General features: G+C 44.6%; 1 protein-coding gene across 1 annotated transcript; it reads left to right on the top strand.

Annotated features, from left to right (window-relative positions):
* Positions 1–28,826: 28,826 nt before the first annotated feature.
* ILDR1 (immunoglobulin like domain containing receptor 1) lies at positions 28,827–48,953 on the top strand. The gene is made up of 8 exons (XM_041002562.1): positions 28,827–28,839; positions 29,954–30,124; positions 31,262–31,411; positions 35,037–35,156; positions 35,417–35,563; positions 43,150–43,281; positions 43,497–44,371; positions 48,912–48,953. Exons 1-8 carry the CDS (start codon positions 28,827–28,829, stop codon positions 48,951–48,953), a joined length of 1,650 nt encoding a protein of 549 aa, XP_040858496.1.
* The last annotated feature ends 13,377 nt before the right edge of the window (positions 48,954–62,330 follow it).

Raw genomic sequence — 62,330 nt, 5'->3', positions numbered from 1 at the left:
GGGTATGGAATTACTGCCTAAAGACATTCATGAATAAGACCACTGTACATGTAGGTGATGAATGAATCTTGAGGGACACCCAACGACAGGACTTCTGTACTTTCAGATAAGTGAGGGGACTGAAACCTGGTGGTTTGGAGAGGGGAGACCTGAAGATCTTTATTGATGAGACTAATGCACCAGCCCACATGGCAGTCCTGGGCTTGGCTTATTAGCATGGCACACAGCTGACTACCACATGGCACACAGCTGACTACCACATGCAAGGGCACATGCAAATTATGGCTGGGGCCTGTCTGGTAGAGCCTGGTACCCAGTACCTAAGAGTGAGTGTCAGATCAGGGGATAAGTCACATTACATTGGGCCATGACACCAACTAGCACACAAGAGAACCAGGTCTGGGGTTGGATTCTGTGGTGATATGTGCCCCACCCTTTGGAATTACAATTCCTACTGGTTAGCTTGAGAATTGGGATGGTGATGGGCTGAGCTAGGCGTGACCAAGGAACTCAACGATACCCACCAGTACTGGGGCTGGGAACAAATGGGCATGTCCAGGCTGCAGCACCCCCATGAGCACCCTAAAACAGTGTGTGGGGCAGGACAGGCTGCAGCATCTGAAGGCAAAGACCAAGACAGGTAAGGGCTATGCCAAGCTAGGCCAGAGCAACCACTAACACGTGTGAGATCTGTGGCTGGGATCAGGTCTGGTTGGGGAGCTAAGGGGAAGCCCTGGGTGGGCTCTGGGTCCCACTGGTGAGTGCGGGGGCCAGAGTGGGGATTGCAATCTGGTCTGGACATGGATACAGTCTCCCTTGGCATGGGTGTAGACTGGTTTTGGGGGCATGCAAGACTGGGTGAGACTCCAGCACCCCTTGGAGCTCGTGAGAACCAGAGTGGGTGTAGTATGGGTTCGGATAGGTCTCTGCCCCTGATAAGCCATGTGTGAGCTGTGTCTGGGTATGGATCAGGCTTGGTTGATCAGTAACACTCAACAGTAAGAAATGGAATGGGTGAGGGCCAGTCAGGAAAGGGCACTGTTCCTGCTAGGACAGGAGGTAGACTAAGTAGGGCTGGCCCTTGTTCCCACCAGTGAGCACGAGATCTGGCATTGGGAGAAGTTTTGATGGAGGAGCTTGGGAAACTCCTCTACTGGGACACAGTCTCTGCAAGTGAGTACAAGAATCAAGAAAGGGAGCAGCTCAGAACAGGCTAGGTTACAGTATCCATGGGCTTACTTTTGGCTCAGGTCTGGGGCAAACCAGGCTGGGCCAGTTCACATCACCTGCTAGCAAATCTGAGAGCCAGAATGGGGTGTGGGTCACACCAGGTCAGGCTGCAATACCAGCCAGTCCACACTCTGGCCAGGACTGGGGGCTGGCTGGACTGGATAGGCTGTAGACCCCATCAGTGTGAGCTGGAACAGGGGGCAGGCTGGGCCAGGCCAGGCTATAGTACCCACTGGCAAATATCGTGGTGAGGCAGCCATAACAGACTGGGCTGCAGCACCCAACCAGCACACATGAGACCCAGGGCAAAGGAACAAGCTCAGTAGAGGGGCTGCAGGAAGCTCCCTTATTGGGCTACTATTCCCCCTGGAGAGCATGAGAGCTGGGATTGGGGACAGACCAGGCCAGACAAGGCTATAATACCTGTTGGCCTGCATGTAAGCTGGATCATGGAAAAGCCAGGCTGGGTGGACTGTACCTACTGCTACATGCATAAGCCAGAGGGCGTGAGGGTTGTAGGCTTTGCCACACCATCAGCTGACAAATGCTGGCATAGGGGAAAACTCTGTTGAGCCAAACTCCAATACCACTTGGAAAGTGCAAGATCTGGGAGTGGGCCCAGTAGGGAAACAGTGGGCACCTTCCTCTTGGGTTGCCACTCTCAAATGGTGAGTTTTAGAACCAGGACTGGGACAGGCATGGCTAGATAAAGAGTCGCTCCTGCCAGCACTTGTGTGGGCTGGATAGTGGGGCTGGTTGGGTTGAATTAGGCTTCAGTGCCCGTTGAAAAGTAGGAGAGCTGAATGGGATGTGGGATAGACAGAACCAATCTGCTGTACATACTGGCAAGCATGGGAACCAGAGTAGGGGGCAGGCCTGGTAAGGATTATTGTGGGTCACTTTGACTAAGCTGCAGCTCCCATTGGTTTGCTTGTGGGCAGAGTGTGTGGTGGGCAGGATTGGGCTGGACTGCAACACCCATTAGTTTGTGTAGAAGATAGGGCTGGAGACAACTGACTCAACAATTGCAACTATGTGCATGTCTATTGCCTAGGCTGAACCCTGTAATGACATGCACACAGAAAAATCAGGTCTGGGATCACCTCGGATGACGTTTCTTTGGCAATCTCCCCAAATGAACCACTGGAGTCAGAACTCCAACCATGGCGGAAATTGCAGTTTCCATGGTCTGACCATGGAATGCAAGTGTCAGAGCTGGACCTCCTCAGTGGCTCAGACAGAACAGTGGACAGCATATCCAGATGCAAATGGAGGATATTGCAGTACACTGGAATCTGCAGAGGATACTTGGTACCATAACAGAGGACAGAACAAATTGATCAACTACCCCAGCTAAGAGTTGACAGTGAATACCTGGGCAAATGGAGACTCTAAGGTGGACTATGTCAGCCAGTGGATTCTAGAGAAATTTCATTGTGATTGGAGTGGCAAGATCAGCAGCAATACAGAACTATTGAACTATTAAAACCACTCAGGGCCTAGCGCGGTGGCGCAAGTGGTTAAGGTCCTCACCTTGCAAGCCCAGGATCCCATATGGGCGCCGGTTCTATCCCGGCAGCCCCACTTCCCTTCCAGCTCCTTGTCTGTGGCCCGGGAAAGCAGTCGAGGACAGCCCAAAGCTTTGGGACCCTGCACTTGGGTGGGAGACCCAGAAGAGGCTCCTGGCTTCGGATCGGCATAGCATTGGCCGTTGCGCTCACTTGGGGAGTGAATCATCGGACAAAAGATCTTCCTCTCTGTCTCTCCTCTCTGTATATCCGCCTTTCCAATAAAAAATAATAATAAAAATAAATCTTAAAAAAAAAACACTCAGAGCATGCCCCATGTTGGAGACCCTGGGATGGTGGGGAGGGTGGGTATGGCTTCTTCCCTTATCTCTCTCCTCCCCTCAGATTCAAGAAGGAAAAAGAGAGTGTCAAAACAATGGTCTTTCCCCTAGTCCACTTTCCCCTAACCCTTGACCCTTCGCACCCAATCAAATATGTAGAATTTATTAAAAATAAGCTTTATATAGATTGACTTATCAATTAAAAAGTATATCATGACATTATAGGTATAGGCAATGGTTGAAAGTCCAGCACCCTATTGTGAAGATACATTTAACAGTTTTATTGGGAGTTTATTTTTTATTTGGAAGTAAAGATATATACTGCAATGTATTTTCACTACATTGTATGATATTCTCCATTATATAAGTATTCCAGATGAATATATGTACATACATGTTCATATATATATATACATATATTTTTTTGCATGAAGGTTGCCTTATATTAGAGAGAATATGTATTTGTACTTTTGGGATTGGCTTATTTCACTGAGCATAGTTGGGACCATTTTGATGCAAATGGTAGAATTTCATTCTTTTTAATGGCCAAGTAGTATTTCATAGAGTAAATTTACCAGTTTCTGGGCGAAGGAAAATGAACATTTTTCAACAGAACAAATTCAAATGGCTAATAGATACATAAAAAAAATACTCAGACTCCCTAGCAATGAGGGAAATACAAATAAAAGACAGACTGAGTTTCCACCTAATTCCAGTATATTGGTCTACATTCAGAACTTGACTAAAACATCTGCTGGCATGGGTGTGGGGAGAAAGATACCTTGCTTTACTGTCAGTGGAAGTGTAGGCTAGTAAATCACTATTGAAGTCAGTACGGTGGCTGCCAAAACAACTAAAAACTGACCTACCTTATGGCCCAGCTTTCCCCCTTCTGGGATTATAGCCAAAGGAAATAAAATCTGTATATGATAAAGTGACCTGTAATCCTACATTTATAGCAGCACAATCTACAACAATGAAGAAATGAAAACAATCAAAATGTCCCTTGAAAAAGGAATGGATAAAGAAATTATGGTATATTTTCCATAAACTTGTTTTTTAAAAAGATTTTATTTATTTTTATTCGGAAGACAAATATAAAGAGAGAAGGAAATACAGAGAGAAAGATCTTCTATTCTCTGGTTCACTTCCCAAGTGGCTGTATTGGCCAAAACTGAGCCAATCTGAAGCTTCTTCCTGGTCTCCCACATAGGTAGAGTCCCAGGGCTTTGGGCCATCCTCAATTACTCTCCCAGGTCACAAGTAGGGAGCTGGATGAGATGTGGAGAAGCCAGGACATAACTGGTGCCCATATGGGATCCTGGCGTGTGAAAAGTGAGGATGTAACCACTAGGTTATCACTCCGGGCCCTTCCATGAAGTTTTAAAAGCATTGTATCACACTAACATTAAAAATTTGAAAAGGAAGTAAGAAAAATATTTAGTGTACAGTAACATCAGAAGGATAATATACTTAGAAGCAAGCTTAAGTAATGAAATTTAACATTTTCTATTGAAAATTGCAAAACAGTGATTTAAGAAATTAAAGAAGATAAATAAATATGAAGACATTATGTACTCATAGGTTTAAAAACTCAGAATTGTTTAAATATCCACACTGTGATACAAATATTCAATGCAATTCCTACTAAAATTGCATGTTAGAGAGACATGAAAAAAGAATTTTTAATTCCATATGGTACCACGAAGAATCCCAAATACTCAAAACAATATTAAGAAATAACAAAACTGAGGGTTTCAAACTTCCCGATTTCAAAATGTGTCATGAAATGACAACACTAAAAACAGTAAATATAGGTATGAAATTAGACATATAGACCAATGGAATGGAATGGAACAGACCAGAAACAAATGTGATCAAATGAGCTTTGGTAATGATGAAAAGAATATTCAAAAGATGTGTAATATTCTATTGCATTTATACAAACAGCCGTCAAAAGTTTTGGGGAAATGTGCATTATGTAGACTTCAAAGATTTTTCACCGAAATAATCATATCTTTTAATAAAGCTTATATTCAGCAAAAGCATAACAGACACAAAGTATTTCTGGATACAAGGTCGACATGCAAAATCATCTGTGTGCCTATGTACCAGTAATAAACAATACAAAGTAAAATTTAAGGGGCTTGGGTGGAGACATATCAGGCTAATCCCCCGCCTGCAACACTAGCATCCCATATGGCTGCAAGTTTGTGTCCCGGCTGCTTCACTTTCAATCCTGTTTATGGTCTGGGACAGCAGTGGAGGATGGGCACCTGCACCCACATGGGAAACCCAAAAGAAATTCCTGGCTTCTGGCTTCAGATAGACTCAGCTCCAGTCATTGTGGCCATTTGGAGAGTGAACAAGTGGATCGTAGATTTTTCTGTCTGTCTCTCTTTCTGTCTGTAACTCTTTCAAATAAACATAAAGTAAATCATAAGAAGAAGCCATTCAATTTCACTTGTCATGAGGGTGATGCAAATCAAGCCATATTGCTATACTATTCCATGCCTGCCAGCATACCTGTAACTGAAAAGGCTGTTGGTTTGAATAGTACCCATTATGTGAAACAACTGAAAATCTCAAACACAAGTAGAGTGCATATAAATTTGGAAAACTCTGAAGCATTTCCACTCACATTGAATATATGCATCCTATATTGGTTATGTGATATCATACAAATTACATGAGACCTAGTGATTTCCAACAGTAAGCATTTATTTGCTCTATTTCTGTGTACTGGGAAGCCGACAGCAGCTTTGCTGTGTGCTTTTGTCCTAGAGTCTCTCAGGAGCTTACAGTCCAGCTAGTAACATATCTGAAAACTGCAGCAGAAACAATGTGCTCGCCCAAGGATCCATTCCCATGATGTTTGGCAGATGCTCTCGTTTCTTACAGTGTGGACCTGTCCTGAGGATAGCTTCCATGCGTTCAGGACAAAACAACCAACTTCCCCCAAAGTGTGCAAGGAAGAGGCCATAATGTTCCAGATGGCCTAGTCTAGGAGGTAGTACATTGTCACTTCTGCTATTCTATTCATTAGAAATGAGTCACTAAGTCCAGCCCACACTTCAGAGTCATGAATTTAGTCTTGCTTATATAAGAAGGATGGAGGTGGTCACTGTGGCACAGTGGTTGAGACCCTGCTTGGGAAGCTTGGATTCCACCTTACAGTGCTTGTTGTGGGTCTCTGCTTTGCTTTCCCTCCAGCTTCCTGCTAATGGACACCTTGTGAGGACGAGACAGCAGATGATGGCTCAAATAGTTGAGTCCCTGCCAACCATGTGTGAGACTCGGATTGAATTCCAGGCTCCTGACTTTGACCTGGCCCGGCCCTGACTGTTGCAGGTATTTTGGGAGGGAACCAGTGAATGGAAGATTTATCTTTGCCTCTTTGTCTCTTTGCCTTTCAAATAAAATAAACATAACTTTACAAATTTTAAAGTAAATAAAGGAAAGTGGTTGAAGAATGCATGGTCACATGTTAACATCACCACACATACTCTGTGACCAAAAAAATTTTACCCTGAGTGACAGAAGCAAAAGTGGCTGGGGTACAACTCCCAACACATGTACAAAAATGTTAATGGCTTTTTTTTCTATAACCAAATAATAGAAGCAAATCATATGTCTATATACAACAATGCAGATAAACTGTGTCATGAGCTAATAAATTGAAATACTTACCAGAAATGAAAACAAAGTATGGATACTTCCAAAGACATAGATGGAGCTCACATATTATTGAGCAAAGGGACAAAGATACATACGCTAAGTTTTATTTTATATAAGATAATAGAACTCTAATCGATACTGTTAGAAGTCAAGTTGGTGCTTACTTTTGGGAAAGAAAAGACAATGATTAAGAGGGGCTTTCAGGGAGAGTTTTTTGAAATATTTTATATCTTACTCAGAGATGGGCTTATAAAGCTATGTTTCCTTCAGTACAGTTATTTGAGCCACAAATCTCTGATTTGTTCACTTTTCAGAATTGTCTTACCCAGGACTTTCATTTTTTTTTAAATTTTAAAAAGATACCAAGGCAAAAAAAGAAGGCACTCTCTGGGCAAACCCAAAGCAGTCTGCATGCTGGATTTGATTTCCAAGTCTCAGTGCATCACACCTGGTTAGACTAAGCTTGTCATTTGAGTCTGTTCTGGCTGCTGTAACAGCCCTCTATAAACACTGTGGCTTATAAATGACATTTTTTTTTTTCTTTTTCACAATTCAGAAGCCTGGGAAGTCCAAAGGCAAGGTGGGGGCAGTTTCACTGTCTGGGGAAGGCTTGCTTCCTGGTACACAAATGGCCATTTTGGGGCTGAGTTTTCGGTGGTAGAAAGGGCAGGGCTCTCTGGGGGAGGGGGACAGGAATTCATTCATGAGGGTTGCAGCCTCAGAACTTCAACACCTTACAAAAACCCCCATCTCTAAATAAAACCCCACTGGGGATTGGTTTCAACATATGAGTTTTTTGGGGAAAACATATACATATTCAATCTACAGCAGCTGGCAGATGCAGTGTTCAGCAGGCTATGGTAGACTTCTGGTGACAACCCTCATCTACTTTTTTAGAATTCATAAGTGTAGAAGTTGGTTCTGGAAAAGACCTTAGGTGTTATTTGGTCAATCTCCCCCAGTACTACTAAGCTTTAGGGTAATCCAGAGAATGTCAGAATTTCTCAGAACACAGTATGAAAATCACAGATCAGTTGATTCCCTGGTGCTGTAATGAGGGAATCATGTTCAGAGAGACTGTGTTACTTATTGACGATTGTAAAACTGCTTGTTGGCGATTTCCTAAGATTCTCTCCCATCCAAACACTCCAGGAGCATGTTAATATGTTCTGATGGAAAAGCAAGGAAGAGGAAAAGTTTTTGTTTTGAGTGGAAACTCTCCCAGTCTGTCGTGACAGGTGATGGTAGAGTGAAGATACCAGGGAGAAGCTGAGATAGGAAATATGCTGGAAAGTGGTTTATTTAGGGACTGTCCTGGGAAATACCCTATTTAGTCACAGAGTTGGACCATCCTCATCATTCAGCTCGCTCTGTTAACAAGTTTCTCAACTCTGGTTGCACACTAAGAATCACCTGGGAACTTTTAAAAAAATACTGTTTCCTGGGCCTCCCCCAACATGTTCACTGAATCAGAATCTCTGGAGCAGGCTGGAAAGAACAGGATATTCTGCCCCTGCTGAACTTCCCAGGGAAGTATAAAGTCTGAGCTCATCATCTTAGAGGAGCTCTGCACCGGACAGCAAGCTGGGCCTTGCCAGAAGATTAACACTGGAGGAGAATGAAGAAAATCCCCCTCACCTTCTGAGTCTGGAGCTGAGCTCACACAGGTGGTGGGAGGGGAATTACGGAGGCCTAGCCATCCACGATTGGTTGCAGAGAACAAAGGCAATGATGATTCCACAGGAAGAATTCAGACCCATCAACCTCTTCAATTTTTGGTCACAAAGAGGATGCAAAGAGATGGGGTGGGAGGGATCATAGGCAGTGACAGGAAAAGGAAGAAGTGCCTGGCTGATCCCGGTGTTTCTGTTGTTATTATCTCCAGCCCCTCCTTTCACAAGGTCAAAGCGTTGGTGTCAAACTTCAGGTTCTCTTTTTTGCTAGAATGACTTGGGCCTCTTCTCAATGGCTCTTGTTTTAGGAATGCAGCTCCGATGCATCCTGGTTTCCCAACTTATAAGAAAATGCCCAGAGAAGCAGATTCTTAAGCCTTGCACAATGAGGGCAAATAAAGTCCCTTGGTTTCATGAGTAGCCTATCGGAGTCCACATTGTGGCTGGACATGGGTTAATCCCAGCCAGTAGGAGCTTCTCTAAGGAGAGCACCTTTAGATATACTTTAGCTCTGCACCACTTTGCTCAGCTCTGGCAGTTGGACACCTTCTTAGCCAGAGTCCTTCTCCGAATGGTAGGATGCCAGAAAAGAAAGACCACAGAGCTTATCTCACCCAGGTCTTTATTTTCTAGATGAAGTGACTGCTGTCATCCAGCATTTCAGTGGAAAGCTCATGACACAAATATACTTGTTTGGATTCTATGCTTTTTTTCTCCCTTTTTTGCTCTTAAAAGTACCATCATGTTTTACTGACTGCCAGAACACACTGTAATAAACACATCACTAGGTGATTTCACCCATACACACATGATAGAGTATATTTACACAAGCATAGTACGGATTGTTATACATCCAGGCTATATGATGTGTGTGTGTGTGTGTGTTCTATTGCTGCTATGCCCATGCTGGGCAGATCAACATGAAGTTAATTCAAGTGGAAGAACTGATGAGATCAAAAGATGTAGACTATGAGACTGAGGCAAGCTTAAATTATATGTTGTTTTCTGGTAAACTTAAAAAAAATAATAAGTAGAAGTGTATTCTGCACCAGTAACTAAAGGTATAGTAAATAACAAGACAATGACATCGTCTTCAATTACCAAATTTATTGTGTAGGGAAAATAACTAACATACTCTCCTTTTTCTGTGGAGGCTCAACTTTTACATGAATGGCAATGCGGGTTGGTTTGCACCAACCTCACCATAAACACGTGACGCGTACATTGTGCTATGACTTCACAATGGCTGAACATCATTAACTGGTAGAACATTTTCAGCTCCATTATAATCTAATGGAACCATGGTCATCAAGGGAGTCCCAAAGTCATTACGTGATTCATAACGATTTTTTAGACTCCCCAGTGCTTATAAAACTGTATCACATAATACAATGTTAATAAAAAAATATGCCCCAAAATACATAAAATTATCAAAATACTGCAACAGCCAAATTTATATTAGGTCACCCAAATTGGACTAATTTTACAGATTTGTAAATTAATTTGCGTTGGTTATTATTGAGATTAAAATAAAATGTCAAAGATCAGGTTAAGTCCCTTCAGATCCATTTCTCTACTCCCACCAACAGTAGCAACACTGCAAAATCAGTGAATTTCATTTCCCTGAATGTTTTTCTTTTTTTTTTTTTTTTGTCCTCTACATTTGAAGGGACTTCAAAAAGCCTGTGACAAATTGAAGCAATTATATGTGATTTAATTTGGTCTAAAAATATTAATTCTTCCACAAAACTATTATGGGATCCTGCGTGATAGCCTAGTGGTTAATGTCCTTGCTTTGATGCACCAGGATCCCATTTTGGCACTGGTTAGTACCCCAGCTGCTCCACTTCCCTTTCAGCTCCCTGCTTATGGCCTGGGAAAGTAGTGAAGGACAGCCCAAGCCTTAGGAACCTGCACCTGCATGGGAGACCCAGATGAAGCTCCTGGCTCCTAGCTTTGGACTGACTCGGCTCTGGGCCATTGTGGCTACTTAGGTGGTGAACCAGCAGATGGAAGATCTTTCTGTCTCTCCTCTCTATAAAACTGACTTTCCAATAAAAAATAAGCAAATCTTTCTTAAAAATATGAAATTGTTTTATGTCATAATAAACTTATGTGTCAGCTTTCTTCAGTGAATTACTGCTATTTCTATTCAAAATTCTATTCTTTTCTTCAAGGCTCTATGGATATTATACCAAATTTTTTTTTGAAAAACCTTGAAAATTTTGTTCTTAACATTTGGATTTTAAGCAATTTATTTTGTATATGGTATGAGAAAGAATTTATCTTTTAACATAAGAAGAGCTAACTGTTCCACATCACTTATTGAATAGTTTATGGTGGTCTTGCGAGTCTATATCAAGTCCCCATCAATATGAATGACTACTCTTGGACTTCATTTCAGATTCCCCTTGTCTAATGATCTAATGTCTCAATGCCACACTCCTGATTGATTTAACTTTCTAAGTATTTTATTTATTTGGTAGGCAGAGTTCTATGTATGATATTCTGTGTAGATTATAAGAATACTCTGTGTAGATAACAATCTCTTTATTCTTCTTTTTCATCTGTTTTGCCACTGTTACTCTCTGCAGTTAGAAAGTTAGAATAACATTGAGTGGAAGTGTTGTGTTTTTTAAAACTATTTTATTTTGTTTTATGCTATAGTTCCATAGGTTCTGGGGTTGCCTGTGCCCTTCCCCAAGGCCCCTCCCCTGCCACAATGATTTCCCCTCAAGTCTTACAATGGATATCCTTCATGAACAGTCACAAGTGAGTGGGAGTGTTGTTAATGAACATAGTTTTTCAAAACTCCTTTTACTAGACTCTATCTACTTCCTCCTGCTCTTTCGTTTTCATAATTATGAACCATTTTATTATATTAACCAAGAAATCAGTCCTCTGTCCCCCGCGGACCTAAACCATGCTGTATGGGTCTGCAGTGGCTGCTGGCTTCATTCAGTCACGTGTGCTCAATAAATGTGTCCAGTAATCCTTGGCCACCTCTTTTGGAGAGTGCATTTTCTCTTGTGATTCAAACCCTGTTATTCTTTCTGCATATTTATGTTCTTAAAAGCATCACTATCTATCTGGGGTCCAAATCAGAATCCTGTGTTCTTGTGTCGATGCCACACTAACTGATCATCCATCTTTCAAATCTACATTGTCACTATCTGCTGATGTTCAGCCTATTGGTTATCAGGCTAGCTGAAATGTGTATATCCCACACTGGGGAAACTGGGCTCAGTACCCATCTCCTGATTCCAAGTTCCTACTAATGTGGAAGGAGGAAGCAGTGACTACTTACGTCATCTGGTTCCTGTTACTCATATGGAAGGCCTGAAGTGGATTCCTGGCTGCTGGCTTTAGCTTGGCCTAGCCAACAGTCTCAGCTGTTGCAAGCATTTGGTGAGTGATCCAATGGATGGCAGCTCCCTCTCTGTCTCTGCGCTTCTAAAATAAATATATCAAAATTAAAAATATTAAATACCTGCCAAAGTATCTCTCCTCCCCATTTCCAACAGTGATCCAGTCAGGCCCTCAGTGTGTCTTCCACCTTCATTAGCATAGTAGTAGTTTCCTAACTGGTCTTCCTGCCTTTGTTTTCTATTCCAGCATATTCTCCTTCCTGCTACCAACTGCACCTTTCTAAAATGCAACTCTGTTTATGCCTCACCCAACCTGAAATGCCTCTTTGGCTCCAAATCGTCTGCTGTATGAAGTCTCAGTCCTCCAGCTAGTCAAACAAGCCCAGTATTTTCCTTGGCCAGTGCTCTTACAGGCTAGTCTAGCAAAATCAATGAGCATGTATTTCAGCTGTACTGTTCCCCAGTGCTACAGGTTTAACTTGCTGACCTCTTTGCTTGAATCATTCCTATAAAATCTTATTCATATTCAGACCCATATCATATAGCACTTCCTCTAGGGGTTATTGATATACAGCCAAAAAGCAATTGCTGAATACTGTCTGTTTACCAAGTACTATGCTAGATGCTGGGCACACAAAAATGCATAAGATATAGTACAAACCTCAGAACATCAAACATCTACTTTCATGTTCTTCCTCCTTTTAGCACTAGGTGCTTGTTTCATGATTTTTATTTATATGTTTCTTCATTTACTTTCCTATAAGTCTAAAAAGTTTTCCTTCTGGAAAAATATGCATACAGATACCTATGCATCATATCATTCTCAAATACACATGAATATGCACAGTATTCAGAAATACACAGGAACATAATTTTACAAATGAGAGCTTAACTTAATACTGTGTGACCAGAATCTGGATTAGGCAACGCACAGAAGCACACAGCTTGAGTAGGAATAGGGCGGTGATCAACAGTGCTGCAGAGAGTGTGCCTCAGTATTACCACTTACAAGCTGCATGGTCTTCAGATTGTTACTGAAACTTGCGATTGAATTCCTCAGAGTATTGTGAGAAAATTCCCAAGTTCAATACAAAAAGCACATAGAACAGGGTTTAGCACTGTGTAGGTATTTAACACGCCATGGCGATTGTCCTTGCTGTGTATGCAAGCACAGTTGTGATGGTCACTGCAAGCAGATCAAGTGATTTTTATTTCTCTATCTAGGATTGGAAGAACCATTAGTTGTTCTGAACCCAACAGACACTTTTATGTAATCTTTACTGAACCAATGGTATATTTTGGAAGAATTACTAGCCCAGGAGAGTCTTGGAGTGGGGAATTGAACTTTCCTTTATGTAGGGCCAAATCAAATATGTAAAAATACATTGAATTAACACATGCTGATAGAGTTAGCTAACTCCACGCGTGGATTTGTACACTGCTAGAAGAGGGTTTGTGGAGTAATAGCTGGGAGCACAAGCTATGGTAGCAGGTGGACTCATGGTTCTACCACCTCCCAGCTTTGTGACCTTGGACAAGTTATCTCTGGACCCCATTTTCAGCATTTATAAAATGGGATTGGTAATAACAGCTTCTGTGACATACAGTTACTGTGATAAGTGAATCACTGAGCACATTGGTGCATAGTAATAGGGGAGAAAAGAGATGCAAATAGTAAACAGAGAAACAAAAATAAAAAGTGCTTGTTGCCATAAAAGTGATGGAAGTATTCAACCAAATGCAAGATTTTAAGGAAAAACAATAATGAAATTCTAGTTCTACTACTTTTTGGATAATATTTAGTAAAGTCATTTTTTTGTGTTTGTTTTCTGTAGAAGTCTCTGATTTATCTACCAATTATTTCCTAAAATGTGCTCCATGGAACATACCTTAAGATGTATTTGAGAAAAAATAAAAAAGGATTTTGTGGTTGATTAACTTTGGGTAATGTTTCATGCAAAGTTCTTATTTTGTGGTTGATTCACTTTGGGTAATGTTTCATGCAAAGTTCTTATGAGAGCCAAAAGCAGACTTACAAAGGGTTTAATAAGTTCTGAAAGATGTTTGATTTAACTCAACCCAGCATTTATCAAATTAATTTGATCTTAGCGCACTTTTCAAACTTTCTTTATGGAAATACCACAAAACCACAGCTCTCATTAACACAGAGAAACGCTTGCTTAGGCCAAAGTGAGGACTGCAGCTATGATATAGAAATGGGAGAAGGAAAGGCCTCATGTCATTTTAGACGAGGATTGGAAAGCTGCTGAGAACAACTCACAAAGCCAGAAGCCATCTCACGTCTCAGCATCCCAAGTCCCAGACCAGTACTATAGCCCTGGAAGCAGGTGCAGGGCCCAGGGGGGCCAGGAGAGCTCTCCTCACGCGGGCTGTGACCTCCTGCTGCCATGTGCTGGAAACCTACTGTAGGCAATCTAAAAGCTCCTCCATGTAGGAGGGAGCTCCAAGGAGGGCACAGAAAGTGCATATCAGCTTCGAACTTCTTATTTCTGTGAGTTGAGAGAGAGAGAGACGTAGGTACTTGAAAGGTGGAGAAACTGAGTGAAAGAGAGCTCCCATCTGCTGGGTCATTCCCAAATGGCCACAACTGCTAGGTCTGAATCAGGCTGAAGCCAGGAGCCACAAGCCCTGTCCTTGTTTCCTGTATATGTAACAGGGACACAAGTTACTTATCTGCTGCTTTCCCAGATACAGCAAACTAAACCGGAAAGACGGTGGAATTTCCAGGGCTGAAGCTGGCACTCCGATATGGGATGCCCGTTAATTTTTTGTAATATGCATTTTCCATGCCCATGTTGAAATTCCCTTATTTCCCAATGTTAATTGTTCCTACCTGTGAATGGAGAGTTTTTTTAAATTCTTAGTAATTAATATTTTAATTTTTCTATAGTAAGCATGTTGTTTATATAATGGTGGAAAATCGAGTCAGCCCTTTCTAGTTCATACTCTAATTTCTAGAAGTTAACCTCTAATTTCTAGAAAACCTGAGCAGACATTGAGTTTGACCCTTGCCAGTGTTTTTAGTGAGGAAAAATGTTTTCTGAGCACTCCTAATAAAGTTTATAACCACAGCAATCCCAGAAAGAGGGAGAAATTGGCAGTGCGGTGAGATTTCCCAAGAACTTCTACAACAAAATAGCCAGTCTCCGTCCCGAGAACACCAGTGGAACGGAGGAGAATCACCTGGCAGCGGGCAAAGGCAGGTGCAGAAGCGCCGGGCCTCCAGGGAGCCGGGGGCGGAGCAGGAAACCCTGCCTGTGCGGGGCGGGAGGCGGAGCCGCCGGGAGCGCAGCAGGTGCGGCTGAGCGGGCGTCACCTGCCCGGGGACCGCAGCGCACCCACCCACCGCGGGACGCGGAGCCGGGGCTTCTCCGGAGCAGCGGGGCGACCGGGGGCGGCAACTGGTGAAGGCAGCTATGGTGCCCGGAAGGTCCTGAGCTGAAGGCTCCAAGGGGGGCCGAGATGGGCCCTGAACTGCCGGCACCTTGGCTGCTGCTCTTCACCTGGCTCCCAGCAGGTGAGCCGTGAACAAATGGGATCCACCCTGGGCCTAAGGAGACAGGCAGCCATAGTGGCCTGGACTTGCCCAGCCGGCCAGGGGCTGGATAGCGGAGGAGGCGTGGGTCGAGTTCTGGTGCGTTTGGCTGGGGTGCCAGGTGGTGTGGGGACTGGATCGGGTTTCTGGTCGTAGGAACCTGTTGTTTTCCTGTTTGATTAGCCAGGCAACTTCTGAAACAGGAGCAAGTAAGAGAATAACCTGGAGCCTTTGGGCTTCCCCTTCACAACCGCCAAACATTGGTTGAACCCTAAAGATGATTTAGTGAAGGTGAAAACACTGTCCTTAAATCTTCCTAAGTCGTTTTTCCCTTCATTTGATACTCTGCCTTTAGATCTCAGATAGCATGATAACCATGCTGGCCCAGGATTGCGTTTGTGTCATTCCTGGGGCATTATCATGTATCCTTGGCAGGTGAAATGTTCCTTGTAATTCAGACTCTGCAGGTCCACACACATATGCCCCTTGGCTACCCGAGTTTAGGATCACTTTCCCACTTTGAATCCAGAGGAGCTTCCCTCCACTTTGCTCCCCGCTCTCAGTCTCTCCTAGCAGGTGCCCAAACACTTGCCATTTCAGCTTCTTCCTCCTACCTTCCACGTGAAGTTCCCTCTCTGCTTTGTAAAGTTTGGCTCTATGTGTTTGGGTGACATGCTTGGAGACAGACAGAGGTGTGTGTCTGATGGAGTGAGCCCAGGTATGAAGTGGTAATGCTGATTTTGCAGGCCCCACAAGCCTGCTTTCAAAATAGGCGGCAGGTGTGACTTTGCAAATAAGAATGTGTAAGTTCCCTTGGAAGTTCCACTCTGTTTCATTTTCCCTGTCTTCCTCCTGGCTTTTAGGAATAGCAGCCCTCTTACCTCTAAGTTGTCAGTGGACCAGTTGCTCATGGGCCAGTTTCGATCTTTTTTTATTATTTTTTTTTTCTTCTTCTTCAAGGAAACAATTTTAATGTGAAGGGAAGGGCAGAACTTCTGTTTTATAAGCTCAAGCTTACAAGCTTTGTAAGCTGCTCAAGTGTAACCCGATGTGATCCAGTCTGGAGTCTAATAACTTCAACTGAATGCTCAGAGTAAAAAGAAAAGGAGAATGGCAAAATGAGGAAAACGCCATGCGCACAGCCCTGAGTTCCAGGATCTACGTGTTATCTGAACCTGACAAACTCAGTAGTTGAACACCAGTGTTGCCCGAGGAAGGGGACTAAACCTCACCCAAATGTAAGGGCTCCAAACTCTCCACTGGAGTGGCTGGTAGCTTAGATGGTGAATGCAAATTCATAAAAATGCCAGTACTTCGTGCCATCTCTGCTCTTGTTCCCAAGTGTTTCCTTCCAGCTCCTAGGCAGCTGCACATTTCAGGCTTGGGGGGGGGTTCTGCTCGCAGCCATCAGCTTGCTCTCCCCATGGTTAGGACTTCATAAACAGCGGTCATCTGGGACAAGGTGTAAGGAACAGAAGGACAAAGTCTGCAGACAGAATCCCCGTCACGGTATAAAACCCAGTTCTTAAAAGTCACTCCTTTTGGGGGGGGGGGCGGGGAAGTTTCTCTTTTAGACTTACTGATTTTATTGGAAAGGCAGGAAGGGAGAGCTGTCTTCCATCTGCTCTTTCACTCCTCCAGTGGCCACAGCATCCATGGCTTAGCCAGGTCCACTCTGGGAGCTTCAATCAAGTTTCCCACGTGGGAGGCAGGAGTCCAAGTATTTGGGCCACCTTCAGCTGCTCTCTCAGGCACACTAGCAAGGAGCTGGCTTACAAGTAGAGCACCTGGGGAATTGCAATACACACAGCCCTGACACTAAGTATAATTTTTAAAGGTTCATTTATTTTTATTGGAAAGGCACATCTACAGAGAGAAGGAGAGACAGAGAGAAAGGTCTTCCACTCACTGGTTCATTCCTCAAATGGCTAGAACAGCTGGAGCTGAGTGGATCCAAAGTCAGTAGCCTGGAGCTTCTTCTGGGTCTCCCACATTGATGGGTACAGGGTCCCAAGGCTTTGGACCACTTCCCACTGCTTTTCCAGGTCACAAGCAGAAAGCTGGATGGGAAATGGAACAGCCAGGACATGAACCAGCACACATACAGGATGCTGGCACTTGGAGTTAGAGGATTAGCAAGATGAGCCACCACACAGCCCTCTAGTGTAATATTGTTAAAAAAAAAAACCTGACTTTTATTAATAACATTGAACAACAGAAACTTTTCAAATTATAACTTCAAGGAGTACATTCTTCTTTTAAGCATAGGATAGTGACTTGAGAAAACAGCCCTGAGCTTCTCTGAGCCAGTCACCCAGTGTGAGCAGCTGCGATGTTGCAGTGGGATAGTCACGCAGACCATAGAACCTGCCTGGTGTTCTCTGAAGAAAGCCTACCAGCACACCACATTGTAGAAGCAGGGTGCTGAAAGTGAAACCGTCATGGTGTGCATTAGGCTCACTTTCATTTCATACATGAGAAATTGAAACTTCAGCTGTTGATGCCAACGCTTTAACGGGGAATTGTTATTTTAGTAGACAATTTTTTGCTAAATATCTGTAGGGCTGCAAATAAATTCACGTTGTGGTATCTCATGGGGATTTGCATCCAGGATGTTTCTATAACTCTGGGCAAGTTACTGTGTTGTTGAAGCCTCCAGGAGACAGAGATGATGTGTTAGTTTTCGAGAAGATGCAGAGAAGGTGTTAGGACACCTAACACGGAGGCTGAACAGGGAGGCCTAGTGTGCATTAGCCCTGGTAATTAAGGAGGCAGGTTTTAGACCCCAGTAGGATGGTTTACAGCTAACTGTTAAGAAATAAGCTGTACTTCCCTCCCCTATGACTAAGGAACTAAATAGTCATCCAGATATCAAATTGAAATCTAGAATCTGCCTCTTATTAACTGTGACTTTGAATGAATGACTTAAACCCCCTTTATCTAGAAAAACAAGCGAAATTCCCATCACTATCTCAGTCCCCTTTCCCCATGCCAATACCCAGCAGGACCAGCCCTTGCTGGGTCGAGCACAAGCAGTGCCAATGGTGTGGTCGTCACTCTGGAAGACCTGGGGATGTGGCCTTCCTCATCACCCTCACCATTTTTCTTTTATTTGAAACAAAGCTTTTCAAAACATCTCTTGGGATTAAATTGAAGATCATACTTCCTTTCTCTCTTTTAAAAAAATGTTTATTTATTTGAAAAATAAAAGTGTATGTGTATGATTGAAAGACAAAAATAGATACCTTGAATTTGCTCTTTTACTCCCCAAATAATGACCTGGGCTGGGCTGGGCCAAGCCAAAGTCAGGAGCCAGGACTCCCAGCTGGGGCTCCCATGTGGGTAGCAGGGATCCAGATACTTGGGCCATCATCTGCTGCTTTCCCAAGGACTTTTATCAGGGAGCTGGATCAGAAGCAGAGCAATTAGGACTCAAACCAGCACTCTGCTATGGGCTGGGGCATCACAATTAGTGGTTTAACCCACTGCACCACAAAACCGGGCTCACGTTTCCTTTCTTGATCCAAGTATCTACCAAAGCAGAGCTTTAAAAAAAATTTTTTTTTCACAGCCCTTGGTAAGCAGTACAGTTTAAATTGTGACATAAACATATACCGTGGTTCATGAAAGGAACAAAAGATTTAAGAAACAAATCTCATGATTATGTCAAATAAAACAATAATGTCACTAAATATTACCTGATAGTTAAATTCAGAGAAAATTATGCCCACATTAGCAAAATTAAGTAGCACAATCCATTAAATTGATTTTCTCAAAACCCACTGTGAAGTGTGATGGACTTTGGAAAACCCTAAGCCAGCGTGCTTTCATTTTGGTCCAACACCTTGTTCTCTTCTATTTTTAAAGAAGAGTCTACCCAGTTCTTGAATTAGCATCCAAGTTCCCACAATTGCATAGTGTCAGCAAGTAGTGAAATCGTACCAGATTTAGGTCCTCATTGGTCAATGTGGCTTGGGGCCCTTGACAGATTTTCAGAGTTAGGGGAGTCTTGTGAAGTTACCACAGTGTCTACGTTCTGAATTATGCAGATATCCCTCAGCGGCAGCGGGCTCGTGCTGCTTTGTTTTGTCTTTTTGGTATATCTGAGGCTGTGTCTTTAGGTTAGATACATGTTTGTTACATGAATTACATCAGCATTCGCTCCTGGGAGCAGAACGTTAAGATACAGCTATGTGAAGCACCCACAGTGTGTGTATTATTGACAAACAGCTCTGATTGCTTCCATCTGACCTCACCGTTCGCTTTTGGAATGAAGGTTTAGTGCTCCCCGCCCCCCCCCCCCCCACATACACACACACAATCTTGAAGAGTATGTGTCATTTGTGTTTTTGTGAAATTTTTCTAAATTCTGGAGGGATGTTACCTTCAGAAGCACACAGCGATCTACTTGCAGTGTCATAACTTTGGAAAGTTAGGTGTTGAACCCTAATGGACATGAACCCTGGATCCCAACAATTTCCCCGATATGGAGGTAGGGGTGCTACAGGTGTGAATCCTTGTGTAGACAGAATGAAGTCTTGTGAAAATTCCCTATGTATTTGGGAGTAAAATGGAGCTTCTCAGGCTGTGGTGACCATGGTAGGGGGTGGGAGACTGCCCATTCACTTTGTCCCTGGATCCCAGTGCACTGTTAAATACAATTGGAAATCATTCCACCCCTGTCTGCCCTTGGCCAGTTCTGCAGATAGAAAAATCTGGGTCCAAGGAGATCCTATGTCTCAATTTTACACTATGATATTAATTTGAGAGCTGAGACCAGAACTCCAGAGTCCTCACTTTTGCTCATTGACACTTTCCTATATTTCATAGTCTGGGGGCAGGTTTGCTTTGTTTAGTTGAATCCTGATACACAACACTAGAAATAGATGGGTGCATGGATGAAAGATCTTCCTTTCTCTCTCTCCTACTTTCTGTATATCTGACTTTCCAATAAAAATAAGATAAATCTTCAGAAAGAAAGAAAAGAAAGGAAAAGAAAAGAAAAGAAAAGAAGAGAAAAGAAAAGAAAAGAAAAGAAAAGAAAAGAAAAGAAAAGAAAAGAAAAGAAAAGAAAAGAAAAAAGAGGGCCTGACACAGTAGCCTTGTGGCTAAAGTCCTTGCCTTGCATGCACTGGATCCCCTATGGGTGCCAGCTCTAATTCCGGAGGCTCCACTTGCCATACAGCTCCCTGCTTGAGGTCTAGGAAAGCAATCAGGATGGCTAATGCCTTGGGACACTGCACCCACTTGGGAGACGCAGAGTAAGTTCCTGGCTTTGGATCAGCTCAGCTCTGGGCTTTGTAGCTACTTGGGGAGTAAATCAATGAATGGAAGATCTTCCTCTCTGTCTCTCCTTCTCTCTGTGTATCTGACTTTCCAGGAAAAAAAAAAAATAGATGGGTGCCTCCTGGTTGGCTAACCAAATGCTAATTATTTAACATCTTGCCACAAGGGCAATATGGTAGAATGAGATATGGACTCAATAATGTCTCGTATACTTTGATTTGTTTCAGCTTAATCATTTGTTTCAGCTTTCAAAATCCTTGGGGTGGAGGAAATTAAATTATTATGCTAAGGGTTATGAAGATTCTGGTAATGTCTATTCTTTCTCCACTTATTATTTCTAGTCTTCCCATTTTACAAATCTTGGACTAAGATTGCATCAAAGGATTGCAATTTTGATACTTTCTCCATTTCCCATAACCGGTTCATCACAGAAATCTCTACTGGGGCCCACAATCTGCCCCTTTTCTCTTCTAGGTGATAGTGTTTGAACTAGCCTACCTTAACACCCTTAACCATTTCCTTGCCCCTGGGTCTACTTAATACCTATCTGTCTACTTTCAATCACTCTCTCCCCAAATGATATTAACTTGCTGTGGTTAATCTTTCCCATAGCACTTTTTCTATTTAGGAACCTCCCGTACGCCCCATAGCCTGTAAGAGTTGGTTGTAGCTCTTTGTTTGACATTCAAGCCTCACTGATTTCTGGACTCATTAATCTAGGTAGCCTTGCATCCACTAATCAGGGCATGTTTTTATTGTGCCCTTTCTTTTCTAAATGTAAATCTTTCTTCCTTGTGTTTTGTCTAAGCATACTACAAATGATTTAATTTAACCAGTTACTTATTGAAGGGTTAGACTGTTTAAAATGGAGCCATGTAGAAGGGGACGAGAGGGTGTGTATGTGCATGTCCTGGTTAGGCTGCTGCCGTGTGGCTGGGATGAAAATGAAGATGTAAAGAGATTATAGAAATCCTTAGGAGATAAATAAACCCAATGTGATGAGGGGTTACATATGGGAAGTGATAAATAGATAATCAAGGCCCATTACAAGATTTTCACTTTGCATATTCACTGAGATGGTAAGCAGGGGAGAGAGGACCAGCTTTGAGTGGAAGGGTGATAATTTCAAATGTAGGGTGAGATTTAAGATTTGAAACAATCAAGAGGAGCCATCAGAAGCATTTGGATTCTTATATCTGTCTAGTCCCTTTTTGTACAGTAGAAGGTTTTCATGCTCAAAGTCCTAGCATTTTTGAGCCACTTTAGGGAGTACTTTATCTGTATTTATTTGTTGATTATTGACTCTCTCATTCCAAGCATTATGGGACCTTGTGTTCTTTGCAGCTGTACACTATCCTTTGGGATAGTGTCTGGTTCAAAGCAGGTTCTCAATAATTGAATGACTATGTGCATTTTGGTGAGCCCAGATTTGCATGTGCTCTGAGATTAGTAGTGGAGACATGAGTCACTAACCTGGGTGAGTGACTTTGGGAAACCCCAACCATCTGCCCTGCAGCTAGGTCTTACCCTCTGCCACTAGCAACCCAAGAAATGTCAAGTTTAAACCACCTGAGTGGCTCTTTTTTTTGCCTCACACTTTACAAAAAAAAAAAATTAAGGGTGTTTTCCCCTTTTGGAAGGGTTGTGGTGAAGCATGGGACTGTCATTTGCTGTAGATGGAAATACAAATTTCTTTCCTAATTTATCTATTGAAATATTAAAGGCTTATTCCCTTTGACCCAGTAAACCCACTTTGAGAAATATATGTAACTGGGACAGGAGTATGTCTGAAGAGAAATGTATACTAAGATGTCCATTTAAGCAATCTATGCCACTTTTTTTTCTTTTTTGTAATAGTGAAAAATTAGAAGCGAACTTCCCATTCATTATGAAGATGCGTGTATAAGCTGTGGTTCATCCATGAAATGAATTTTCATGCAGCCACTGAAAAAATAAAGTCAGTATACACTGACAAAGTATAATGATATTTGATTTGAAGAAAAAACAAAGATGCAAGTTAATATGCATGATATGATTTTTAAAAGAACAGCATAGGGAATGTTGTGAAGTTCTCAATAGTGGTACCACTGAAGAGTGGAATTCATAATGAGCAAGAATAAAGTTTTACTTTATTGCTTAAAGCACAGTATCTATTACTTATTTTTACACTAGCAATCAAAAATGGAGAAAGAAAAAATTTCTACACAAAATTTTTTTTTAATTGTGAATGTCTCTTCAACTTGTGAATATTCCTCCAAGGGTTAATTCTCAACTATTTGGCAAACTTATTCTCTCCCCCCAAAATGGGATCAGATAATGGAAACCAGAGGAGGCTTTGGAATGGTTGAGTTCTAATTTAATCCTACTAATTTACTGGGCTTAACCCAGGCACCTAATCTGTAAGGATTATCCTCATGGATGGAAAGGAAATAAGTTTATCTCCTATGGTATTTTTTGCAACATTTAAATGTGATAACAGACAATAATATGTGCAATGCTGTATCTTACAACATAGCAAGTGCTCAGTAAGTAAGAGCTGCTCCTTGGACAAGGCATATGCTCAGGATCATTCAGTATTTAGGGCAGTATCTGAACTTGACTCCCAACCCATGCTTCCCAGCCTGTTTGCTCCCAACTCTATATCCGTTACCTCTCGTCCATGACTTGCTTCTAATCCCCAACTCACTCCTTTCATATTTGCACTGTTATCTCAGAAATGTTAACAAGCACTGATGGCAAACATACAGAGAGATAGCTTGCTTAGGACATAGACTCTGATATGATTGAATTGTGCGCTTTTTGCTAACCTGTCAAATGGAAGTGTGGAGGGTATGTATATGAAAAATACTCAGGAATGGAAGACAGCATCAACTCCACACAACTCCACATCAAGCCCTTCAACAGCCAAGACCATACTCTACCTTCCTGTCTACTACCTGCTTCTGAGCATGGCCTTTTTGTGGAAAGGAAAGGAAAACCCATATAAATACAATTCTTAATTTTCTTTTTAAATATACAAAGAAGACATACTGAATAAAAGGATATACCAGTATGGTCATGAATTTAGAATGGATGGCTTTGGTTATCAGAACATTCTACTTTCCCCCTCGTGTGTCCCTTCTAACTCTAGCTAGGACGGCAGTCCCCATTGGCACAGCACTGCTGCCTTGGAAAGTACCTCACGGCGGGAAACAGAGAGTCCCCTTTCCTGTCCCTCCTTCCCATGAGTTCTAAAAACTCATCCAAAGTTTTGCTTCTACCCTTAGGGGACAGATCTCCCCTGCCTTCCTCTTTCGTAGAGAAGACAAACTGGGAGTGGGTTTGCCAGGATACAAAACTGCAAAGCTTTCAACCCACTACCTCATTTTGGAAAGAGAAAATGAGATTATTGCGTTTGTTTTATTTGCGAATGTTTTGTTTAAGCCCTGGTCTCAGTTGATCTCAAGCCTTCCCTAGGCAGGATAAATAGGAATGATTGCAATGACAGCTAATGTCTCCCATGTGTGAGGCTGTTCACTAAGTGGGGAACATTTATTATCCTCACTGCTAACTAAAGAGGCAAGTTTTGTCATCGTGCCAATTTTGTATGGAAAGAAAAACTATAGTTTGGAAATAACTCCTAGGTCTTGGGCTGGTGTCTGAACTTAGGAGGTTGGACTACACTTTTCAAGAGAAAATGGCAAAGACAACAGGTGCCAATGAATTAGGGAGAAGGAAATTTAAAAATTACACCTGCCTAGTGCTGTGTGTGCTCACAGCACTTAGTACTACAGAGGGAAGGAAGGCTCAATAAAAGGAAGATGGGAGAACGTCGCCTTTGAGCTGGGGTATCTTGCTGTTTCCTTTCCCTCCCAATATGGAAAAAATCCTGCTTTGTGAGAATCTAGTGCCTGACTTCTTCTTGGGAAGATCAAGCTCGCCTGAAATTGTTTTTTTGGTATCAACAAAACTTCAGTCCTAAATCCCGACTAATACTTAGTATGTATGGTGATGCTGGGTGCCTGGGGCTGGATTTACCTTCTCAGAACTTTCTTTTTTTCTTTTCTTTCTTTTTTTAATTGGAATGTCAGATATACAGAGAGGAGGAGAAACAGAGAGGAAGATCTTCATCTGATGAGTTACTTCCCAAGTGGCTACAATGGCCAGAGCTGAACCAATCTGAAGCCAGGAGCCAGGAACCTCTTCTGGGTGTACCATACAAGTGCAGGGTCCCAAGGTTTTGAGTCATCCTTGACTGCTTTCCCAGGCCACAAGCAGGGAGCTGGATGGGAAGCAATGCCTCTGGGATTAGAACCAGCACCCATATGGCACAGGCAAGGCGAGGACTTTAGTTGCTAGGTGACCACACCGGGCACTATCTTCTCAGAACTTGTCCACATTGTTGAGAGGCCTGATATGCACTCTAGGGAATTTATGGGAACTAGAGACAAAGAATGCCTATCACGTATTGCACCATAGATGCTGGCAACAACTGAGATGGTCTCCCCCATCAGTGGGTACCTCTCATCCTGAGACTTCCCCACTCTCCCTGGATGGGCGTGACAGGGGCAGGTGGCGGTGAAGCTGAAGGTATAAGATATGTCATCAGAGCTCTGTAGAATGCTGTTTGCTTGGCAGACTCCTGGAGGGGACTGAGCTCTGCAGGCAGAATGTGGGAACCCAGTATATCTTAATCTGTGAAATTCATGTAACGGGTGAAATAGAAGACAGGATAAAAGAGGGCCCAGGGAAAAAAGCCTGTGCTGACGTTGGTAAGGGTGAGTCTTATCACCCCTTTGTGGTAGGTTCATAATAAGGACATTCAGCTAAGAGAAGCTAGGTGAACTTGACCATGGAGATAATCACTTATCTTCATTCCCCTCCTTAAGGGTGTCATATTCAGCAATCTTCAAAGCTACCCCAGAGCACCTGGCTCTGGCCAGATTCTCTTCCCTTCCTCTCTCAACCAAACCCAATGCTCCGTCTCTATACAAGTAATGTTGAGTCTTTGAATAGACTGCTATTTATGTCAAATTACCATTAACTAAAGACCACGGAGGTTCCTAGTCATGAGTCAGAATAGACTGCTGCCCAGATTTTTAAATTTATTTTATTTTTTATTGGAAAGTCAGATATACAGAGAGGAGGAGAGACAGAGAGGAAGATCTTCCATCCAATAATTCACTCCTTAAGTTGCTGCGATGGTCGGAGCTGAGCCAATCCAAAGCCAGGAGCCTCTTCTGGATCTCCCATGTGAATGCAGGGTCCTAGGCTTTGGGCCATTCTTGACTGCTTTCCTAGGCCACAGGCAGGGAGCTGGATGGGAAGCGGGGCCACCTGGACATGAACTAGTGCCCATATGGGATCCCAGCGCATGCAAGGCAAGGACTTTAGCTGCTAGGCTACTGTGCGAGGCTCACTACCCAGGTTTGAACTCTGGCTCACATATCATGCCCCTAAGAACAATCAATTGCAAGCTCTCATTAAGAACAACTAGACAGACTGACAAGAACACTGCTCATTGACAGACTCTTAGCTCTGAGCCTCTTAGAACATGAATGACCACATACACATTCCTTGCATTTTCCAAGCTTCACATTTTGGTTTGTTGTACCTGAAGCAGACCTAACTTGTCTCCTGTCTAGGTCACTTTTGGTGGTTAAAGGAAGATAGCTGCAAAGTGTTATATGAGCCTAAGATTCTGTGAAGGTCACCACCAATCAGTGTTTCCTCTCTATTCCAAATGGTAAGATTAGTTAGCAAAATAAGTCAGTGTGTGCAATGATATTCCATTCGTTGTCCAAAAAAAAAAAAAAAATTCCTCAGCTGTAGCTGCTTCTGGTGATTAGTTGTGTGGTGGATGAAGGCTATAAGGTCTATTGGAGGTCAATTCTGGGAAAAAGCAAAGTGACGGTGAGGGAGGAAGAACCAGAATAAAAAGTCAGATTGTGAGTAATCCATTTTAGGCTTGAGACACTGGTCATATTCTAGAATACCCCTGAAACTGGTAGGAGGAATTGCCACAGAGCACCACCCCTCCCAGCAACTGAGTCTGCCTACCTGGCACACACCAAGTCCATCACTGAAACCTGGAGAGTGGAAGAAATTCATTTGCAAAGCACAGAGCAAAAAGCCAGATGGTCACTGATGGGTTGATGACAGTGAATCCTGTGGTTCAAACTTAATCATGAATAACCTGTGACTGGTTTATGTGTGCGTCTCTGGTATGTTCACAGTGCACAGGGCCCTTTCTCTCATGGTCAGTGATGGGGGAAGCAGAATTTCCTTTGGGAAGACAATGGTGGGCTGTCTGCCTGGGTCTCGGATGGAATGGTTATTTGGTTTATCTGGGCCTGTATGTCCTTGAAAAACTCTTAGAATAGAAGTTCGTGTTGAGATGTTAACTGTTTTGCATCTGGTTTGTTCTCTCTGTCTCTCTCTGAAAAAATTTTTTATTAGAATTTGAAAGATAGAGTTATAACAGAAAGAGACAAAGATCTCCCATCCACTGGTTCATGCCCCAACTGATTGCAGTGGCCCAAGCTGGGCCCATCTAAAGGTAGGAAGCAAAAGTTTCTTCTGGATCTCCCACGTGGATGCAGGGGCCCACCCACTTGGACCATCTTCCATTGCTTTCCCAAGCACATTAGCAGAGAGCTGGATTGGAAGTGGAATAGCCAGTCCTCGAATTGGTGCCCATATGGGATACCAGCACCACAGGAGGAGACTTAGCCTGCTATGCCATGGTGCCAGCCCTATGGATTTGGTTTTACCCTCCACACTATTACTCTTTTTCAGTGAAGGCTCCAACAATTATCCATGAAGTAGAAGTAAACATGAGATTGCCATTTAGACCCCACCCCTACCACACCCATCTTTCCTCCCTGTCACCCACAAAGCCAGCAAAACCAGCTACCCTGTTTTCCTGTAGGTCCTCAGGTAGCTGCCTCCCTGGCCAGGATCTCAGCTTGCTCCTCTCCTGGGAAAGAAAAATTCCTCCTGCCCTCTTCCTGCGTGCCTCATGTGCTATCCTTACCTTATCCGTGAAGTCTTCTCAGGTCCCTCCTCTCCCCTAGCCTGCATAGAACACTTCTCCAGTGCGTCTGACACAGCCCAATGCTGGAGACACACTGGTTGTTGGGGGAAGTGGGGGGCCACAGCCCTTCTTGAGCAGCATTCCATTCTCTCTCCGTGGAAATGAGATAAGCAGTATAGGAGCCTATTAGAAGCTTCAGAGTATGGTTGTATGGAAGGCTGGAGGAATCTCCACTGGAAGGTGAAGAAAGATCCAGAATCATATGGCTCTAGCCATCAGGATTGACCTGCTGAGCTGTTCTGTGAAGGAATGACTCAGTCAATAAAAAGGTGACTACCCAAGAGCTGTGTTGGAGAACACCTCAGTTTGAACTTCTTTTTCCTTGATGTGTTAATGTGGAAAGAGGAAAGAGGACCCAACACTAACAGTTACAATGCAGTTAGGTGCCATGGACCCTGCCAAACTCTACAGTGGATGATTGCATTCTTGCAAGGATCTAATGAGGTTACCACAGTAGGTTTCCTCTTGTCTGTAGGGGGTAACTTTCTATCAAGGCTACCTTGTCTTCCTGCCAGTGAATGCCTGAAACCTTGAGTAGTACCAAAGCCTAAATGTTACATTTTCCCAGAAAGATATATATATATATATATACACACACACTCACACACAAACACATACACACAACATCCATATATCCAGTATATGTGGATATGAATATATATATATGGATATATGGATATTATATATATATACATATATCTCCAGTATATATGGAGCATGGCTACACTGCTCAAGGGAGGAGTCACAATTCCATTTGAGATAGGGCAGGGCAGCATACGATTTTTTTGGGTTTTTTTAGCATAAGGTGTTATGCTACTCAGAATGCCATACAGTTTAAAGCTTATTAACTGCTGCTATTTGGAATTTTCCAATGACTGTTTTCAGGCTGTGATTAACCATGGGTCACTGAAGTGGTGAAAAGCAAAGCTACAAGTAAGCAGTGCCACCCAACTCCAGTCATAGCCAAGGAACCAGAAGCTCTGAGAGAATCCATATCCTGCCCCATTGAACCCATTGTATCTGAGTCCAAAGCCTGTTGGTTTTATCTAGTCTTCATCAGTGGTTCTCCAAGCATGGTTCCTCAGAGGAAGAACATCAGCACCTCCTAAACATGTTTGAGGAATGTAAGCCTCTGGGCTTCCCCCAAGTCCTGCTGAATCAGAAACCCTTGGAACAGGGCACAACAATCTAGACTGTCACAAGCGTTGCAACTCTGAGTACTACTGCCTGAACTCCATGTCTCCCACAGGAGGACTCCCTTCAACTTGGCCTATAAAACCTACTAACCCAGGAATGTTCTAAGGTGCCATTTAGGTATAGATCCCTGACCTTACCAAAGTTTCAGCTGACATTTCTGTGCCACCTACTTTCTCATCAGTGCACACCCGGAGCTGTGGGCAGTGCCCATTGGCTTGGAGAGTAGTTAGAGGAACTTCTACAAAGTGAGTAACAACTCTCAACTCCTTCAACTCCTCCTTGATATACAGTTTGGAAAATTAAGTTAGAGACCAAATTGTGGTATCTTTCCAGAGCCTGCAGTGAACAAGCCCTTGGCATGCAGTGAGAAATGTACTACTTGTAACTGGTACAAGGTGCTTTGAGAAAAGTGGAGGCCCCACCCCAGACTTGACATTGGGTTGGGAGGGGTGAGGAAGGCAAGGGCTCAGCAGACCACCTATGGGATACAGAGTGAGTCACCTGGGGAGGGAAGAAGAGTGATGGTGGGTGATATGGACTGGTGCACTGGGCTGGGGGAGCCACACGGCGAGGAGTGGAAAAGGATCCTGATGTGGGAAGGACTGTTTTCAGGATGGCTCAAAGCTGGAGTGGGGCATGACATGAGGCAGCACACAAGAACAGAAGGTAGCTCAGAGGGCCTCATCAGCTGGGTATAGAGTTTGAACTTTATCTTTGAGGAAGCAGGAAACCATGTGCAGGGTAGAAAGGACATGGGAAACAGGTTCACTCCATTACAAATACAGGCTTATTTTCATACAGTCATTCTGTTGTTGGAGGTGTCATCACTGTTTGAGTACTACAGGTGCTGGGGAGCAGTTCTTTGGTCTTTCTGCATGCCTGCCCCAGGGTGCCGGGAGCCTGTTACACCTGCTTCCTGCCTAGGCTGCTTAACACTCCAGGCAGGAGGGCAAGCAGGATGTTTGGCTCTTTGCCTCATTTCTGTTGCTTCACGGCCAGAAGTGAGTCCCGTTCAGCATGTTCTTCTGTGCTTGGTTACAGGGTGTCTGTCCTTGCTGGTGACCGTGCAGCACACCGAGCGCTACGTCACTCTGTTTGCCTCCATCGTTCTGAAGTGCGACTACACCACCTCTGCCCAGCTCCAGGACGTGGTGGTGACTTGGCGCTTCAAGTCCTTCTGCAAGGATCCTATCTTCGACTACTACTCTGCCTGTGAGTGCCCATCCCCATCCTCCTTCTTGCTGGGTCCCAGGGTCTTCTGGGAAACTTTAGTGGTTGCAGTATAGGAACTCTTTAGGCTCACTGAAGCATAGCTTCAGAAGAAGCCACCAAGACCACCTGAAGCAGTTGTCTCATTTTATGGACAGGTAAACCAGGCTTAGGCTGATAAAAGCACTTGTTGGAGGTTTATACTCAAGTTTATGGTGTGCTTTTGGTCATAACTTGTTCTAAAAAGGCTCAAGGCAGCCCAAATCAAGTCCTTCCTTCTAGTGCTTTTCTGATCCCTTAGCAAATGCTGCTACTGCTGGGATCTTAGTGGTCCCTAGTGAAGAAAACTGCCTGCCCTCTGCCACCTTCCCTTCTGCAGCCAACCTTCCTAGCTGGTGGGTCAGCCCTCTGCTGCCTGAACACCCGCAGTGGCCGGAGTGCCTCACTGTCAACACACAACCCACGTGTACTTCCTCCTAAGTTTAGCCTGTCTTCCCATGCTGCAATAACTGTCCCACTCATGCCAGCCCACTGCTTGGAACCACAGCTCCTACCCCTACACCCCCTGCTCATTTTTGTCTTCTCTCCATGAGCAATGTAACCCAGAATCCACCATTAGCCCAGGACAATTCATCTTTTAGAAATTTGGAGCATAGAGGTAGATGGCTGGCTTGAAGGAAGGAAGTGAGTTTCCTGAGATGAGGCCAAGTAAGGAGGGAGGGACCAACATCACTCATTTTTGCCCTGGGGCCACTATCTCAGTATGATTGGAGTAGAACCACAAAACGGCCTGAGCCCCTGAGCCTCACGCTGCTCTAACAGACTCCTCTATAAATTGAGGCTTTGTTTCGTGTGTTTCTCTTAAAATCCCTGGGGTAGCGGGAAGGGAACAGAGAAGAAGGTAGCAGGCTTTGGCCATGGTGAGAGAACTCCAGAACCTGAGGGCAGGAAGGGTTATTTTTAAAATAAGACAAGGGAAGCTGGGATAAGACAGGGGATGCAGCTCCAACTTGGGAATAACAGGCTATTGGTCTAGAGTCTCATGGCTCACAGCTTTTCAGAGATTAGAATCTCAGGTTCAACCCTGGACCTGCAGAATCGGAAAGTTCAGCTAACTCTAGTGTGTCCACCTCTCTTCAGCATACCAGGCAGCCTTGTCTCTGGGCCAGGACCCATCGAATGACTGCAATGACAACCAACGGGAAGTTCGCATTGTGGCACAACGGCGAGGGCAGAATGAGCCTGTGCTGGGGGTGGATTACCGGCAACGCAAGATCACCATCCAGAACCGTGAGTGCGCGGGAGGGGAGGGGAGGACAGCAGCCTTGCTGGGCTGAGTCAGCAGGGGTTTCCCACTTTATGTCTGCTGTTTGCCTGCCTGAAGTCTGCTCGGCCATTGCCATTATTTTGAGAGAAGAGCCAGATCACACAGCGTGTGAGACCCTGGGAGTTGGTCTTTTGATCCGAGGGTGTCCTACAGCTTCAGCTTAAGAGATGGCAAGGTCTGGTCTCCTTTGTTTTCTCAAGATTGAGACTAAAGTATGCATCTAGTTCCTTTTATCCTTTCCATCAAGTTTGCACTCAGGACCTCCTAAAACCACCAATTCCCCTCTGGTCATATCTGATGTCCATCTAGAAAGAAACAGTGGTTTCTGAGTGGATAGCCACCATGAGGCCATTGTCCTCCTTTGATAGAGAAAAGACCAATAAGAAGTGTCAAGCGAGAGGCCAGTACATCTGTCCTTCCACTCACTGGCTGGGAGACCAGAGGCAAGTCAGTTATTTTCTCTGGCTTTTGTTTCTGCATCTGAAATATGAAGATTGTGTTATCTGCCTCCCCATCACCACATGTAGGACCTGTGTCTGATGCACATCTATTCTTTGTGCATGGTGCAGAATGTGATGGTGAGAGCCCTGGCTTGGCAGCCAGATTCAAGTGTGGGTCTATGCACTTGCAGATGAAAAATTTCTATACAATGGGAATTGCTAAAGTACCCATGTCATGGAGAATTAAGAGGACGAAGTGAAATGATAAGTGACAATCTTTAGGGAACAGTGAATGTGGAGTGAATGTTAGCCCTCTACACTTTGGAATGCATGGGTTAGGTCCTCCTATTCCTATCTTGTAATCCAGGATTGGTGTGCTGGGTTATTGGCCCAGGATTCAGAGCCCCTTTTAGTAAGTTTTACATAGTGGGTTTATAGGTTGTGTTCCCACAGCTACAATATGATGCAGGGTAGATTGTTGTGGGGCCAGCACTGTGGCATAGTGGTTAAGCTGCCATTGCAATGCTAGCATTCCATGAGTGTGCCAGTTTGAGTCCCTGCCGTTGTACATCTGATCCAGCTCCCTGTTAATGCAATGGGGAAAGAAAAGCAGCAAAAGATGCTCAAAGTGCTTGGGCCCTCGCTCCCACTTGAGAAACCCAGAAGACAATCCTGGCTCCTGGTTACAGATTGGCCCAACTCTGGTTGTTACAGTAGAATGAGCCAACAGATGGGAGAGCTCTCTCCCTCTTGTTCTCTGTCTCTGTTTTTCCTGCTCTCTTTTTGTAACTCTGCCTTTCAAATAAATAAATTTGGTTTTCAAAAAAGACAGATCAATAATAGGGAGCCACTTTAACAATGATACCCAATTTGGTGTGTAATACTTAGACCTGAATTGTTGACACTCAGCCTCTGATTCCCCCAGCCAATCCTTGAAGTGCTTGGCCTTAGAAATCACTAATCAGGGCCTAGTATGGTCGAGCGACTAAAGTCTTTGTCTTGAATGCACCGGGATCCCATGTGGACGCCAGTTCTAATTCCTGCAGCTCCACTTCCCATTAAGCTCCCTGCTTGTGGCCTGGGAAAGTAGTCAAGGACGGCCCAAAGCCTTGGGAGACCCAGAAGAGGCTCCAGGCTCCTGACTTTGAATTGCACAACTCCAGTTGTTGCGGCTGTTTGGGGAGTGAATCAGCAGATGTAAGATCTTCCTCTCTGTTTCTCCTCCTCTCTGTATATCTGACTTTCCAATAAAAATAAAATAAATCTTTAAAAATTTGTGTATTTGTTTGAAAGGCAGAATGATGCAGAGGGAGAGAAAGACATGCTCTTCTATCTACTGGTTCACTCCCCAAATGTCTGCAGTGGCTGGAGCGGGGTTGGTCTGAAGTCAGGAGCCAGGAGCTTCTTCCAGGTCCCTCACATGGGTGGAAACACCCAAGCACTTGGATCATCTTCTTGCTGCTTTTGCAGGTGTGTTATCAAGGAGGTGGATGGGAACTGGAGCAACCGGTACTCAAATCGGTACCCATATGGGTTGCTGGCCTTACAGGTACACTTCAGTTAAATATTCTCCTCTTGAGAGGTACGTTTTCTGTGTGCTCTTTTCTTTAATTTTTGAGTTGTACCTTCTACTACCGTCATGTCCAACAGCATTGGGTCAAATCCTGCCCCATCTCACTCTTACAGGAAGACAGTGTTTCACATTGGTTAATGTTTCTACATTCAGAAACCCTATTCTCTGACACTTTGATAGCTGTGTTTGTATCATTTGAGATGGCCTTGTGAGAGCCTTTCCTTCATCATTTAAAACATGAACATATCTGAATACCTTTATAACTCTGGCAACCACAAAATATTCTTTATGTCACCAATGAAAATTAGGTCAGCTTACAGTTTATATCAAGCTTTAAGGGGAACTTTCTTCCTAGGCACTGTGCTCATTCTTCCGAGTCTGGAGTAAATTTGTTTCTAGGAAACGTAGTGGGTTTGGAAAATTGCGAGTAGGAAAATAGCACAGAGATTGACATAGAAAGAGAAGGCAGAGTTAGCTCTCTTGTCGTGTGACCTTGCATTTTTGTTTCATTCTCTTCATAAGTATATCTTGGCAAGCACAAAAGAACAAATTGCTGATGAAACCATTGACAAGCCAGGAGCAAGTATATAATGCTTAGCTGTTTAGGAATTTGAGGATGTCCCCGGAATGCGCTGTGGGTAAGATAGCAGGTCCAGTCGTGGCCTGGAGACCTGGGGCTGTGCTGCAGCCTCTGACTGAGTTTACACCTCACCCAGGACAGAGACGATCCCCTTCCTCTTAAGATTCCCCACATTGCCAGGCATAGCATCGGCTCTCAGAAGCTCTTCATGGAGCATTTGTCAAACCTGCTAAGTTTGAACACGTGTGTTAACCATTACGATCTTTTTTCAAGTTTTATGTATATGAATCTTTTTTTAAAAAGATCCGTTTATTTATTGAAAGGCAAAGTGATGGAGAGAAACAGAGACAGAGGCAGGGAGAAGAATCTTCCATTTATTAGTTGAATCCTCAAATGGCTGCAACGGCTGGCACTGGGCCCAGCTGACGCCAGGATTTCCACATGGATGACAAGGACCCAAGTACTTGGCCCATCTTCCACTGCTTTTTTGGGAACATTAACAGGGAAAGGGATCAAAAGCAGAGAAGCTTTAAGAAATTAAGGAAGGAAGGGAGGAGAGAAGGAAGGAGGGGGAGAGAGATTTTGGGACCTTTATGTGATACTTCTTACGTTCTAGTGGTTATAACTGAGTTATTTGTCTGTCCTAAAAGAAGGTGGGAAGCAATGACTTTGGACAGATGGCTGCCTGTATGGTGAGAAGTTCTGTGACCATAGGAGAAGTGTGTTTGACACCCAAAGTGCTCTGGGAGTCGGCTAGAATTTCCATCTTACTCATGTGTGAGATTGTGGTAGCAATTAAATGAAGCAAAAAATTTAAGAGTACCAAGTGGAACTCAATAAATTGTCCATTCTGCCATAATTGTACTGTTGGATAAAGAGGAAAAGGAGCTTTCTCTGAAGTACCATGGTTCTTCTCAGGATGTAGATGAATAATGCTGGGGGCTTGTAGCAACCTGGAATCAGAATCACTGGTACTTTCTTTCCCTGTTCTGTAGGAGCTGACCTTGTGATTAATGAAGTGATGTGGTGGGACCACGGAGTGTATTATTGCACCATTGAAGCTCCAGGAGACACATCAGGAGACCCAGATAAGGAGGTGAAGCTCATTGTCCTGCGTAAGTGCTGTTGGAATCTTCCATTTGTTCACCCCATTGCCATAACATGATCACAAGGAAAAAACAATAGCAAAAAACCCCACAACATCAGATCATGAACTGCTGAAGTTTCCTCCTTGAAGTTCATTATTTTTTTGCTTGTATATTGTCTGACATTAACCTGTAGGTCAAGAGTTATGTACTAGACCTCTAGAATGTAAGACCTGGATGCGTTCCTTGTTCATCTTCAGCTTGCCCATGCCCGGATTCTCCCCCTACAGACTGGCTGACTGTGATCTTCATCATCCTGGGTGCCATCCTCCTCCTGATACTGATTGGTGTGTGCTGGTGCCAGTGCTGCCCTCAGTATTGCTGCTGCTATATCCGTTGCCCCTGTTGTCCCACCCGCTGCTGCTGCCCTGAGGAAGGTGAGAGAGAGCATGGTATTAGGGCCCTAAGTCCCAAGCAGATTGACTTCCAATGCCAAGGGCATGGTTTTTCCAGGTCCTCTTTCCAGGTTTGCCTAGGTCGTGAAAATGATATTGGAGACACTAAAGAACCACATAGAAGGTAGCAGATATAAGGACTTCTACCTGTCTACCTTCTAGGCTGCTTAAAGCCTCCTTCAGATAGCTCCACCTGTTGCTGCTGTTTTCTTAATAGTGCTGATAGACTCATGCTTTGGTCTTTGATTACTGACCTGACTTGGGTCTTTAGTGGTTAGGGACTGGTTTTATTGAAATAATGAGAATACCACTTGTTTTACAAACACTTAAATTTTATGCTGCACTCAGGAGCCACTCAATATAAAAGCTAAAAAATATATATTTATTTTGGAGACAGAGTTACAGAAAGAGAGAGATCTTCCATCCATGGTTCGTTCCCCAAATGGCCACAACAACTAGATCTGGGTCATACTGAAGCAAAGCCAGGAGCTTCTAGTTTTCCCACATGAGTGCAGGAGTCCAGTCACTTGAGCCATCTTCCAATGATTTTCCAGATATGTTAGCAAGGAGGTGGATCATAAATTAAACATCTGGGACATGAACTAATGATAATATGGATTATTGGTGTGGCAGGCAGTAACTTTACCCATTGTGACATAATACCAACCACTCAATACAACACTGTTGACATCAGGTGTGTGTCTGTTGGGGGAAAGGGGATTGCCCTACACACCAAGCAATTCTCCAATAGGCACTGAAGGAGTATTTTGAATTTTAGCTCAGATCTAATACTATCTGGAGCCAGCACCAGGGCATAGTAAGCTAAACTTCTGCCTGCAACACTAGCATCCCATTTGGGTATGAGTTCCTGTCCCGGCTGCCTCACTTCCAATTCAGCTCCCTGTGTATGTCCTGGGAAGTAGTAGAGGATGGCTCAAGTCTTTGGGTCCTTGCACCTATGTGGGAGCACTCTATATGGGAGACCTGGAGAAAGCTTCTGACTCTTAGCTTCAGATAGGCTCAACTCCATCCAATAAGGCCATTTGCACAGCAAATGGAAGACATTTTTCTGTCTGTCTATCTCCTCTCTAGAACTCTGTCTTTTAAATAAAAATAAAATAAATCTTTAAAAAAATTCTGACACTCTCTCTTTGAAATTAGTATTAGATCTCATAGGTTGAGGGCCAAGACCCACAGACTGTCTCCACTTCAGATGCCAATCACTAGTAGTAGGTGGTCATTACAGGTAGGTTCTGACGAACTAACTGTGGTACTCTAGTTCTCACAACTGCCTCCTCAGTTTAATTTGCTGGAGTGTACTCATTTGTTACACAGGCTATTTTAAAGGAGACCCCATGAACAGCCAAATGAGGCAGTATGCAGGGCAGGGTAGGCAGGAAGAAGTCTGGAGCCTCGAGGCCTTCCCAAGGTGCACCACACTCAACATCTGCACACATTCAGCTACCAGGCAGCTCCTTGAACCTAAGTTTTTGAGAGGCTTCATGGGATGAGTATCATTAGTGAAAACTATGGGTCTTTAGTGATCACCTCAGCCTTCAGTCCCAGGAAACTAGAAGGCGGGGATGAAAGGTCTGATCTTCTCGTACTTAACCTTCCTAAGGACCAGCCCCAGCCCCAAAGTTGCCTGGATGCAGGCAGCAGTCCATGAATGCATTAGGCCTGAAGAGAGAGACATCAAGGACACTGTGGAGATGCTACAGGTTTTAGAAGCTGTGTGCCAGAAACCAGGGGCAGGGACCACATGTGTGTTTCTCATTCTATTACAACATCACAGCACTTTTTAGAGGTGACATAAAAAGAACAGAACAGATGAGAAATGTGCCAGAGTAATAGATCTCAGACTAAAGCTTGCCTTACTAGAACACAGAGGGCTTATTCCAACAGAATTGCCCCCCGCCTTCGGAGGCTCTGACTTAGCTGGCTTAGGGTGTTGGGGCCTAAGAACTTGCATTTCTGAAACATTTTTACATCATGCGATGCTGTCAGTCCAGGGACCACACTTTGAGAGCTCTTATGTTATCGAGTGGAAGATCTTTCTGTGGGTATGATCTTTGCTTGGACTTAAAACCAATCCTTTAGAGCAGAACTGTAACACTTCCCAAAATAATTTGGCTGCAGAATACATGGTAAAAGCAAAAGAAAACACATTACAATAAAGATCTTTTCTTAGGAAATTCATGGAGTAAAATCAGTTGCCTTAAATGGAAAACGCTTTTATGTTTTGTTGGGAAAGGACTACATTATAGGCTATTTGGGAAATTCAGGAAAATGTCGACTAATCTGAGCACCCAGAGAAAGCCATTCTTTTCATCTTGGTCCACTTGGGGAAAAAAAACCAGAAAACAAAACAAACAAACAAACAAAAAAAACCCACTGTTTTTCAAAAGGAATTTCCTGTGAAGCTAGAAACAAAACTTCCTCCTTAAGAAGGTCAGCGGTCTGCGTCTGGTTTCAGGTTGTACTCTGAAGTTGCCATGTTACAGGAAAGGAGAACTACCTGTTGTTAGACACCTACTGTGTGCAGACCCTTTGCATATATTTCCTCACTGAGGCTTGCCAACAACCCTTGAAGGCAGATATCATCCCTGTTGAAAAGACAAGGAAACTACAAGACAAGCCACACAGTTAGTAAATGGCAGCATTCCATCTGCAGAGCTGAATCCACACTAATCTGGCTTAAAAGTATCTGTATTGCCTGCAGCAGGAGCTTCCCCAGCTCTGTGGGGCAATCTCTATGGGACTGACCGAGCTAGTGTGAGCTCCTTCAAGAGGGACTATGAGGGGCCTCCCAGAGAAGGACCCTGGAGAGGTCCCTGTCCCTGGAGCAATAACAGGTAGGATAAGAGGATGAGAATCCACTGGATGCCACCATAGAACTCCTAGTGCATGGGGTACCACACTCTGGCAAGACTGGGGACAAACGTAGCACAAATCAGAATTGTGCTCAGAATCAGATGTCCTGGGAGAAAATGGCTTCTCCCAAGAGCAAATGTGCAGTTCACAGTCAATGATCGCTGGACCGGAGCTGCTGGAATCACTTGCCAAGTGAGTCATGAGTGTAAACTGTCCTGTGTGAGTGATAGGAGGAATTACTTGAAGGAGTAGGAATTCTTAAGGAAAACCCATGGCATAACCCTAAGCAGAATATAAGCAACCAGCCAAGGTCAATAGCGGTGAGTAAAACGAAGTATCAAAAAATGAGGTGATGACTTGCCTCAGAAATGGAGGGGTAGGTAGCCTGACCTCTGAAGAGTCAAAGGAAGTCATTAAGATGTTAAGGATCCATACGGTGTAAGGGAGGAAGCTGAGCAAGTTCACTACGGCATGCCGTGATTTCGGTAAATCAGAGTGCTAGACCCAGAAGTGAAACATCAAGATGGAGATCAGCGATTTCAACTTTTGCAACCACAGCCCACCTTTCCAGCTTGCTGCCACTTTCCAGGATGGGAGAGGAGAAAAACGAAAATAACATTGTATATTACTAAGCCTTGGTAATCCATTTAATACTAGTAAACTTAAACATGAATCGATCAAAATCCAACTTTCTTGTTCCCATGAGGTCTGGAGAAGCAGCTTTCAGCCTGAGCCCTCCTCCCCAGAGAGCCTGTGGGCATAGCCCACAGCAGGCCACAAGTCACACAGAGGTTCTTCCCCTCCCCCCACAGCTAAGGAATGTGAAGGCCAGTTGACTCTCCCACCATGACACAGGGCTTGTTAGAAGTGGGCCTTCCTCACTGTACATGTAGGGCTAGTATTTGTCCTAAAGAAAGATGTGGTCAGCCAAAAGTTCATGAGGAAGGGAAGGCAGAAGTGAGGGTGTTGAATCTGTTGCTGTGAAGAGGGAATTTGTGTTGAAAATGTCAATCAAGGAAGTCCTATTAGGATATGGGGTGGGTTACTTGAGTTCAATTGTTTGGGGCCAGAAGCATCTGATAGTGGTTCCCTAATGTCCAAATGGCAAGAGTTCACAGGGGGAAGGGATTCTAGGAAACTCCTGAGGATGTCACCAAAATGACTGGCCAGACATGTCACAAGGGATTGGTACTTTCAGAAAAAGTGAAAGTGAGTTACTGAGCATGAGTCAAGAGGAAAAGGATGAGTTCCTGAGAGCGGTGATGGGTTGACAAGAAAGGGTAACAAATTGTGGGCAAGTGAAATTGGCACAAGTTCCAGATGGTGATGCATGCAGGCCAGGCAAGACTCTGAAAGCAGACAAGATGTCATTACAGTCACAGGATGTGCCCTAGGCTTTGCTCAAAGATGAGTATTAACATGTTGTTGGTGGTTTAGTCTCCCTTTGTGCTTTCATCTCTTCCTATGGGAGTGAAGGTGGAAGAAGTAACTTGTAGCCTCAGGAGTCATTACCTGTTGTCTTCACTATGCACTGAGCATTTTGCATCTACTACATTATTTCATCTCAGCATCTGAGGGCGTAGCTATTATTATCATCAGTTCATAGATTGGGCTCAAAAACTCGATGTCACACAGCTAGTACATGCTGGGATTTCAGGTTGAAGTCCCACCTAAAGCTCAGAGACCCATCCCTGAGGGCCATATTTATCGAATATTGTTGAGAATCCCCATCAATCAACTTCAAGTTGATGCCATTGAACTCAAGGAGATTGCCAAAGCAATTGCTGAAGATGGGACAAAGACCTATTTCTTCCTAAATGGCTGTAACAACCAGGGCTGTGCCAGCTGAAGCTAGAGGCCAGGAACTTCATCTTGGTCTCCCACCTAGACGCAGGAACCCAAGCACTTGGACCATCTTCTGCTTTTCCCAGGCCATTAGCAGGGAGCAGGGAGTTGGATTGGAAGTAGAGCAGCTGGAACTCAAACCCTTGCCCATAGGGGATGTCAGTGTCACAGGCTGTGGCCTTACCCACTATGCCACATCCCCAGCCCCAGATGGCAGCTTGTTTTAACCTGCTACACCATAACACTGGCCCCAGGGATCTGTATTTTTAACAAGCTCCATACAGATAACTGGGGTAGACTGTACTCCCCTGACTTTCAGAAATCATGTATTGGGAATCTAAGGAAACATCATGACTTTTTCCATGCTGCTCACATGTATTGTCTGTCTGATCCCCAGAGGAGCAGCCACTATCCCTGATCATTGAGACATCCTGTGGGACTATTTCTGGGGGCAGAATTGGAAAATAGAAACTTAGAGGCTGTGTGTCTTCCATGTCATTGGTTCTAGTACAGCAAGGAAATGAAGGACCCTGAGGAAGCGTCTGTAAAGACTAAGAAGGGAACATTCAGGTTCATTCTAGAAAATTCAGGAAAAAATGACAGAAAAGCTAATGGGAGATCTGGATGGGGATTGCTATTGAGTTATCTTTACAGGGGATCCTATCAATGAAAAAAAAAAGTCATTTGCAAATAAGGAGGATGCCCAACTTACACTTTTAGTTTTACCATGTATTTTGTAGCCAAATGACTTTAGGAAATGGTATAGCTCTTAGAGTCTAAAGAAAGACCACATAGAGAACAGGATCTTCAGCTCCCTCTTTCTTTCCCCTAACCATAGATTTTCAAAGTGTGGCCCCCTCAGACCAGCAACAGCACATCACTTGAGAGCGTTTTAGAAATACATATTCTTGGGCCCCACCCCGGACCAAATGAGTCAGAATCTGAAGGGCGAGGGCTGGCAATTCTGCTTGAATAATGAACCCTATGTAATAAAGCTTCCCTAAAGCCTTCCAAAGAACTACTGGGACACAGGAATAAGATAGCTGAGGCTGTGGTGCCATGTGAAGAAGCCAGGGTCCAGTAAGAGGGGCAGGGGCTTCTCTACTTGGTGGAATCCTCAGTCTCCAGCCCTCCAAGAGAGACCTGGGATTGCAGAAGGGATAGTATTGAACTGTAGATCAAAGTTGGAGGTGTCCTGGGAAGGACTGTGTGGCTTCCTCAGAGAAAGAGAGGAGTCATTGGGACCTGAGGATGTGGCACAGAGTGTCAGCCTGGGGGCCAGACAGAACCTGCTGATGTCCTATTTCTGCCCACTCTGACCATGGCCACTGAGCCAAACTTCCTCATGGGAGTCCCCGCTGGAAGAGACCACCCAGAGGATGAGGTAACTTCTGTGGAGCCACTGGCAAACAGAACACTAGCTTGGTGTTGGTGACCAGCAGGAGGAGCTGGGGCAGGCGTGCAGAACCTGTGGATTTGGCTTGAGAGCAGCTGGCGACTGGTAGTTGACATGAAGGTATGGAAGCCGTGGGAGCTGCTGTAGATCAGCTTTGGATTCTCTGCAGGCTAGGCTGTGACACCCCCATCCATTTTCTGGCTGGAGCTCAAGACCATTCTGGGGGCGCTGCTGCAACCACTTTTGTTGTATTGTCAATCTGTCACACAGGTGGTCCCTTCACTGCTGCTGGCCTTGGCCAACTCCTTAACCTTGTCTTGCTGGATGCAGAATGCCTGATTCCTCTCCCTTCCTTCCTGTGCCAGGAAACAGCATCAGGCACAGCCCTGCTTAGGGTTGGCCACAGGACGCTGGGGAAGAGAGAAGGGTGTGGAGTCCAGGGTCAAGGGCCTGTCATTCATAGCCCACGGCAGGTACTTCCTGTGCTTAACCATGCAAGTGCATTTCCTACATGCATGGATAACCAGAAACCTTAGGAGTCATGTGGTGCTTGGCCACAGGGACCTCAAAATAGAAATTCATGAACAAAAACAAATAAATGCTTTTGTTTTTAATTTGCACTCCCTTGGGGGGTGTTGTATGCGTTAGACTGGCTGCACCTAGGGGACAGCGGTGACATTTCCATGGACCCTTGTATTCGTGTTATATGTGATTTTCTTTGCCATGAAAGGAATTGATATTTCCCTTTCTCCTTCCTTTTCCCCACTCCCTTTAGAGATTCCCCTGCTTAGGGAAAGCCCCAACATGTAGTGTGATGAGAAGAGTAGAAAGGATCCACTGGAATTCATTTCAGCTTCTTGCATGCCCCTGCCTTCCTCCTTTGGTGACCTTCTTATCCAGGGCTGGAGCACCTGCTAGAAACACTCTTGGTGGAGTAGTTCTGTCCATTGGCTTCAGCACTGTACCCTTCTCTTCTCTTGCTCTAAGCACCCAGCCCTGAGCTTGTCTGGCATTGAGTGCCCCAGCCCCTGTCTCACAGCCTCCTCAAAGCCTTTTGTACCAGCACCTTCTGTTTCCAGCCTGTGGCCTCTGGCGTTGTTGGCCTGGACCGCGAGGTATCATTGCCTTCTGGGATCCATGTGTCTATCTATGTGATTTTGGTGGCCTTGGGAATACGCAGGATGATGCAAAGGTTTTGAGGCCCTGAAATCAGGTCTTATGAAACGCTCTTCATGCGGCACAGGAGTGGCGCTCTTGCATACTGGCCCTTTATTTGCAGCACTTTGCCAGGATGAAGGTTATTCTGCTGCTCCTTTCAATCCTATTCCCATCTGAGATAAGTGGCTTGGAGGAGAGAGGCTAGCCTCTTGCAAGAGGGCTGGACGGAGAGAAGTGAAGTGGGGTGGGGGCATACCCTAGGCTGAGGGTCTGCATTTGTGCTTCTTCCCTGCAGTCCTGGCCCGCCACCGCTACCTGAAGCAGGCTCGGGCTCTAGGTCCTCAGATGATGGACAAACCCCTGTCCTGGGGGGCGGACAGGAGCTCCCAGGTGTCATCTTACCCAATGCACCCGCTGCTGCAGCGAGGTAAACTTTGCCAGAGATCTGGGATCGGGGGCCGGGGGAGGGCAAGAGCATGATGGGCTGTACTGCCACCTCCATGACCAACATGGTCCTCCTGGTAGAAAAACAGGAGCAAGCAGAAGTAAGCTGACAACCAGCATGTTGATGTCTCTGTCCCAGGGGCCACGTTTGGGGGGCCAGCAGCAATTCTGCATGATCTGTTCTGTGTTTCTGTTCAGATTTGTCCTTCCAGTCCAGCCTCCCACAGATGCCAATGACCCAGGCCCCCACACACCCTTCTGTCAACAACAGTGTTCTGGAATATCTGGAGAAAGAGCTGCGGAACTTCCACCCGGCCCAGCCTCTGCCTCCTGACACCAAGGCCAGACTTGCACCCCCATGCAGCCTGCTGTCCTCGTTGGGCTCCGAGGTGGTGGAACGCAGAGTCATCCACCTGCCCCCACTGATCAGGGAGGTGCCATCTTCTCGGGCAGCCAGCGATTCCTCACGCCAGCAGTGGCTCAGCCCTGTTGCCTCCAGACCCTGGGATCTCAGGGAGGGAAGACAGCACCATAACTCTGATTTCCATCAGGAGCCCCAGTACTGCAGCCCAAGGCCCAGGGGGAGGCAAAGAAGAGAGCTGGATTACCCTCGGAGTGTAAGGCACCCAGGCCCCAGACCCTGGTCCGATGGGGACAGCCTCAGCGATGGCCAGTCGTCCTGGGAAGCCCATCGGAGACCCAGCCGGCCCCCTCTCCGCAGCCACCGAGACTGGGACTGGGACCGGGACTGGAACCGGGATCGGGACCGGGACCGGGAGCGGCAGCGACCCCGCAGGTCCAGCTCCTTGCACAAAAACAGCCAAAGGCGCGGTAGACGCAGGCCCCGCAGCTACTCCCCTCCTCTGCCCTCCGACCTCAGCTCCTGGAGCTCAGAAGAGGAGGAGAAGGAGCGGCCCCCAAGCTGGGGCACCCACAGCCGCCATCGCCCTCGCCCTCGCTGCCGTCGCTCGCTCTCCCCACCCTGGCCGGAGGAGAAGCCGCCCAGCTACAGCTCACTGGATGACACTCCAGGCAAGAATGGCAGGCAAAGAGGGAGTGTGGAGAGGCGCTCGGTGAGCCTGGGCATCCCACTGAGGGTCGGGCGGGGGGCTGAGACTCCTGCCTGTGTGGGACCAATCCCCCCCCCCCATCTAACCCAGCAAGTGAGCAAGAAAGGAACTTAGTGGAGGCTGCTAGCGGGGCTTCTGGCAAAGGGGAAATCAGGCGCTTTGCGGGTAGTAGAGCTGGGACTTGAGGGCAGCCCTGCCCTTCACGGCTCTGTCTCCTGCCCCAGCTGCCTTGCTCTACTTAGTAACCTATTTCCATACTCAAAATTAGAACAGGCAGCCCGACAGGACGAATCAGCACGCATAGCTCTGGTGAGGTGCCTGTGAGGGTGAGGCTCTTGGAGATGACCCTGGAAAGAGCCACTCAAGTGATGAAAACGTTAGCAAGGAGCTGGATCAGAAGTAGAACAGCCAGGAGTTGACCCAGAGCCCATAGAGGATGCGGGCACTGCAGGCAGTGGTTTTACTTCTGATGTCACAGGGTGGGCTCTTGTGCTTTTGTTTGTTTGTTTTTATAGTTTGTGTTATATCGTAATTTATTTCTTCCTGAACACTTACTTTAGCATTCAGTTGGTGTTTTTAATTCTTTTTTGTTACTTATTATTATTATTTTATTTTGATGATCTTTGCATAGTTGATTAGGGTGTAAAGGGTAATTTTGTTTTTTAAAAGATTAAAACTTGTGAAAGATTTGTTTCTTTTAAGGTTTATTTTTTTAAAAGATTTATTTTATTTTTATTGGAAAGTCAGATATAAAGAGAGGGGGAGAGACAGAGATGAAGATCTTCCATCCGATGATTCATTCCGCAAGATGTTTTAACGGCCAGAGCTGTGCCAATCTGAAGCCAGGAGCCCGGAACTTCTTCTGGGTCTCTCATGTGGGTGCAGGGTCCCAAGGATTTGGGCCGACCTCGATTGCTTTCCCAAGCCATAAGCAGGGAGCTGGGACATAAACTGGCACCCATATGGGATTAGAACCGGCACCCATATGGGAATCCCAGTGTGTTCCGGGCGAGGGACTTTAGCTGCTAGATCACTGTGCCAGGCCCAAGGTTGATTTATTCTTTAGCGATTTATTTTTATTTGAAGGCAGGGTCACAGAATGAGGGAGAGACAGAGAAAGAGTTTCCATCCACTGGTTCATTCTCCAACTGGCCAGAAAAGCTGGAGCTGGGCTGATACAAAGCCAGGAGTCTCCTACAGGTCTCCCACATAGGCGCAGGGGCCCAAGGACTTGAGCCATTTTCTGCTGCTTTCCCAGGCTGTTAGCAGGAAGATGAGTTGGAAGAGGAGTAGCAGAAGAGGAACTGGTACCCATATGGGATGCCGGTGCAGCAGGTGTAAGCTTAGCCTTTCCCCTGACCAGTAAAACTATTTCATAAACAATCCACCAGTGCACTGGTCACGATTTGCTGCCTCTGCTCAAAATCATTACTGAATGTCCCAGACCCACCTTCGAAGCTGCCCATGAAAATCCCTTCTCCATGGCCAAATCCTTTGACTTATGTAGCAATCAGTCAAAGGCTGTTCTCTCAGCAGACTGTGCAGGGAGTCCACAGGGTGAGGGGTACTGAAAGAATTGCCCTGGCTTGCCAGCTTGGAAGATGGTGCTTTTCATTTGGAAGTAGGTGTTCTGCTTGGAGTCTTCTGAAGCCAGCCAGGCCCAGAGGACTTTGTAAGGGGCAGTGATAGTCTAGCATCCTCTGTTTCTCAGCTAGCTGAGACCCAGAGCAGCAATGGTGCATATTGAGATGGTATGGAGCTGTGGCTCTCAGGGGTGCTGCATCTTGGCTAACCGTGCCAGCCCTGTGACGGGTATAGTGTCAACCCGAGATGGAGCACCTGTCACTTCCATCAAACCAGGGAGGAAGAAAACACAGAATCAGCGCAAGCTGGGACAACTGCCCTCGCTTTACTCCTACAGTAGCCAAATCACATCTCTTCATTTGAACAACAACGAAATATACTGTTCAAATCAGTTTGGAGCCTGCAATCCAAACCCTGTGTTCTCCTAAGTCATTTTTCCCTTTATTTAAGTATATGGCTTCTAGTAGGAACAATTTATAAAAGGAACAGCAGTTGGCGGGAGGTCAGGGAGGAGGTGTCTTTCTGGTTCCTGTTGTATTTGATCCTCATATCAACCTCGGGAAACTCAGAGAAGTCAATTTATGTGTCCAAAACCACACAGCCCGTAGGCAGGGGAGCCACAGTTTGAAAATAACTCTCTAAACCATCTGCTTTTTCTCCTTAACTTCATGCTGCCTCCTTGGAGAAAAATGTTGAAGCTGGCCTTGTGGTATAGTGGGTTCAGCTGTCACCTACAAACTCTGGCATCTCGTATGGATGCTGGTTTCTGTTCAAGCCGCTTTACTTCTAATTCAACTCTCTGCTAATGTGCCTGAGAAAAAAGCAGAAGGTGGCCCAAGTTCTAGGGACCCTGCACCCATGTGGGAACCCTGGAGCCGTGTGGGCTCCTGGCTTTAGCCTGGCCCAGCCCCAGCTGTTGCAGCCATCTGGGAGTGAACCAGCAAATAGATGATCTCTCTGTGTCTCTATCTCTATCTCTCCCCCTCTCTCTGTAAGTCTACCTATTAGGAAATACATATTTTGCTTAAAGCAACCTCAGGCAATGATCATATTTTTCTGAGGTCTTATTTCTTCCTCACTTATTTTAGCACTGAGATGTATACAATAACAATTCTCTCACTCCTCCCTCTCTCACACATACGTCATATTTTCAATTAGAAATAAACTGAGCATCAAAGGTTTGTTTGCAAGTTTGAAAAGCCTCTCAAAGAGTCATTGCTTTACTTCAGCATATCCAGCTATCCATTCCTGTTCCAGCGGGGACCAGAAACCCAGGTCAAAGCTTGACCTGGCAGTTTGGTTAGTTCGAAGGATACAGGGGTTTAATTTGTTTGTAGCTTGAAATTGAAATGCCTTCCATGGGACAGAATGTCTCTATGGTCATAGTCTTTCCCTTCCCACTCTCCTTACCAGTTACTTTCCCAATCTGAAGTCACTACAGCTTGCAGTCAAGTTCAAACATCATGATGTCAGTGGACCACTAGATGGGGATCTTCTGCCATAGATCTTTGAAGTGTGTGCGTTTCCTCTTTGAGACTCCACTTTGGGGCCTTCTGCATTAGAACTGTGGCATGCTTTTCTTTCTTTTTACAAAAGATTTAGTCAAAAGAATTCCCTGAGTATTTTATGAAGGACGAGTTAAGCAAAAAGTGTTTGGGGTCCCATGGAAACTTCTTTCCGAGTAATGTATTCAGTAATAACAAAGTCTTTCATGTGGATGAGCTCATAGACACTTGAAATTGGTCAGGAATATTCTCTGCTCAGTGCCCACGAGAACATGGATGTTGCATGGAGTTTATTAAGAGACCCGCCATACACACACTCCCAGTCTAAGGTGAGATAGCCTCGCTTCAAGGGTTAAAGATCTTTTTTATTTTACTGACACTATAACCTCAGTTCTATGCAAAGCAGCACTTGAAGCTTTAATTCTAGTTGTTGTTCACTGAGTGGCCTCCTTCAACTCAATTGCCTTTTTTTCCAATCCTGCTGTGTTGGATTGGACTTTACAAGGCATTTCCGGCTTGTTCCAAACTTGGCCTGTAAACTTTCCTTTCTCTCTAACTCAAATTTTCCATAGTGATTTCCATTTTTTTCAATACCTGCCCCCATGACTTTTTGATTTAACAACAATAAAAAAGTTATTTAGATTTTTAAAAAGTCTTTCCATAAAATGTTTACTCCTTGATCCTGTCTATGTTTTCCTTGAGTGAGCTCTGGACATTCCCTGTTTTGTGATTTTCCTTGGTGGTCAGAGACTATTTGGGAATCATGTCTCCTAGAACTTATTCTTCTGATAAATTAGAAGCAGAGGTTTTCAAAGTTACAATGGGAATATCCATACATATGAGATGCATCGCCTACAATACATAGTTAGGGAAATGGGAAATGTAAACTGTATTCCTTATCTTCACTGAACAAGTGGGACAAATCTAAACACCAAGTGGAGTAGCTTCTAAAGAAAAGTTATTAAGTTTGATTTAAAAGAGGTAATCAGTGATCTTGGGAAAAACAATGAAGTCCAGTGAAATGCTAAGGTATGATGTTGATGTTTCCAGAAAAGGGCTGGGAAGAAGTAAAAGGCTCGAGAGAGCATAGCTAAGAAAAAGACGCCTGGATCAGTCACGTCCTCATAGAAGAATGGCACAAAGCGTCAAATGATGAAAACAGTCTTTTTTTTTTTTAAGTCTGGAGACTTACAGATGTTTTTAAAAAGAGCTAGAGTGAATAAGACTAAAAACTTTTCAGAATTTGATGGCTATAGAGAGGTTGCAAAGAAGAGATGCAAAAGTTTGAGGAAGAGTCTGGCTCTGTGAAGAGTTAAGAAATATTGTGTAGCTTCTGATCTCCCATCCCAGCAAGCCTGCAGTTACCTTGGGCTTGTGACAACCCTCCAGTGTGTAGTAGATGCTGGCTCCTGGCTAACTGTGTTGTGTGTATTTGTGTGTATTCTATTCCTCAGGAGAGAGAAAGCTCCCGTAGTGGAAGAAGTGTGATCATTTAGTCACCTGGCCTGGCACTGCTTCCTGTGGCTACTTCACAGCTCTCCCATGTCACATCTGGGACCTCAACTTTCCAGCTGACAGAAGAACACCTGAAAGTCCGTATCTAACAATTTTGGATTCGATCCTGAGAATCAAACAGCTGAAGCCCAAAAGCAAGAGCTTGAGGAATGAGTGACCGTAGTGGTAGCCTTGGTCCACACTCTCTGCGCATAGTCTGACTTGTAATGGATTTTAGCAGAGTTATGATCCTTCAGGAGCTCGGTAGCCTGAGCCTTTAATTGAGTCCCATGGCTCAGGAATGTCGAAGAAACTGAGCATGTTCTCCAGAAATGGGCACACCTTTGGCGGGGTGGAGGGCAGGGGCTGGAGGAAAATTATCCTGGGAAGCCATCTTCCTCTTGTATTATCTTGAGCATCCCTCTTGGTTAAGCATCCGCCATGCCAGGTCCTCAGTGCTCCTGAGGCCCCAGTGAGAGGTGGCACAGGAATACTCCTGCCATGTGCCCTGGACTGGGCTATTTATTGGAAGTGCACAGAATTAAGAAATAGTTTTGCACCAGCCTTACTCCTGCCCTGTTTCCCTCCTGTTCTCCTCCCTCTCCATCGTCTAACTTATGTTTTCTTAAATATTATGTATTCATTTAAAAAGACACTTTATAAATGCTTCTTAGGAACAACATAGTGTAAATGTAATTAAAAAAAAAAAGACATCAGACATATTTGCTTTGCTACTCGAGTGTATCTGCTTGGATGAATCCTCCTTCTTCCCTAAAGTGCCGAGAAGAGCCAGGACCATCTGGGTAGCTCTGCTGGCACCGTGCAGCCTTTCAGAGCAGAGAATTCCCAGTCACATCCAGGCAGCTCTTGGCACCCCCAAGGTTTTGGAGAAAAGGGCTGTGCTCTCTGTAGTAACAGGCTCCACCACTCCTCCTGTGGGCTGCAGCCCCTTTGGTGGCTGCATGCATCCATTTATACCTGAGATGAATCCTCCCTGAATAGAGGTGTGTGTTTGTATGTGTTCTTGAGCTGTGTTCTCATGTGTATGGCCTGAAGTTCTAGTTAAATCCCCCTGACATATTCATCCTCCCGCCCTCTGCCTTATTAATTTAATCACATGGTCAATGCCCATAATAGACAAATGTTTCTTTCAGGTTTTCAATACCTATAGTAAGGAGTTTTAAATGGGCAAAACGGGAAAAAAATACAATCTTTCAGCAGAAAATGTAGACATAAAAATCAATAGGTAAGGGACTTCTGGTCTGGACAAGATGGCATAGCCCCACTTATTCCCAACCCCTCCCCCACTGTTTAGAGCTCTATAAATCCAGGGAATAGCACAAAATACTACCAGAGGAGGACTCTGCAAAGGATCAGCTAGCATGGAAAGCAACACCAGACGCACAGCACAGAAGTCAGCATCCTCCTGTGTCCCCGAGTAGTAGGAGGCATTTCCTGACTTCCTCTGTAGCCATGCAGGAAAGCTAGGTAGCCCATCATTGTCCCTGGATCCAACAAAGTCTCTCTAGCAATCTCAGATGAGAGGACTCCTGGAGAACCATGGCAAAAATATGTGACCAAGGGGAAAACCCACTCATTCCCTGCTGGCCAGAGACTCCTTTTCTCTTACAAGTGATAATACAATGCAAAGGAGATATGAGTAAGAGAAAACAAGAATAATTTGTTGAGGAATAACTATAGGCTAGAGCCTCTCATCTCCCGCCCAGAGACATGAGGGCTGAAGATTAGAACCAGGGAAAAGCACCTGTCACCACAATTAGCAGCCTTGTCATGGAAGGCGCTCTGTGGAGTAAGGACCCTCCCACAGAAACTGAGGCAGCTGGAAATCACCAAGAGAAAGATTCCCCCACTCCCCTCCCTGCCTGAGCAATGGCTGGCAATCCACCCAGGGGAGTTCCTTCTGCCGCTTCAGGTAGCACCATGTGAGACTAGGGAGGCCCCAGCAGAAGACCAAAGTTAGGCAAGGACCTGAAAAAATCACCCTGACATTGGGATCACAGCCCACAAAAGCAAACAACCTGCATGTCAAACATAAGCATGGTGACTTCCTGTAAAATATTTAAGTTAGAGCAGAGTCTCTTAATATAGCAGGCAAAATGTTCAGAAAAACCAAAAACCAAGAAAATCACAAATTGAGTAAAGCAGGAAATCCCTGTTGCCAACACTGAGATGAATCAGATGTTGAAATTATTCAATAAGAATTTTAAAGCAAGAAAAAAAAATGACTTTAAAGCAAAAATCATGAAAACATCAGAACAGTTGATTACAAGTTCTCTTGAAACAAATGAAAAGCCAGGAAATCTCAAAGTTACATTCTAAAAAGTGAACAAGTATAGACTGGGAACTATAACAGAAATTTAAAGCAATAATTTTAACAGTAGAATAGTCATAATGGAGCATAGACTGTAAGGATGTGGTGACAGAAGGAAAACAGACTGAAAAAAATGACCAAAGCTCAGGGAACTATGGGACAATAATCACACATCCAACATGTGCGTAGCTAGAGTTCCCGAAAGTGAAGAGGAAAAGTGGGAGGGTGTTGAGTGAATATTTGGTAAAAGAGTGGCTGAAAAAAAAAATCTCAAATTTGGTGAAAAATATCATCTGAGTGCCTCAAGAAGCTGAATGAATTCCCAAACAGGGCAAATTCAAAGAACTCTGTCCCAAGATAATTAGGATTTGAAAGCTAATAATGGGGCCTAGCACAGTAGTCTAGCGGCTAAAGTCCTTGCCTTGTACGTGCCAGGATCGCATAGGAGTGCCAGTTCTAATCCTGGCGGCCCCGCTTCCCATCCAGCTCCCTGCTTGTGGCCTGGGAAAGCAGCTGAGGACGGCCCACAGCCTTAGGAGCCTGCACCTGCATGGGAGACCTGGAAGAGGCTCCTGGCTCCTAACTTCAAATCGGTACAGCTCTGGCCATTGCAGTCACTTGGGGAGTGAATCAACGGACAGAAGATCTTCTCTGTCTCTCCTCTTCTATATATGAGTTTACAGTAAAATTAAATAAATCTTAAAAAAAAAACCTAAGGATGAACAAAAATTGCTGTAGGCAGCCAGAGAGAAATAGTGCATTATCTATAGTGGAACACAAATTTCTATTTCTCAGATAAGACAATGGCTTACTTCTTTTTGTTGTTGTTAGTATTTTGGAGAGACCAAGGAAGAAAGAGCATCCCCAACTACCTGTTCACACCCCAAATTCCCTTTGTCTTGGGTGGGGAGGCCAAGGCTGGGAACAAGGAATTCAGTCCAGGCTCCCATGGCAGTGGCAGTAATCCAGTAATTGAGCCAAAACCACTGTTCCCAGTGTCCACAAGGGCAGGCAGCTAATTACCATCAGGATAGAGTTGGGCATGGAAGTCTTTGTGGGCTTCAGCATTGCGATCACTGGACTAAATGCTCACTCTTAAATATTTTTTAAAGTGCTAAGAGAACGCTATCCTCTCAACTCCTTATCTGGCAAAACTACCACTCAAGATGAAAGGGAGAGAAAAGCATTCATAGATGAATAAAAATATAAGATTTTATAACTATTAGACTCCGCTTTAAAAATAATGTCTTAAATTCTTCAAACACAAGGAAGTGATTTTTTTTAAGATTTATTTATTTTTACAGGGAAGGCACATTTTATAGAGAGGAGAGACAGTGAGAGAAATTCATCCATCCAATGATTCATCCACCAAAATGAATAGCAAGAGCTGAGCCAACCTGAAGTCAGGAGGTTATTCCTGGTCTCCCACCTAGATGCAGAGGCCCAAGGACTTGAACCATCCTCTGCTGTTCTCCCAGACCATAAACAGGGAACTGGATCAGAAGTGGAGCAGCTGAGACACAAACCGGTGCCCATCTGGGGTGCTGGTGCTGTAGTTGGAGGATTAGCCTGGTATGGCATCACTCTAGCCCCTGGCCATTGTTTTCTCATGAGAAAACTAGTTAGGAATACAATTCTGGCCTTCTGATGGGTTTTATCTTCTCCCTCTTGTCCCACCATTTTCTCAGATTTTCATTTTTTGGTGCTCCCCTCCTGATGCTGTGGCAAGAGATACCTGTGTTTAATAAATCTCAAGTTGCTCAGTGAAATTGTTGCCTTGGGGCCCGGCGCGGTGGCGCAAGTGGTTAGGTCCTCGCCTTGCACGCCCGGGATCCCATATGGGCGCCGGTTCTAATCCCGGCAGCCCCACTTCCCTTCCAGCTCCCTGCCTGTGGCCTGGGAAAGCAGCTGAGGACGGCCCAAAGCTTTGGGACCCTGCACCCGCGTGGGAGACCCGGAAGAGGCTCCTGGCTTCGGATCGGCATAGTATCGGCCCGTTGCGGCTCACTTGGGGAGTGAATCATCGGACGGAAGATCTTCCTCTCTGTCTCTCCTCTCTGTATATCCGCCTTTCCAATAAAAAATATAATAAAAATAAATCTTTAAAAAAAAAAAAAGAAATTGTTGCCTTGAAAAACTTTCTTTCCTAGGAGATAAGAACAGAGGTTGCCTCCATCCTTTGTGTTGATTTTTCTGTACTGTTTGCTCCACTCCCAATTCCAAATTCCTGTTGATGTGTACCCTGGGAGGTAGCGGGGATGGCTCCAGCAGCAGAGTGCCTGACTTCAACCTCATCCAGCTCGAGCCATTGCGAGCGTACAGGTAAGGAACTGGTGGATGGGAGCTTGCCCTCTGACTCCTTGTTAAGCAAGTAAATAAATAAATAGTAAAGTTTAGGAAGTGATTCAAGGAATAGGACTTGAAAAAATAATGATATGCTACATACAAAAAAATACAGTAAGTTCAAAGTAGTAAGAAGGGTGGAGAATGATACACCATGTACACATTCATTATTAAAATGGAGCAGATAGCTGTGATAAGTTAGATTTTAAATTAATAAAACACAAATTATCAGAGATAAAGAGGGATTTTACTAGCACTCTAAGGATCAAACCACCAGGAAAACACAGTATAGTAAATGTGTGCAAGCTAAACCTTAGAGCCTCAAATACATAAAACAGTAATTGAAAAAGCTGAAATGGGACATAGAAATAGCTGCAAGTAGAATTGGGAATTTCAACACTCTCCTACCCACTACTCTAGTAGCTCATGGGCTTATGGGGCAGAAAATCACCCAGATTCAACTCTTGTACTCACCAGACAGAGCTGCAGCCCACCAGGAAGGTTCCCAAAGTTCTCCCACCATGCCAGATCTCAGACCCAGATCTCATGTGTGCCAGCAGGTGTTAAGGCCCTACTTGACATAGTCTTCCCCCAAGTTTCAGCCTTTGTGTGCTGATGGATGCCATGGCCAGGCCTGGCCCAACCCTCATCCAGTTCTTGGGTATGCCTGCAGGTGCTGCAGCCTGGACCAGCTCTGCCTACTTCTAACCCCAGTGCCTGTGTTTGTCAGTGAGTACTATGGTTAGGTCTAGCTCAGCCTGTCACCACCACCGCCACCCCACTGCCAGCTCTCACATAAACCAATAGGTATTGCAACGGGAAGGAAGACACAAACATGTCATAGACTCTGCCCCATCAGGCCTGGTTCTCGCATGTGCTGGTTAGTGTCATGGCTCGGGCTAATATGGCCTACCCCTTGCCCTGGCATTCACTAGTGGGTACCATGGTCCAGTCCTGTCAGGCATATCCCTTAGCTTTAGATTTCATGTGTGGCAGTGGTCGATGCCAATTAGCCCAGATGAGGTGTCCCATGTGGATGGGTATTCTGATCTGATCCAAACATGTCCTCTTGCTTCCCCTACTCCAAACAAACCAGTCTCAGCCCCCTCGTTTACCTGGGGATGCAGTGGCCTGGTCCCTGTAAGTCCTCAGAAGTCACTCTACACCTGCGAAGTTCTCCCTCAGTGGTCCTTCCTCCCACACATCCCGAAAGCTGCTTCTGGACAATCCACAGCCCTACACCCATATGTGCACATGGGGCCTTGGGCCTGGACTTCCGGTGGGGTGGCTTAAAGCCACAGATTTCAAATAGAAACCCTGGTATAAAATGCTGAATTCTGGCCCTCTCATACCTGTCCTATCACAGTCCCTCACCTTCCAGCATAGTCTTGCTATTAACATTTAGACACCCTAAATGAGATCATTTCTGCTTAAGGTTCTACAGAAAGGGAAAAGAAGAATTCTGATGAGCATCTTAAATGTCTACAGAGATCTTGATTTCATACTCTATACCAAAAAATAAAAAAGCTACACTTCCCATATGGGAATTTTCATGGAGGACAGAGTTCATCAGAGTTCATTTTAACTTTACATATATTAGAATACAAATAAACCAAGCTTTAAGACTACCTTAAATTCTCTCAAGCTTATTTCACAATTGACAATATTGTGACAAGGAGGTTTACATTTCAGATAAGTCACTTGATAGTTTGATAACGCAAGAGTCTTGATGTTCTTGTCCTCAATAGTAAGAATGTAAGCAGAGGAACAGTAGGTAAAATCAGAACATTCTTGAGTTTCGTGTCAGTAGAAACCTCGTCAGTTAGAGAATCCCAACTTCCTTTACCAGGCTATGAGCACACCATAACCCCCAGGTCCTACTGTCAGAAACACAAAGTGATCTACATCACAACGTGTGAATTCACAAAGTACTTTCAAAACCTGTTATTGAATTTGCTATTTCATTTTAAGTTAAAATTGATATCCTTCTTAAAGGGAATCTCAAGATTTGGTATATATGTTGTATTTTTATAGATGGAATACAGCATTCTGTTTCGCCATACAGTATTACTTAGCTAAATTTGTGATGTGTGTGTTATCTATTTTGAAATGATAATTTTTCATTATTAGTTTTAGAGGAACTCAATTTCTCCACTCCTGAGTTCTTCGTTTTCACTCCTTCAACAAAAGCTTTCACTCTTTCGCAAAGCTTTCACAAAAAGTTCTAATAATAACAATGTTCCTTAAATTTGCTCATGTTTATAAAAACTGTCAGCAAGACTGAAATTTATCCCCCAGCTGAAGGCAAGTGTACACTGCTAGGATAAAAGCAACCAATAGCTGGCAGGCATTCTGGGCCTGGTTAATGCCAAATTTGTATTAACTATACCAGGATGCCAGCATAGTTACTTATTCTCTCTCTCAAAGGTACGTGGGGGGCCCAGCACAGTAGCCTAGCGGCTATAGATCTTGCCTTGAATACATCAAGATCCCACCTGGGCACTGGATCTAATCCCAGTGGCCCCCATTTCCCGTCCAGCTCTCTGCTTGTAAGCTAGGAAAGCAGTCAAGGCTGACCCAAAGCCTTGGGACCCTGTATCCACGTGGGAGACCTGGAAGAGGCTCCAGGCTTCAGATCAGCATAGCTCTGGCCATTGCGGCCACTTGGAGAGTGAATCTTTGGATGGAAGATCTTGCTCTCCGTCTCTCCTCCTCTTTATATGTCTGACTTTTCAATAAAAATAAATAAATCTTCAAAAAAAAAAAAAAGATAAGCGGGGAGGACAGGGAACTCTAGATTGGGACACTCCACCTTGACCCCCAGGTTGGGGGCTGCAGATTGCCAGGGGAGGGGGTCTGGGATGTATTGGAATGGGACCAGCTGAGATAAGTTTGACAGGGAGAACTGATTTCTGGGTTCTTCCACAGACCACGTCACTACACCCGCAGGTAGGCAAAGAAGCTGAGATAGAGTGTTTTAGAGGGAGGGAAACCAGAGGGCATGTCTGGGTCAGACAAAGGCACTCACCCACATGGGAGACCTGAGCTGGGCTAAATGGCTACCACCTGCTGGCACTCCCAAAAGCTGGAGCCAGGGGGCATACTTGGCTAAACTAGGCCACAATACCTACCCATGAGTGTCAGAGCATGGGGTGGGACACATCAGGCTGGGCTGCACCCACTGAAATATAAGGGAACTGGATCTGGGGATAGATTCTGTAGGGAAAGTTATGGGCTCACCAGTATGGGACTGCAACACCTGCCATTTTACACAGAGAGCTAGGGGCAGCGATGTGCCAAGCCAGGCTGGACCACAGAACTCACCTGATAGGAACCTACCCAACACTAATTAGGGCTGGGGTTGGCAGAAGGTTGGGTGTGGTCAGGCTTCAGCACCTACCAGTGCATGCAAGGGCCAGGACTGAGGGCAAGCAGGACTGCTGTCCCCACTGACACAGGTGATAGCTGGGGCTGGGAGCAGGCCTGGTAGAGGAACTTGGGGAACTCCCCTGATAGTCTGCAGCTCCTTCTGCAGGAGCCTCTCTCCTACAATGAGAGCTGGGCTCCTACAATGAGGCAAGGGTGCCACCACTCATCAGCTTGTGTGGTTCAGGTCTGGGGACAGGCCAGGTTGAGCCAAGCCTTAGCACCTGCTGGCATGCACAAAAGCCAGGACAGGATATGGGCCATGCCTAGCTGGGCTGAGCTCAACATCCACTAGTAAGAGCTGAGATCGTGGGCGGCCATGTCAGGCTGTGTAGAAGCACCTGTCATCTTGCTCCAAGATCTGGTAGGTGAACTCTGACTCCCCTTCTGGGCTGTAGCTCTCAGTGGTAAATGCAAGAGCCAGTGCTGTGGGAAGACCAGGCTGGACAAGGCTACAGTGGCATGTGTGTGGTCTGGGTCTTGGTGCGAGCCAAACTGAGCTGGGCTCCAGCTCTCAAGACCCAGAATGAGTGTGGGTCAGGACAGGCTAGGCCACTGCACCCATTGGATCACAGGAGAGCCAGTATGGGGGTGGATGAGGCTGGGCTAGGCTGTAGCACCCATCAGTGAGAACCAGACTGGGCCAGTTGGGCTAGGCTGCAGCACACATAGATGAGTACCAGGACTGAGGGCTAGCCATGTCAGTCTGGGCATTAGCACCCAACAGAACACATGGGATCTTGAGCTGGAAGTTGGCCTAGAGGGGGAACTTGAGGAATTCCCCTGCTAGGCCACAGCTCCCACTGGCAAGTGCAGAAGTCAGGGCTGGGAGCATGTTAGACCAAGTTGGGCTGTAGTACCTCTTGGCATATTTGTGAGCCAGATTTGAATGTAGACCAGACAAGGTCAATCCACAGCACACACTGGCATGAGTAAGATCCAGCACAGGATTCAGGCCAGGCTAGCTTGGGCTGCCACATCTGCCAGCTGACATGATGGTTGACACACAATAGTCAAGTCTGAAGTCACCCCAGGTGAGGGTTCTTGAGGGATTCCAAAATGGATCATTGGATGCAGATCTTGGCCACAGGAAAAATCATAGAACATGTAGTCTGACTTTGGCATACATGTATCAGGACTGGGCCTTCTTAGTTACTGATGCCTGTGCAGTGGACAGCATGTCTAATTGCACATGGGGGATGTGGTGGCCAGTTCCTCTAATCCAGCAGAAGATATCCACTTATCTCATCAGAGGATAGAAAGCAGAACAGGTTGGACAATTGTGGATCTGTTTGCATGGATCTTCATGCAGCATGTTCCTGGATCTGTGGGTGCACTAAGGTGGGCTTTGTCAACCATTAGACCTTAGAAAAATGTTCTCAGTCCTGGAGCCCCAAGGTCAACAACTTCTCAGAACTATCAAAATCTCCAAAGAACACCCTCTGAACACTCTTCCCCACAACTAGGTCTCTAAAGTGACATCAAAGGACAGTCTCCCATCCCTGGGTGCTAGTACAGTTTGACAGCAAGGAGTTATCCCTATTTCTCCTCCCCTGTGGATACAGGAGGGAAAAAAAAGACTAAAATATATGTCTAACCTCTTTCCTACATACCTGCATACCTGATCCTCCCACCTTAATCAGAGGTCCACATGGGCATGCATTTCTCTCAACTATGTAATTAATATTAAAAATAAAATTAAAAAATTAAAAAAGACTGGATCCAGCATGATAATCTAGTGGCTAAGGTCCTCACCTTGGATGTGCCAGGAGCCCATATGAGTGCCAGTTTTTGTCCAGGCTGCTCCAGTTCCCATCCAGCTCCCTGGGAAAGCAGCTGAAGAGGTTCCAAAGCCTTGGGAAGATCTGGAGGAGGTTCCTGGCTTCTGGTTTCAAATTGGCTTAGCTGCAGCCATTTGTGGCCACCTGCAGGATGAACCAGAGGATGGAAGATCTTTCTCTCTGTATCTCCTTCTCTCTATAAATCTATCTTTCCAACAAAAATAAATAAATCCTTAAAAAGAGACTAAAATTTAGCTGCATCTTAGCAAAAGCTTTTCCTCATAATATTGTAGCAAGTCTCTTTGGATATGAATGTTGCTTTGGGGAAAGAAAAGTTTGGAGAGTTTTCTCCCTGTTATGTGTGGTCTCTTGATCAACAGCATCCATATCATCCAGGAAGTCATTAAATGCAAATTCTTAGGCACCACTGTCTAGCTATTGCCTTGGGAATTCTGTTGTAACAAATCTAGACATTTCTCTTGCACACCACAGTGTTTGACAAACTGATTAGATATTTACTCCTTCTGCCTGAATGATTGAAGTCTGCCTTGCTGTCTGTTTTTGCCTCTGTGGCTCTTTTTCCCTCTTGCAAAGATCTGTACTCCAGTTCATCTTTTTTCTTTCTTTTTTAGCTTCTGTATTTGTTCATCTGTGTTCTCGGCTGCCCTGCTTCCTGCACAGTGTTCTGATTTCACTCCCGTGTAATAACTTCTGCATTCACATTCTGTGAATACTGTGGTACCGAGGCAGGATGCAGCTAGGGGTTAACTGGGGAAACTGAGAAAAGCAAATTCCAAAGCTCTCTCAGTCTGTTCCTCTTTCTCCCTGCCTCTGCCTCCTGACCTTAAAGCCAAGACAGAGAAGGGCTACTTGAGGAGGCCTAGAAAAAAAATTTTTTTTGCAAACCTTCAAGGCACAATGTCTGGATATGATAATGGCCAGCTGAGGTATCCTATGTGGTCCAACTGATGCTCTGTACCCAGGTCTCAATTCTACATTATTGAGATACTCTAGAGAGTCCTGCTTGGATAATCGTCAACCCTTGACTGAATCGCCAAGAAAGGCAGCATCACCTAATACTTTGCTCTTTTCTGAGTTGTGGCTGGAGAATGTTGCTATGAGAAACATTTGCATCAGGGAGGATCCTGTGAATTTCAAAGACATATAAAACATGATCTTTGCCTTTAGGCAACTTAACATCATGAACTCAATCAGGTTTGCTGTAGTTAGTTACTAGAATTCTGGCCCACTTTGGGCTTTTATATCTGAATATTAGGGTGATTACAGATGGAAATTTATTGTCACAAGGTCCTCACTTATGAAGATATGAACTTTCTTCCTTGATTGTTAAACTTAATATGATGAATTGCGGTATTTGTGGAGTAGCTGCTGTTTTCCCAGTACTAGGTATATAGTATTTTGTTCTCTCAGAAACTCTATGAGGACAGGTCATTATCACCCTTTGACCCAATGCTCAGAGAAGTTAACAAAAGTTGGTAGAAAGATTGTACACTGGAGATTTGCACTGGACAAAGCCTCAGACTGGAGCCTGACACCCCTAGAGTCCATTCTCTTTTTCATAAGGAAGCACACAAAGCTGCCTCTTGAATCAGAATGATAAGGAACATACCATTACTTAGAATAATTAAGGTGAGCTAAATTCACCTCCTCTGGAGTTTTTCGCATCTAGGAGAAGGCACTAGAGCAATGCAGATATCGGGCATGTGATAGCTGGGTTGGGCTGGCTTTGGCAGTTATAGCCCAGCCTGGGAATAAAGTTTTGTATATGTTGCTTTGCAGCCTACTCATTGTGACATGATCCATACACTACTGTGCAGACCCTGTGAGTTCTCAGGGACCAAAATGACCTACAAGCTCTCTCTTGCTGCTGTACCAAATGTTCAGAGCAACTTGAGGGAGGTGTCTACTAAACACGGTTTTGTACAAGGCAAGTGTTCAAGGGTGAAGGTTTCTCTCCACACTGACTTAGCAGAATCCTTGTGAAAACTGGGTTGGGTATGCCGAAAACAGGCCACAGGCCAAAGATGCCCTGGAGCGTGTCTGACCTTTGGATAAGGAGAAAGCTCATGTCACACTGGTGAGAATTAGCAGCAATGAGAGTGGACACTGTTCCTACTTAACCAGAAGTTTGCTCTCTCTCTCTCTCTTTGTAGTCATTAATGGTTGTTGAATTTTGACAAAGGATTTTTCTGCACTAGTTGGTATGTGACTTCTTTCTTTTGGCTGTTAATATGATGTATTTAGCCCACTGACTTAAAAATTATTTTATTTTAATTTAAAAGACAGAGTTACAGAGAGAGAGAGAGAAAGAAAGAAAAAAATATTCCATCCGCTGGTTCACCTCTCAAACATCTAAGAGATGTTGCTGTGTCTCCCTTCAAAATTTAAAACATGCCTGATCTGTAAATGTGTTGCAATGTCCCCAGGGTGCCTGCCATAGTTTGGAGAACTACGGGACAGAACAGATGTATTTTCAGAAATAGTAAACATTAGTAGCTTAGGTCAGCTAAAAACTAATCTAGTTTCATATGCCACTAACTTTACTTTGGGATTCACAAAACAAATGGTTGCCTATTTAGTCTACTCAATTTATTGATTTTGAACTTTCAGAGACAACACCTTGAATAAAGGCAGCATCTTTAGGAGTAGTTGGTGCTCATTATATTAGTATTTCTAGACTCAAACTCTTTCCTGAATGTCACACTCACATACAACTTTCAATTTAATGTCTCTATTTAGGTACTTTTTGGCACCTAACTCCATATGCTCCAAATAAAGCTCACTGTGAACCCTAAACCCATCCTTATTTGAGTCTTTCCTACTTCTGTAAAATGTACTATAATTCATTCTCATTTTTCAGACCCAAATCTAGGAGTCAACGTTGATTTCTTTCTTTTAAACCACATATCTGAAACACACTCCAAATCATGTCATTTTAAATTTCAATTCCAAGTCACACTATTTCTTTCACTTCTGCAGCTGCCATCTTGTTCAAGTCATGCTTTTCTTCCTCATAGACTGTTGAGAAAACCTCCTACCCATTCTCCCTGCTTCTAGTTCTTTCTGAGTATAAATAATTTTCCATTTCACATGCAGATTGGCTGGTACGTGAAGAATCAGATCATGTTATCCACACCTATGTTCCAAATCTCCAATGGTTTCACATCTCACTCAGCATAACATCAAAATGTCTTACTATGAATGCAAGGCCCCACATGATTTGATTCCTGATTCCCTCTAACTACATCTTCCACCTCTGTTCCTTACTTAGCATATTGTTCTTCCTGCTTTTCCCCATATCACAACTGTGTCATCAGGGCCTTTTCATTATCTAGGGCCTTCAGAGCTAACAAAAAACACAAGCCCAGTAACCTTAAAGACAGATAATGGATTACACACATTTGTTTCCTACATGCACCCATTGCCTTACTTAACTGTTGGGGATGGGAGGAAATGGTATATAATAGAGTATGCAA

Source organism: Ochotona curzoniae, unplaced genomic scaffold (assembly GCF_017591425.1).
Source record: "Ochotona curzoniae isolate NIBS_2020 unplaced genomic scaffold, NIBS_Ocur_1.0 scaffold_2587, whole genome shotgun sequence".
Classification (NCBI taxonomy): domain Eukaryota; kingdom Metazoa; phylum Chordata; class Mammalia; order Lagomorpha; family Ochotonidae; genus Ochotona; species Ochotona curzoniae.
Note: the sequence above shows the minus strand (reverse complement) of the source record. Positions and strands in the feature narration are given on the sequence as shown.

Excerpts from the sequence above, each read along its gene's own strand:
- ILDR1 (XM_041002562.1), top strand. Across the intron at positions 35,157-35,416 it reads GGTGAAGCTCATTGTCCTGC|ACTGGCTGACTGTGATCTTC; the intron begins GTAAGTGCTGTT and ends CTCCCCCTACAG. Across the intron at positions 44,372-48,911 it reads GGAGTGTGGAGAGGCGCTCG|GAGAGAGAAAGCTCCCGTAG; the intron begins GTGAGCCTGGGC and ends TCTATTCCTCAG.